The sequence below is a fragment of the Nesoenas mayeri genome (assembly GCF_963082525.1).
Source record: "Nesoenas mayeri genome assembly, chromosome: 1".
NCBI lineage: Eukaryota > Metazoa > Chordata > Aves > Columbiformes > Columbidae > Nesoenas > Nesoenas mayeri.
In genome coordinates, this window is record NC_137541.1 from 123,292,791 (window position 1) to 123,364,245 (window position 71,455).

General features: G+C 40.5%; 3 protein-coding genes across 5 annotated transcripts; 1 reads left to right on the top strand and 2 right to left on the bottom strand.

Moving 5' to 3' along the window:
* Positions 1-4,293: 4,293 nt before the first annotated feature.
* On the top strand, positions 4,294-15,588 carry TMEM50B (transmembrane protein 50B). Its single transcript, XM_080353192.1, has 7 exons — positions 4,294-4,394; positions 8,558-8,733; positions 9,347-9,459; positions 10,493-10,560; positions 11,596-11,688; positions 11,893-11,950; positions 14,063-15,588. Exons 2-7 carry the CDS (start codon positions 8,635-8,637, stop codon positions 14,106-14,108), a joined length of 477 nt encoding a protein of 158 aa, XP_080209318.1. The 5' UTR covers positions 4,294-4,394; positions 8,558-8,634; the 3' UTR covers positions 14,109-15,588.
* Positions 15,589-16,692: 1,104 nt separating this feature from the next.
* Positions 16,693-29,771, bottom strand: IFNGR2 (interferon gamma receptor 2). The gene is made up of 7 exons (XM_080349260.1): positions 29,526-29,771; positions 25,091-25,217; positions 24,477-24,652; positions 22,389-22,537; positions 20,838-20,991; positions 19,736-19,890; positions 16,693-17,848 (listed from the first exon to the last, which is right to left on the bottom strand). Exons 1-7 carry the CDS (start codon positions 29,611-29,613, stop codon positions 17,675-17,677), a joined length of 1,023 nt encoding a protein of 340 aa, XP_080205386.1. The 5' UTR covers positions 29,614-29,771; the 3' UTR covers positions 16,693-17,674.
* Positions 29,772-47,039: 17,268 nt separating this feature from the next.
* On the bottom strand, positions 47,040-70,944 carry IFNAR1 (interferon alpha and beta receptor subunit 1). 3 transcript variants are annotated; one of them, XM_080359867.1, is made up of 12 exons: positions 70,832-70,915; positions 65,506-65,582; positions 62,326-62,440; positions 60,634-60,830; positions 59,779-59,936; positions 58,473-58,620; positions 57,625-57,739; positions 56,585-56,787; positions 55,230-55,384; positions 54,273-54,426; positions 51,370-51,524; positions 47,040-49,940 (listed from the first exon to the last, which is right to left on the bottom strand). In XM_080359867.1, coding segments are annotated over exons 3-12 (1,512 nt in total). In that variant the 5' UTR covers positions 62,328-62,440; positions 65,506-65,582; positions 70,832-70,915; the 3' UTR covers positions 47,040-49,715. The 3 variants fall into 3 exon arrangements, with proteins under 3 accessions (XP_080215993.1, XP_080215992.1, XP_080215991.1); XM_080359866.1 differs by lacking the exon at positions 65,506-65,582 and having other exon boundaries at positions 54,273-54,423; positions 70,832-70,944; XM_080359865.1 differs by lacking the exon at positions 65,506-65,582 and having other exon boundaries at positions 70,832-70,944.
* Between the last annotated feature and the right edge of the window lie 511 nt (positions 70,945-71,455).

Genomic DNA, 71,455 nt, shown 5'->3' on the forward strand with positions numbered 1-71,455 from the left:
TTCATGGGTCCACAGCTTAGCTGTCTTTTGAGGAGTAACTGAATATTCTGTTGCCATTTGTTTGTGTATTTATGGGCCTTTCTCACAGCGCTCCTCTCCCTACTTAGTGCCCTGTACTGCTCTTGATTGTTCTTGAGCAATATCCTTGAAATGCCTTCCTCTTTTTTTTTGGTCTAAATTTCTACTTCTCACTTTTTTGGTTGAGTCTGCACTTTTTTATCTTAACAGAGCATGGCTTTTCAAGACCAATCCCTCTCCTAACTTAAATACTTAATTCAATTGAACATTTTTCCTTTAGTATCTCTCAAATTTTTACGTCAAATCTTTTGTAGTAGGCAACAGTGTGTATTTTATGAGAAGATGATTCTTAAGGTGCTGATACGGCTTCCTTTCCAATACTTTGGCAAGGAATAGGCCAGAAAATGAGAACTGAATCCTGTACGTGGGAAGCATGAAGGAAATTCACTGAGAGTAAAAAATTTGGGGTCAGTTGGTATGATTTGGGCACATTCAAAGCCAAGTTGCAAGCAGATGTCTATTCATGTCTATTGTGCAACCCAAATGTGTACGAACACTGTCAGCTCTCCCTGGCCAAGGCAGGTATGGAGGGATCCTGGGGTGAGTAGTCATAGAATGTCCTGAGTTGGAAGGGACCCAGAAGGGTCATCGAGTCCAACTCCTGTCCCTGTATATGACAACTCCACAGTTCACACCATGTGTCTGAGGGCGTTGTCCAGTCTCTTCTTGAACACTGTCAGGCTTGGGGCCGTGACACCTCCCTGGGGAGCCTGTTCCAGTGCTCCACCACCCTCTGGGGGAAGAATCTTTTCCTCATGTCCAACCTGAACCCTTAATGCTGGGCAGGGCTCCCTGCTGGCCCAGCCCCTGTTCGCTTAGGGCTTTCAGGAAATGGGATTGTGACATCACCTGGCTGCTAATGAGGGTAGTGTACAGGTGGGTCAATTACCACTTAAGACTGTTGAAGCCAGCTGGGAAATGCGGTGAAGCCAGAAATAAATAATTCAGATGCTTCTTCCTGGACAGTGAAGAACGCAGAATTAGTTGTTAATTCTGTTTATGTTTATTAAATCAGGCACAGGGCTAAGGTGTAGCTGCATTTTGTCATGGAGTGTGCGTATTCTGATAGGGGAGCTACTTGAAAAGCGTTAAGGTTGATGCATTGCACTACACTCGTGGGATAGTGTACGGCGGCATGGGTCATACGCGGTTTGCGAGGTGCCTGGCGGGTCTGATGCGGCACCCAGGTCCGCAGGCTTTGGTAGCGGCAAGGGGGGCGGGGCGAGCAGGCCCCGCCCCGCCCGACAGCCCCCTCCCCCATACAGCAAGAAAAGGGGCGGGGATTGCCGCGGCCTCTCCTGCCGTCTGTAGTTCCACCCGCTAGCGTGGGCTGCCGCGTCGCCCAATCGTGGCGCCCTGTGCTCACCCAGCCTCCGGTGACGCGCAGCGCTAGCTTGCCATTGGCGGGCGGCCGCGTCGCTCGCGGGTCTCTGCCCCCTCACCCCTGCGGGCGGAAGAGTCTCGCCCAGGACTGGGGGGTACGTGCGGGCGTTGTTTTCCTGCCGCTCCGCTGGCAGCGGGGCAGGGGGTGGGGGCGGGAGCGGGAGGAGGCGGGGCGGGGGGCTCGTTGGCGGGAGAGGAGCCGGGGCACCCGTGTCCGGCGGCAGCGCGCGCCCCCTCGCCTCCTCCGGCCAACGGCCGTCGCGCGCCCCAGTGCCCAGAGCCGCCTCGCTGGGCCGCGACGGACCCCCCGCTGCCGCCTCCGCCGCGGACAGCAGCGGCTCCTTCCCCCGACCGGCACTCGGAGCCCCACGCGGCTCCGTCGGTCCCGGACCCGTTGCTCAGGGCTCCCTCCCGCGCACCCCTCGGTGCTGGCCGGGGGCAGCGCGAAGGGGCGCTGCGCGCCTCGGGCTTGGGGCGAGAGGTGTCCGGCCGCGCTTCGTTGTCCCCCTCACGCAGAGGCCGTGACCTTCTGCCGTAGCGCGGCCTCAGGCATGGGAAGCCCCAGCCCGGGCTCTGGGTGCTGGAGGGGCCGGGGGGCAGCGGGGTCCGGCCCTCCCCGCCGCAAGGCCACAGTCAGGTCTTGCTCACATGGTCATTGTCTGCATCTGGGAAAGGAGGCGCTGGTACTGAGCAGAAAGTTTGAAATCCATAGACGGAATTTTTAAAAAAATTACTTCGTTTTTATAAGTAGCGCTGCCTTCAGTGTAACAATTACTGTCTGGACTTTGATTGCAGCTTGGGATTCTGCCTTATATTGCCCTGTCATGGCTTGAGCTCATTAAGTAAATATTGATGCACATGGTATACTCCTATGAGCTAAAATAAGCCTGTGGACAATTGCAGAATCGATCATTTTTTCTGCCTCTCTGAAGTCTTCAAACTTTAGTAGCGCTGTTAAAGAATACTTGCCATAGACAGCAGTCAGATCACTCTGGGGCTGAGCATCACGCAGATTTGTTTAAGGTGATTACATGTTTAATAATTTTGCCACACAGCCTTATTTTTGTATAGTTCATTTAGAAGTTCCTTTCTTTTCTCCTCCTGTTTTTCTGTAATACTTAAAAAGTAGACACTATAGCATTGTGCTATGGTGTATGGGAAACTGAAAGTGAAACTGCATGTAATTAGTGCAAAGAGTGGTCGAAAGACCCCCCTTTAAAAATTGTGGTGGACTTCATAGAAATGTTCACAGAAGCTCCTTACAGTGACTCTGCCAAATACCTTTTCATAGTATTTGCACATGGGGAAAGTATGTGGCTTAAAGCATATTCTTATTGGTTGCTTGTGGAAGGTGCTGTCATCTTTGAGGAAAATAGGATTTTCTTCTTGGCTTGAAATTTCTTCTCTTCCTCCTATCTTTCGCTTTCTTCCTTGGAGATAGAAAGGTCCATTCTTTTTAACTTGACTCTGTACTACTAGGGCCCTTGTTCAGCTTTTATTTTGTGCAGGATTTTTCTATTTTTGAGCATCTGCTTTAATATTTTGTTCAAATGAAGTTTATTCATTTTGAGAGACACTGATGTTCAGACTAAAATTTTGAACTCGGATTCTTTCTTGTGTTTTCATTTCACTTCATTTGTCTGAGTAATATACTGGTTGTTTTAACTGACATGCTAGCATCTACCAAGTATTTTTACAGTGAGTGTAAGTGCCCTTGTTAGTTCTTCAGTCACCAGTTTGTTCTTGTAAGTGTTCTTGTGTTTCTGTTTACTGGACATGAGTGAGAAATGTTTCCTGAGAGCAGTGGGAGAGTCTGTCTGCCCTTGGAAAAGGGGAGGAGACAGATTGTAGGAAGGGCAATGAAGGGCAGCTAGTGCAAGGGGTTTTACCTGTTGCGTTGCTGTGAAGTATGTGACTGTAAAAGTTTAAACCAAGAGAGTGAGTTTTGTACCTTTATTTAGCTAAGAAAGTCAGCTAAGAGCATCTGCCTTCATCAGAGCTTTCCATCTGTGTAGTAGGATACATTTGGGCTAAAACTTCTGCATGCGTAGTTGATGCTTATGAGGAAAAAAACTTAGCCTAGCTCTTGTGGTCTTGTTGAAGACTCAGCTTCACAATGTCAGTGGTCTTTCACAGTTGAAATGTAGCTTATTATTTTCTTCCTTCTTTGCTAGGGGTTTTGAGAACTGCATACATATGGAACTTTAAGATAGAAGCACAGAATGGTTTAGGTCAGAAGGGACCTTAAAGATCATCTAGTCCAACCCCTCTGCCATGGGCAGGGACGCCTTCCACTAGACCAGGTTGCTCAAAGCCCCATCCAGCCTGGCCTTAGACACTTCCAGGGATGGGACATCCACAGCTTCTCTGCACAGCCTGTTCCAGTGTCTCACCACCATTATAGTGAAGAATTTCTTCCTAATATCTAATCTAAATCTCCCCTTTTTCAGTTACAAACAATTGCCTCTTGTCCTGTCACAACAGGCTTTGGTAAAAAGCCTATCTCCCATCTTTCTTATAATCCCCTTATATATATTGAAAGGCTGCAATGAGGTCTCCCCCGAGCCTTCTTTTGTCCAGACTGAACAACCCCAACTCTGTCAGCCTGTCTTGTAGGAGAGGTGTTGCAGCCTTCCCAAATGGGACACCTCTGTTTTTGTGGCCCTCCCCTCTGGACCCACTCTAATAGCTCCATGTCTGTCTTGTGCTGGGGACCCCAGAGCTGGGCACAGTACTGCAGGTGGGCAGAGCAGCAGAATCGCCTCCCTCAACCTGCTTGTTATGCAGCTCAGGATATGATTTGCTTTCTGGGCTCATGTCCTTTTTTCCACAGGGCCGTTCCCAATCCATTCATCTTCCACTCTGTATTCATACTGAGGGTTGCCCCAGCCCAGGTGCAGGACCTTGCACTTGGCCGTGTTGAGCTTCATGAGGTTTGTGTGGGCCTACTCCTCAAGCCTGTCAAAGTCCCTTTGGATGGCGTCCTTTCCCTCTAGGGTGTCAGTGCACCCCTTCCCTCTAGCATATTTAAACCAGTATTGTATAATAGCTAAGTGTGCATTTAACAGCATGTCAGAGCGTGGCCAGCCTGTAGCATTGGGGTTGGCTCTGTACTGTCAGTCCTTCCAGCAAGTCCGATAGGCACTATGCTTCCCTTTTAAATGAGAGCACAGAAAAGCAGTTAGTGGGACTTCAGGCTGGATTAATTGTTCTGGCATCCTGCAGTCTGTTTCCTGCTGTCCTTTTTTTGTGAAAACTCCACACCCCTTATTTGTTTTGCTCTCTACATATGGTTGTGCTCAATTGGGTGTGCATTTGATCAGAGATGGTGTTGTCTTCACAAAGACAGGAATATCCAAAGGTTGGTGATAGAGTGTAGATGCATTCAGTAATGCTGGAAGAAATGGTGTACCACTGCTTTTTTAGTCATGTATCTGCGAAGGCTGTACACATATGAAGCTACATAATTTGTGAGAGAAATGTTTAATTATTTTTACTGTTAAGTAGGGATCTCTTGAAATACCTCTGAAAGACTCCTTTGCAGAATTCTGAATGGGATCAGTTAATGTTTAGATAATCTTAAAAAAAAAAGGACAGCAGTATTAGTACCTCTGTTTCCTTTTACTGCATGCCTGCTCTAGCACTAAGCTTTCTTTGTGAATCAAAGCAACTTTCTGGCACTAGACACATGTAGAAATAATGCTGCACTTCTTGTGTCTGTGTTCTGTTGCAAATTCCACGCACCTTGTTTCTCCTTGTTTGTCATTTCAGTGAAATGGGGGAATTGTGTTGTCAGAGTCTTTGTTGCAGAAAGACTGCCAGCAGATAGTGTTTATCTCACCTGTTCACGTTATATAGGATGTTTCTCTCCTGAGCACAAAGATAAGGTGAAAGCAAAGTTCAGGTTTGTGAACCAGTATCAACCACCAAAAATACAGGTTTTGTTGAAATAATATGCTTTGACAGAAGTTTGCCCTGTATCTTGAAAGGTATTAAAAAAAAATAATCAACTTTTTCTGGTCTCCCTAGCTTTACTTCTTTGTCACTAATGCGGTTGTGAAAACTCCATTTGATATCCAATAAAATTAAGTATTCAGAGAGATTTTTGCCTCAGATTTTGAAATGAGCAAAATGCCTCTGTTTTGTCACCTAATGTTTTAAAAAATGCTTCATAATTATGATCGGGTTTTGTGTAATGTATGGTATCTGTAATGTTTATAATTTCTGACTTTGCAAAGTTGAAAGGCTTTTACTAGGATAAATGCTAGGTTTTGGATTGGAAGTGTGCTTAATTATATTAGCTGGAAAAACTAACTATATCCCCTTAAAATCATAGAAGGCAATGATTTTTTTCCTTTCAGCCTTTTAAACTAGAGCATTTTTGTAGCAGTAAGAAGATTTCTTTCATTAAGTCATCCAAGAATTTAACAGGCTGTTTCTTAAGAACCAGAGAAGTGTTGAGGTTGGAAGGCACCTCTGGAGGGCATCTGGTCCAACCCCCCTGCTCAAGCAGGGCCACCCAGAGCCAGTTGCCTAGATGGCTTTTGAATATCTCCAAGGATGGAGACTCTGCAACCTCTCTGAGCAACTTGTGCCAGTGCTTGGTCATCCTCACCATGAGAAAATGTTTCCTGTTGTTCAGGTGGAGCCTCCTGTGTTCCTATTGGTGCCTGTTGCCTCTGGTCCTGTCACTGGGCACCACTGAGAAGAGCCTGGCTCTGTCCTCTCTGTTCCCTCTCTTCAGGTATCTATATATCTTGATGAGATCTGCCTGAGCTTTCTCGAGGCTAAACAGTTCCAGCTCTCCCAGACTTTCCTCATAGGAGATAAGCTCCAGTCCCTTCGTCATCTTCACGGCCCTTTGTTGGGCTCTCTCTAGTGTGTCCATGTCTCTTTTGTACTGGGGAGCCCAGAACTGACACAGCACTCCTGCTGTGGCCTCAGCAGTGCTGAGCAGAGGGGCAGGATCACCTCCCTCACCTGCTGGCAATGCTTTGCCTAATGCAGCCCAGGGCACCAGTAGCCTTCTTTGCTACAAGGGTGCATCACTGGCTCATGTTCAGCATGGTGTCCACCAGGAGCACCAGGTCCTTTTCTGTCAAGCTGCTTTCCAGCTGGACAGCCCCCAGCACAGGGTTGTTCCTCCCCAGGTGCAAGACTGGGCAATTCCCCTTGTTGTACTTCATGAGGAAACCTCAGTCAGTGCATTTCTCCATCCTGTCAAGGTACCTCTGGATGGCATCCAGGTAGAGGGTGAAAAATAATTTCTGTTGTTGTTGACATATCTGAAATTGTTTTATTCAGTGGCTTTTCTTGACTTGGTTTCTGAATTGTAATAGAACTTTACATTATATTTGAAGGAGGTGATTTTATTTAGATATGTTTATTCTGTTTAAATGGCCCATTGTGGGAAAAATCCCAAAGGAAAGTTTAGCTTTGAAGGAGTACAGCTTCAGTCATTCTGAAAATGACTGAGAGTGTATTTACAAGCAAGGTAATAAATTTGGTAGATTTGACATAACCACTGTTGTGTTCAGTGGAAAGAAGAAATAGCATGTTTGTCTATTTGCTTTTCAGGCTGAGAACCATGTAGTCTGTAGTAACGAGAGCAGTGGGAACTGTGAGCTGTGTTCCAGTGTGTGTGGGCAAGGAGCTGGGAGGGGAAAGGAAGGGTTGCTGCTGGATGAGGAAGAGACACATTCAGGACTTGAAGAGGAACAAATGAAGTACAGATGGAGACATTTTAAGAGTGGAAAAGAAGGAAGGGCTATAGGAGCAGTCATAAATCTGTAATAGCACAGTGTGTGTGGCAGTCTTGTGTAGAAGTTGTAGAAACAATTGGGATCTGAAAATTGCTAAGTAAAAGTGTGCTCTAGGAAAATAACTCTGAGCCCAAGTACTGTACAAAAGAAAAATACTTTTGGAATTGAGTGATTGATTTTAGTCTTTTAAGGCAGTGTCATAAGTATGGATTTCTGAAACTAGATTTGGGAGGACAAACTTTTTTATCTTACTGATAGGAGGTGGCCTGTCTTTGTAGTGTGGGTAAACTCTATTTATTTATTTTTCTTTCACTTAATGTAGACTTAACGTTATTAACCAGGAAAATGTTCTACATCAGTCTGTTCTGTAACATAACCGTAAAGAACATTTGTCTGTCGTTAGCCTTTAAGAACTGTCTGGAAATTATATCAGGTTGGGAAAATACAGAAGTTGACAATATTGAAAGAAAATAGAATGTTATTAAAAGTGGCTGAGAGTCACTGCTAAATAGAAAAACTATAAATCTTCTAACTTCTGATGTTCAAACTGTAGATGATAAACGTCTTACAGTGTGAGAATAGATACTCGTCCAGAATCTTCTATAGCTACTGTCTTACCAAATTGTGTGAGAACTGTGTTGTTTGTGTAGTCACTTTGTAACACTAATTAACTTTGCTTTCTTCTTCCTATATTTGAAGTTTTGTGTGATCCTCTCTCTGTGGATTAGGACATTCTTTACTCTTGGTATTAGTTGATTCACTGTCTTGATTCCTTTTCTCCCTATGTTAGAAGGGCATTATATTATCTCATTTGGAGACTGGAAATATGTGTATCTTACGCAAGGTTCCTTGGCCTGACTCAAAGACCAAGTTCTGGTATGCGTGTGGAGCCCTGTTGTATGTATCTTACTATTTTTAACTGCTAATTCCAGAGAGAGGGTTATGTTTTGAAGATGAAACTGAAGTTGAAAGATTTGCTTTTCGCTCCTGCTTTTTTTCTTTTATTTTTGTGTTTTGTACCTTTGAATAAACAATACATTCTATTTAATTTCTTTTCTGCTTCAGATACAATAATTTATATGTAGTGCATAAGTTTTGGGTTCATGTGATGATTTTATTTTGTAATTCTGTTTGGAAGGTAGGTGGTTTGAATGTAGCTCAATATAGAATCCACAGAATATATGGAATACCTAATTCTGTTCAAAAACAAAGCAAAAACCAAGCCACAACAGCCAAACCAAAACACCACACATTGGAAAGATTGCTTGTGATGGTTGTTGAACATCTCAAGTTCTTACTACTTTGTATTAAATGAATCTTTGGCTGTGTTTCAGGTATTCAGGACATAGTTGTTAATGGAAGAATTCATGTATAAGTACAAAATAAGAAGGGCAATCTAATCTTTGAGGAAATGGCAGGATTCCTAGACAACTTCCGGTGGCCAGAATGTGAGTGTATTGACTGGAGTGAACGAAGAAATGCCATCGCTTCAATAGTTGCAGGTGTATTGGTAAGTTTTGAAAGGATGTGAGTCGTAAGTATGTTGAAAAAGTTGGAAGTATAACAAAGTTATAGTTTTGTTTCATATGTTGTGAAGGTTCACTCCTTAGGTGCACCTTAATCCAGTATATTTCTTTATATTTTTTAAAAATATAATTGTTAGACACCTTATTTACAGATCACATAGCATTGCATTAATGATGTATCAGTTCTGCTATCTCATCTTTAAAACAGATTGAAATTCCTAGTGGATTTTTAGTATGATTAGTTGCATTACAACACCTATGTTATACTACGGTTCATGTCTTGAATACATTTAGAATCTGGATTCTTGTTCTTACAGCTGTACAGGGAATTAACCCATACACTGGTATCTAATTTGAATAGAAAATGTGATTGATTCCCAAATGCTCTTCTGAAAACGTCAACGTTAAGGTTTATGCGGAGCTTGCATATCAAACAGATATGCAACTTAAAGCTGACTTAAAGCTAATACCTTTCTAGAGTAGTTTGTACTTGTTAAAAGACAATTAAACCAATGGTATGCATGAACATCTGCTGTGTTTTGTCTGCCTGTCTCTATACCCTTCCAGCCTCATAATACCAGTCTGTTTTATTTGTAGTTTTTCACAGGTTGGTGGATAATGATAGATGCTGCTGTAGTTTACCCCAAGCCAGAACAAATGAACCACGCGTTCCATACCTGTGGGGTGTTTTCAACACTAGCTTTTTTCATGTAAGTGTATATAAAGGGATTTATAAAATAAATATGAGCTATTAAACATGGTTGTTACTAGGCAATGTGGTATATGATAAAACTTTGAATCACTTGGTTATAAATTACTTACAAATAATCTTGTACTTCTCTGCATGGTAATGTAAAGGTCTTTTTTCTTCTAGCTGTGAACTTCATTTCTGATCCTAGTCTGTTCATTCATTGTTCTGTCTGTCCCCCCCGTCTGTTTAGGGTAAATTGTGTTTCATGTACACTTTGACTGAATATAAGAAAGCAGATCTTCCTTTATGCAAGTGGCTTTCTATAATAAGTGTTTCGATTCTTCAATCAAAATTCATGTAATGCTGCCTAGTTGCTTATCGCAATATAAAACACTTCATTGCATTTTCCTCTGTTTTAAAATAAGGTAGTAGTATTATAGCTATTGTTATAAAGATGTAAACGTGGCAAGCTTGAAGGAGAAATAATAGCTTTTATTGAACCGTACAATATCAGTGAAGAGAAAAAGATGCGTTTGGTTACGCAAGACTTTCTTAACACTTAGTATCTGAAAGTTTCTGGGTTCTTTTCCTCAGCAGTGTAACTCATTTTAAGAAATGGTATTGTCCATCCTTACAGGGTGTCTCTTACTTGAATATTTGTGGGTTTTGTTGTGAAGGAAGACAACGTGTATCATAACCATGAGAGCACTGTGTTATTGGCTGTTGTTATTCCTGTGAAGTGCCTTTAGATATTTTAAAAACTTAAACAGCCAGAAAATGACCAGGAATATTTCAGTCACTAAAAAGGGCAATTTTTTCATCTTACAGGTCTGTTAATGTAAAAATTTAAGTAAAAACTTAAGAACAAATTTGGGGTTGGCTTGAAACCCAGCTGGAATAATTCCATTAAGTGACATGTAATAGTATGTGACTGTACAGAATGCCAAATAGTTTTCCCAGAATTTGTTGCATCTTAAAAAAGCTAGCTTTTTACTTTTCACTTCAAATTGGTTTTCTAATAATCTGAAGTGTATACACTCTTTTCTTCCTAGGATAAATGCTGTATCAAATGCACAGGTGAGAGGAGACAGCTACAGTGATGGATGCTTAGGAAGAACAGGTAAATTAATTCTAAAAATCATGTTGAGTTGAAAGACTGATTATTTAGGTGGTGTTAAGTTTTTTCATACTGGTGGTTAAATTATAATCAGTAGTTAAGGAGTAGAAGAGAAATTCTGTGAAGTTAATTTATTTACAAAAATAACAGTTGGAGGTAAGTAGTATCTGTTTAAAAAAGTGAACTTGAAAAAATTGACTTCTGTGTATCTTGAATACCTAAACTTTCCCCTACAAATCCTGTACAGCTGCTGAGAGAAATAAACTTTGGCCTTGTGGTAGGCATGGAACAGACATTCCTTAACAAAGTCTTATTTTAACATCCTTTTTCCTCTGTATGTCACCTACTGTGTGATGTCTGTGGCCCTGCTGTCCTCTCTGTGCTTTCGTTCATAATTTCCTTACTGTTTCCCATGCGGATCCCAGCATCTGTTTTCATGTGATTTGTAGAACACCTCACTAGAAATCTGGTAGGATTTACTGAGGTTTGTTTTTTAAACATATGTTGGGGTTTTTGTGTGTGTGTGTCATAAAGCAGCTGAAGAGAATCTTTGCACAGAAATATTTTTTCTTTTCCATGAGTGAGGTTGATTGTTTTCAATGGCATCATCTTCCTTTTTCAGTAGGTAATGTCTAGCTATGGTAAATAATGCCCACCTGAAAATATCTTTCTGAAGTCAACACAGGAAGTATCTATTATACGTACCCTAATAGAATGGCATCTTTACCTCAGCAACACTGTAGCTTGGGCAAAGTATCTCATCATTGGTCCAAGTTGTGTTGAGCAGTGTTACAGGCATTCCCTACAGGTGAGGAGAAATTGTGTCTGCTCACTAAAATATGAGGAATTCAGCTACTCTGTATTTTACTAGAGAATAAAAATTTTGGTTTATCTTGCCTTTGCCACAGAGTTTTAACCCTTTGCCTTTGTGCCTTCAGTAAAATAGCATATCGTATAATAATAGAGCAGTAGCTTGGATCATCTGTCTGTATGGATAATAGTCTACATCATTCTCAGAGGTCTCAATATTTCCTGCAGGTGCTCGTGTCTGGCTCTTCATTGGCTTTATGTTGATGTTTGGTTCACTTATTGCTTCAATGTGGATTCTTTTTGGAGCATATGTTACACAGAGTAAGTTAATTTATTTTCATATCTATAAAGTACTGTTGCTGTCAGCCAAAAGGCAGAAAATCCAGAAGAATGAAAGTATGTGGTCTGTTCTTGTCAGAGCCATACCGTCTAGTTTTGTAGCCAGGGAATAATACTATAAATTGCTTTTTAAATTTACCTTCCGATAAAAATAACTTAATATTTCCTTTGTTACTTACTTTGCAGACACTAACGTTTACCCTGGATTAGCAGTGTTTTTCCAAAATGCATTGATATTTTTCAGGTAAGTTGTCTGGGCAAATTTCTTTCCTTCCAAAAGGATGTCTACCTTACCTGCTTCCATGCACATCGATGCTCCTGGAAGATAAGTTCTGAAAGCTGGGGGCTGACTCCAGGCTTGGATCTTCCACAAAGTATAATTCACTAGTATCAATGCAGGACCCTCCATATTTCAGTTTATTACCCACCCTGACCTTTACTTGAGGAGGGTGGCATGTAAGCCAAAGGGACCTCTTGGGCTACTGAGTAAAGTGACATTGTACAGACAAATGATGTGTTAGTATTCAATGCATAAACTGATCACACTTTTGCTAGACAACTACATTTTTTTTTCACTCTGCTACTTTTTTCTACTCCCTTTGCTCCAGTGCTTAGAAGCCGTGTTTTATTTGCCCGTTCTCAGCCCGTGAGAGGCTCTTTATTCCCCTCATGCTCCTGTTAGTCTAGCCCTTTCTGGTCTCACTGAATTTACAGCTCTGGAATGTGGATAACCAAGGATACGGACAGTATTCTGGATGAGATATTGTCAGTGTCTTTGGAAAATGGCAAGAATGCCTTCATCTCTGTACTACACATACCTTGGCATATATCCTTACAGCAGTTGGTGGGAGATCCTGTTGTCCTTTTCCTGACTATTTCACACCAATGGCTCGATTATCTGATAATTGATACACCTGGATTTGTTTTGACTGGATGAGCACTCAGTTATCAAGACTGATTTTTTTTTTTCCCCGAAGAGCCTGATGGTATATTTTGTAATGTTACACTTAATGATATTCAGCAAAATAAAATAAGTGTATCATATGACATTTAGAAGCTGTCCATATCTGTAAGAAGTCTTTTTATATCTATAATGCGTACTGCAATCTATGAATTTTATTAATTAATAAAAGACAATGGAAGTATTAAATAGTGTAAGTAAGCTCCAAGATCTGTCACTGAAAAAGTTCACATAACCTCCTGTTTTGCAAGTTCTTACCCACTTAAATTACTGTGCTAACAATTTGCCTTCTAGTACCATATCAAGTACTTTGCAGCCAGCTAGATCGGCAGGCTTCACTGTGCTTACTTGATTGGAACATCAGCCGTGTTCTTGCAGAAAATAGCAGTTCCTAAATCTCTTCTGTAGCCTTGCAGATGATTGAAATGGGATACTGATGCAGGCAGACATCTGAGAATAGTTTAACCATGCCTGAAATTTAGGTTTATTTGTTTTCTTTTGTTGTCTAAAATTTGTTTTATAGGTATGAATTATGAGATAAATTCTAGCCTTGTTATTTTAAAAAGTATCTGTATCTTTCTGTTTTAGCCCACTGCACACTTTAGGCAGAAACATTTGAGAAGTCCATCTATCGCCGTAGACTCTTTTCCTTAGCACTCCTCAATGTCCTTATAGAAAACTTTTGTTCTGTTTGAATCAGGTTCTCTTCCATCGGTGTTGTTCCGTAATGTCTCTATTCCCTGAACCGTGTGTCTCCTTCAGAATTTGTGCTTCAGCCCTGGTTGTGACTCCATCACTTTTTTTACTTGGTTTAATGTGCTGTCTTCGTTGTTCTCTTCTCTAGTTAATCACCCAGGTGTCTAGCTTGTTATTGTTGTTCTCAGTGTCAATATTTCTCATTTCCCTCCCTCTTCATTCTCTTATGATTTATTATGACTGTGCCCTTCTTCACCACCTATACAAAAAATACTTATCTACCACAGGATCTTCTTTCTGATTAGCTCATAAGAATGTAATTGCTACGATTGCTAGGATGATGCGTTATGTTCAGCTGATTGCCAGGTGCCCAGGTGAGACTTGCTGCTCTGTAACTCTGTGGATTGGTCCTAGAATGTCTTAAATACCAGGGTTTTTTTCTTTCAGAAGGGCAGCTGCTTGTACTGTGAGACTGGCTATTTTTTTATTTGAGCAGTTACTTCAGCTGGATATTGTAGTTTTAGCAATGCATAGTAAGTTAAATATAAGTACAAAAAGCAGATACTGACTTGAGTAAGAATTACAGTTACTGGGGGGATGTTGATTCGCAGTACAGATTGTATTAAATGATAAGAATATAATTAAAGTCACCTTTTCTACCTTATGTATAGTCTGATTTATTTTTTTTTTCCCATTTAGTACTCTGATCTACAAGTTTGGAAGAACAGAAGAGTTATGGGGATGAGACATCACATACAGCATTGTCTATTCCATGGTTGCTATGTCATACTATGTATCTGGATATATTTACATTTCTTTGTTTTTGCTTTCTAAATTGTATGAACAGAGACAAACTACAGTTTCTGTAATAAGCTCCCTCTTTTCACAGGACAGATTTGTGAATATGTACATATGACTGTATATATCTTAAAAAGGGAATGTCAGCCTGTCTTTCTGAAATCTTCAGGTTTATTTCTCCAAATACGTGGGTTTCCATCAACTCCTAAGACTTGATCTTCCAAACCTCCACATGTGTCAGAGACCTCAGTGGAACTGTTGGTGAACAAGCAGGATAAAGCCCCCATACCCTGTAAAAGGGGTTGCTGCTTTTATGCGTAGCTGAGCTAGAGCCAGTTTTGCCAGGGCTGACAGCAAGGGCTGCCCGTTTACCTGAGAGCTGTCAGTGCTTGGATGTGACCCAGCTAAGCCTGTATTTAATGAGGGTAAATTCTATTGTATGCTTAGGTAAGAGCTGATTTTAAGATTTTTGTATAACTGTTCAGAAGAATATAAAGTAGCTATTTTTTTGTAAAAGGTTATGAGTTTTTAAACAAGGCCCTATATTAAGCAGGTTCTGCATGGCAAAATTGTTCTTGAATTCTGATTGCTATAGCACAAATGACATTTGGTAGCACCACAGTCCATAGAATTAGTTTGATAGCTTTAGTGTGATAGATACCAATTAGTACTCCAAGTATTTACTGATGTTAGAATTTAAAAAAAACAAAACAATTGAACCCAATCAGACTCAATTTTCTTCAGGGGAAGCTTTTTGCTGATAAACAGTTATCCTGCTGCCTATGACCTTTTCTATCTAAAAGGCAAGCATTTCTGGTGGGGATATAGCAGATATATTTATTGCTAACCATCTTTCTTTGAAATAATTGCCGGTTTTGGGACTGCTGTTTGCCCCAGTTAAAATGTATTTATTTCCTAAATTTCACGGGCACTTTATGGGAATGCTTCCATTACTGAAATCCAGTTTCTTCTAGCTGGGCTATACAGAAAGGGAGAATAATGATGTTTTACAGTTTTAGGCTGGTCTTGTGTATTGATCTTACTGTTGGTGACTTCCTTCTCCTAGGAGTTCTATGCGGTTTTTAAAGCTTTTGAATCTACCTTGTGTCTAAAAGCTTTTATAACTTTCCCATGTATTGAGATTGCTGACCAAATGGTATTAAACTTCAGAATGTAAGTGCTGTGCGTGGTCACTGCATACTGTTAGTCATTTAATTGCTCCCTTGTGGGAATCTCTCCAGTGGACAGAATATGAAGCGAATACTGCAGCTGAAATTGTGCTACTGGCTAGACTAACTTCGTCCTGATTTCACCATCCTGCAGTGAGTTACACTATATTCACTGGTGTTAATCATAGCTTTGTACAGAACTTGTCTGTTGGGTTGTAATTTCAGAAAACTGCAATAAACTTTATCTTATTCTCAAAATAGTGAACTTTACAAGGTAATTGTACAGTAGTACTCCTTAGCTCACATAGTAGTGACCTTTAAGCAAGTCTTATACCAGCTATTAAGTAAAATCAAGGTTTTGTTTTCGGGACTGTCAGTTTCTTGCTTGGAACTGTTTTTTTTTTTTACTAAGTGAGAAAACTAAGTGTAGCTTTTGACTACTCTTGCACTTGTGTCTTGCATGTGACATTTGAGCAGCATGAGCTGTGTTTGACTCTAGAAGATCTCTTCCTGCCCACTTTAATGCAAGTGCCTGGTTAAAAAACAGTTTTCTTAAGAACAGGGCAAGAGTATATACCGGTATATGTACCAGAACTTCAAAGTATTTCTTGCCCATCCCTTGGGTTTGAGAGCAGTGGAGTGATCATGCTCTCTATACAGCTGCTAAGAGAAGAGACAGCTCAGAGGATGTGTCTTTTTTAGTATCCTACACTGACAACAGGTGTAGTACATCATTCAGAATATCCCGAGGTCCACTTTTACACTACAGGTAGCTGAAGCACAGGCCAAGGTGGGTTTTAGGTAACGCCTTGGCTTACTACAGTTAGCAGTTGTGAAGATAAACCTCGAGTTACTCCTACTAAAAGGTTTATAACTTTGGCCTATTTGCGTACCTGTAAGAAATGCATAGTAACTACTCTCTGTAACAGAAGTTGAGGGTAGGGCTTTCTCACCCAGTTGTATGCTCCACTGCTAAATGATCACAGGAGATGTTTTATTGCCCTCTTATTGATGTCCTCTGTTATGCACTTAGCTTATTCCTTTAGAGAGCATGTGGTTCCTCATTTGTTAACAGCACAATATATAAAAAGAACGTGGGTGAACCTAAAGCAAGTATTATGTAGCTGACTTGAAGTATGACTAAGTCTTCTGATAACTACATTGTTTTGGCACGTTGCCTAATTACAAGTGTCCTATGAGGAAATAATCTCATGAAGTTTTGGAAAAAATGTTACAGATTCTTTTTCACGCTAGTCTTGATCTTTCCTGGAAGGGGTGGAACAGCATTACCTCAGGTAACCCACAGTTCTGACAGTGACCAGGTTCATTCATTTCCTAAGTAACTTGAACAAGTCATTTGCAAATAAACAAGCATATTTATTTATTTTTTAATAACAAAATATATCAAACCCAGGAAAAAAGTCAAAAAAATAAAAGCCATTTTTTCTACTGCAGAAGTGGTTCATTGTTCTCTGTGCCACCTTTTGCCCCCCGCCAAGGATTGTGATGTGAGGCTTAACTTACAGTCTTCTGCTTTCAGGGACACAAACCACAACTCTTGGTCAACTTTTTATTTGCAGGACTAATCTGACAGCACGAGATTTTTAGTGTCTGATAATTACTGATACATGTTGTTATATAAATTCTCCGCAAAATTATTTTAAAGTTTCTTTTGCTGGGAAGAACAACTGTCTCACTGCAGGAGCAGATTAATGCTTCTCATGACTGTGTTAGGAGGCAAGATATTAGGAGGCCTTTCTTGGAGCAGTTCTTTGCACAGATTCACATGGAGGACAATGAAGATCTATAAAAGTTATTTTTAGACTGCTGTTTTTATCTGAAGTGGCACATACTTAAAATGATTCAGAAAAGCATACTGGGGTGGAGATAATGCACATCGAGTACTAACACAGACTTCACAAATAAGGCAACAAACAGAAAGCCACCATAAAAGTAATTCATGATGCAATTATTCAGTCACTGAAAAATTACAGGTTGTACTACATTGTAGCATAAAGTGCCATTATTTCTCAAAGCTTTATTTCAATTTGGGGTGGGAAATAAAATGATGTTAATATAACCATCTGTCTGTCTTTAGGCAATTTAGTGTTCATTTCCTTTTCATGTTCCACCTTTTAAGTCTCTTCAGCAGAACGCAGTTGCTGTTGTAGCAGAACAAAGGCTCAGGGTCCACGCTATTCTCAAGAAGCACCCTCTCATTCAGGATTTGTCAGGGGCCACTTCTTTTTGTCCAGACCTCTTCGTCGGTCCTGCCAGTAGCCACCCAGAACTGCTCACTTTGCTCTGCAAACACTCGGTACAGGCACTCGCACTAGGGTGCTGCTTAAGTTATTTCACTGTCGCTGGAGATGCTGCGTGAACGAGCTTGACCATCCAAACTGCTGCCACAGTCTTGGCTTCCTTCTTCGTGAGATATAACAGATAAGGAATCTTGGGGATCGTCCTCAGGATGATTGTCCAACCCTTCTAAAGCAGGCATGCTCGGGTCCCTCAAATACTGGAGAAAGCCAGAAACAACAGTTTAGATATCCACAAAACAAATGTATTCGAAATGACAGAGACAGAGCAGGTACCACCACCTATAGGCAAGTTGATTTAGACCAGAATTCATAGTGAGAGCTGCTAAATATATTAACATATTCTATTCTAAATTTCTTTGAAACTACATTGAACAAGGAAGAAGTGAAAACCATTTTATTTCTGTGGGGAAAAAAAAATCAGTCATGTAAACCATCCATTTAAGTAAGTTAAAACAACATGTATTTCCTATTTTTTAAAAAATTCTGGCTATTATTCTTTTCATGTAAGTTCAAGCAAATTCCTAGAAGTTACGAAAAAAAACACAGCAGAAAACATTTCTTTATTACACTGCTGGGGATACATCCTCCAACTGCAGGAATCCAGCAACCAACAGCTTGTCTAAAGCCCTGGTGGAGCAAATGAGGTACAAGATGGTGCTTTGTTCAGTGTCAGTCAAGTCAGATCTGTATCTTGTTGACAGAAAACGCTAATGGCATTCTTCTCTTGTAGTTACCTTTTGCTTTGACTTCCCCTATGCCCTGCTTTGATCCAAAATTAAGTCATCAGCATTACAATGAATGCATAATCAAAGAAAGGAACACTAGAAAGAAAGCGTAGGCCAGAGAAAATGCTTTCTGTTCCACCTGCCACCCCTCTGTAGTCTCCTTATGACTAAGATGATCTTGTGTTTCACAGGGAACTGGAGCCACCTACCATTTCATGTACTGAACCAAACCAAAATTTCTGCATATATACTGATCTTCCTTTGTTTCTTATCAGTGTTTTGCCTAAAACCGGCTCACTATTGTTCAAGAGTATCTACTTTTGCTGCATATTTTCCAGATTAATACAATTACTCCTGAACACATGATGAGAGACTCTATTCTTGCAAGTCCTTTGCATGAAATGCTGGACTATTTTAGTACGCTGTACAAGGACTTTTTTTCCTGCATGCCAGATGCTTTGCTGGATATGTGACACAGCTGTCTCCACTGAGCCTCCATGAAATGACAGCCGAGGTACGATGAAGAGAAAAGTTCATTCACTCATACTGCCATAAAAATTTGGAAAACCAGCTCCACAATCACAGAACTGCCATAGTACAACAGACTGACATGCAAATACAAAAAGATACACCTCAAAGAACCACAAACAAATGAAAAGCTTTTAAAAATATGGATTGTATGCTGAATAAGAACTTCTAAATCAAGAACCTTGCTTAGAAGACTACTTCCTGTTTAAATACAAAAAAGAGGAAGATGAACAGGACTGAAACAACGTCATTTAGTACAAAAATGTGTGAGCTGCAAGGAGAAAAAAGTCCCAGGATAACTTTTTTGTCTGAGTATTGCTAAATCTACAGGAATAAACAGAAAAAGCCCAAGAACATTCCCCTAGGTAGTCCTTAGTCTTCAAGTCAGTCCTTGCTCTTAGAATGATCAGTGTTGTCTCTTCCATGCGCCATATATTGCATATATTTCTAATCAGAGACTTAAGTCCCAAGTAGATGTTGTGCAGCACACAAAAGCTTTTCGCTTCAAGTGAGCAACTGTTTCAGGCCCGATGACTTAGAGAAGCAAAGAAAGCGGTGGGCAAGGGGTTATCAAGGAACAGAGAACATTACTTCAGTTTCCCAGCAGGATTATAGCACCATTTGTATCTTAATGCAGAGGAAAAAATACTTCCCTTGAGTAAAAGAGGAATAAAGCGGGAGAGATCATATATGAGAAAACTAAGTTTACACTAAGTCAACAATTATTTTTATATGTTATGCAACGACTAGCTTCCTTCATATTCACTCCAACATCATTACTGTCTTTTAGGGGAGGAGAGGGGGGGAAAAACCAAAAATGTCTACACATACCTCTTCAAAGTGTGATGGAATTTCTAAAGGTGGATGAATACAATATTTAATTGCTTTCCGGTGTCGCCACAGATGAAACAAACCAACTGTTGCCAGAGTTACAAAAAGTAACACTGAAATTAATATTAGTATAAGATGTCCAGTTTTGGTTGCCTCTGAAAAAGAAAAAAGAAAAAAACATCAAAAAAACCAACCCACTATATACATACAGGAGGTTCGTATTTAAACATCATCAAACGTAAACCAATATACAGCAAGCTGAAATTTACTATACTTGGTAGTCAAAGGATAATTTCCAAGGCTACGATCACAGCTCTACTATGGAGGAACCCTAAACACCTGCATTTTGCAATTCCACATGAAAGTCACCAGCTTGCAGGAGCATTTTCCCCTCCCCACGCAGCCTAAGCCAAGCTCCCACTGGACATGCCAGCAGAGAAAATGTGGAGCTGAAGGAATCCCTGCCGGTGGTCAGAGGGCAGGCCAGAAATGCAATCTGTCTGTCCTTCCACCCTCAAGTTCTCAGCAAGGGGCATTAATGCAGCAGCTTCTCTTTCAGAACAGGCACCTCCTTCCAGCAAAGGGAGCAGCACAGACTCTGACATCCCAGGCTCAGGGGCCTGCGATCAAGTGCTTTAACTATAGGTCAATGCTACCTCAGGGTTCAGCTCCTGCGGGTTCTCAGAAACTGCACAAGCAGGTGTCATCTACACGTCTTGCAGTGTGCTCAAAGCGTGCCTGTGTGTCGGTGATCGCACCCAGAGACTCAAGAGAGGGACAAACTCTTATCTTGCACATGGCCTCTCCTCCCCTCACCCTCTCTTATCTCATACAAAAACATGGAGCTCAAACCGTCAGAGACGGAAGCAGGTCAAAGATGAGCTGTGGGAGCTGAGGGAGAGGATTTCCAAGAGTAACACCATCTCTTTCATCGATGACTTCCTCTAAAGATCAAGTATTTGCATTTATTTTCTTTGCATGTTTCTAGGAAGTACCACGTGCCACCAACACAGGTACATAAGTGACCACTTACACACGGTCCAAGACTTGTGTTCTACACTCATTCCACTATATACAAAAAATAACAAAATTCAATTTATACCACTGACTGTAGTTCTGTAACACTCTGGGACGCTTGGCAGTCCAAATAACTGGAGATCCGGATATACCTTCAATACTACTTGAATTCTAAAACAATAAAGCGTCAATTCCTTCAGATTTTCAATTTTGAATAGTGTATTGCTCAGCTTTATTTCCTGTTTAAAAGACAAAAAAATACAAGTGTTAGTGAAAAAAACAGACCTGTCTCCAACACAAATCCCCTCCCCATGTTTAAGTTCCTCATTCAAAAAGCACAGATTCTATTTTTCATAATTCGGCTTTCCCAAACAAGAGAAGCAGCAAAACATATTCCACCTTTCCTACTTGAATGCATTTGAAATGACTTTATTTTAAAAAGAAACGAAGCCTGAGTGTTTAAAACCATCTATAAGGGCACAAACAGCAGAGGCATGAAAACTGATGCAAGGTCTCATTTTGTCCACAATACGCTGCTGGACGCTTTGAGGCAGCATCTGTAGCAGCTCAGGCAGTGAGCACTATATAGGAAAGGGGAGGGAAAACCAGCCATAAGCAGTGTCCCCACCATCGGGGGAGACTGAGGGAAGTGTCGTTCAGTAAAGAGCTTCCACCATCTCAGTTCCTTCTACTGAAGAGCGAAACAGCTGACGGGCAGTGCAAAACCTCCACATGGCCACCACAGTCTGTTGGGAATTCTTGACCTGTAAAGGGGGCTCTAGGATAAGGGCCTCAGTGAAGCCAACAGAAGCACACAAGAGTGACTTCTTGGCTGAATCTCAAGCATGAACGTGTTTTACGTGTGTCAGGAAAGTACACTTTAGTGCAACAGAGGATGAAAATGGAGACGTTTCAGATTTAGGAAGGTCTTTGAAACACACTTTTTTTTTTTAATATCTTTTTTTTCTGCTTCTGTTTTTTAAGCATTTGACTTTAGAACAATGTTCTTTTGAATCGTCTTCCTGTTCGTTTTTTGTTTTGTTTTGTTTCTAATGTAACTTAATCCCTCCCTTACAACGCTGGTCAGTCAAGAGCATAATTACCAGGGCCCCAGAGAGCAGCATAAGCACACAATCAAGATGGACACCTCTAAGTCTCCATTTGAACAGGGCCAGCTCATCCCAGCTCCGTCCAGCATGTTTGTAATAACTCTGCCTTTCTCTGCCATAGGAACAGGCGACATCCGCCCAGCGCAGCCTGTTACTGAAGCTGCCGACACAGGAAAGGAGGAAAGATATTTCCAGAATCTTCAGATTGCCTAGACAAACTTCAGAATCTAAACACCATTTTAAAGCTGCTTTTGACACTTTGTGGATTCTCCCCCTTGATCTGCAATGTGATTTAACCATTTCATACGGAGCCATAAAAGATGTTTTTGAAAGTTTCGTAATACATGCAATACTTCTGCCAAGACCAAGTTAACTTTTTTTCAAAGACAACAAATGGTGACCTTCACTGCTAGAGAAAAAGTTACATTCGTTTTCTTCCTCCATTTCTGCTGTTTTGCCAAGAGACGCTGACTCATATCTCTCAGTCACAAAGGCATTACGAATGAAATAATCAGAGAAAATCTTACTCTTTTAATAGTACTTGTCGCGTTCTCCCAGTAAGACACATGATACTCAGGAAAGTAACCTGCTTCAGGTACAAAAGGAGGCGTCACTCTAATGAGAAGCGAGTCAGAGCTTTCAGTCACACTGTTCACTTTAGGGGGACCTATAGTAGCTGAAAATAAACACAGAAAGAGCCGTGAACCTCCAGGATGCAGAGCAGCCCATCATGCTGTCTCCAGCTTTACTTAGATACTCTCAGCAAACATGCTAAATGTCAATAGCTTTTTCCCAAGAAAGGGAACACAACATTTTCATACCTACTTAACACATTTAAGATTACAAATCTGAGGAAGAAGACTTGAAATCATAAGAGAAATTAACTAATTAGAAAAAAAAAAGTTTCTTGTTAACTTTCCCTGGAAATGCAGTAAATATTCACTGGAATGTATCTGAATTTATCTGCAGTTTATGGTGGATTGGATGGATACAATTTTTTTTTTTCTTCAAATAGCCTGCTACATATTCCATGTTCTTTAAAAACACAATGTTTGAGTCAACAGATTAGAAAAGGAATAACTAGTTTCCCCCTCCTTGCTTTGATGTCTCCATCTGTCTAGCTGGGTAAAGATGATGACTTCCTTTTGTGAAATACTATGAGGTCTAAATAATGAAAAATATTATAGAAAGTACTGTCAGTCCTAATACAAAAGACTTGTGTGGTGACAGGTCATTAGTCCTTTACCCATTGCATGTCTACTTCTTTCACCAGTTAAGCTTACCAGCATTTGTAAAGCACTCCAGGATCTCAAAAAACCCACTCATGCAAATATTATAATAGTTAACAGATGCTTGCATACTAAAGAGGGGTAACTATTAATGGTAAAAATAAATCCTTGCATGCTTATTGTACCTCAAGAAAAAACAGCAGAACCTTCTCTGTCCACTGCTACTTTAGAGACAATTGATCCCTATGATCTTTACATTGGCAGAGAAATCTCAGTTTCTTTCTACTTCCTGCTGCTGTACAACTGCAAATGCCTTGTTGCGCGTCCTGGCAAATTCCCGAAGCTCCCCTCTCGAGTGGGACTGATCCAAACATTAAAGGAAAAGAACAACCCGGTAGAGTAGCCCATGGTCTTGGTGCCTAGGAATTGACCTCGAGGGCAGTCACTCAAGAACGACCACATGATGTTCCTCTTGCTTTCCCAAGGAACAGACACACAAACATCTCTTCCACACCAAGCGTCTCCTTTCTCTTGTATTCCTAGTGAAGTCTTTGTCTTGCCCAGTGCTTTGCTAACCCTCAAAGGATCCTATTCCCCAACAATCCTGCATCACAAGCTACAGTCGTAACCTTCAACTCAGGATTCAGGTAATTCCTCATCCCCACACTCTTTACCACTATAGAAAATCCAAGATTTAGAACTGAAGTCACCAAAAAAATATATTATTTGCAGCATGGACCACCACTGCTCCTCACAAGGTTTTGGAAAGCTTGAATTAAAGAGTTAATAAACCAAATTTTCTGCTTTATTAGAGGCATTCTTAAACTCAACATTTACTTTCTTCTAATATTGACACAAATCACAGCAAGGCAAAGAGCAGATCTTATGAGGAAAAACAATATACTTGTTCACACACTTAACAAGATTTAAACTGTGCCCTTGACCCTTCTACACTGTAGTCAGGGCAGTTTATATTTATTAGAAGAGAGATCTGCTCAACAGGAACAGGTAGTTCATACTCAGACTACCACAAATCATGGAGGTGTAGGTGCACATGTGTGGCAGTGCTAAGTGGGGAAATAAGAAAAGGGAAAACTCTCTAACAAAATATATGTTGTAGTTCTTACAAGGTTTAACCACCCAAGGAAACTCTTCTGTTTCTCTTTCGATACCTGTTTAAAGAGCATACACTACAGAGGAACTAAGCAGTATCAAATTCCTAGTGACACACCAAGACCTTGCAGTCTGTCTTAATGAAACATCTACAAGTCTCTCACTTGGCTCTTGTACACAATAGAGCCAAAAAAGCCTATAACAGACAACAAACATCCCGGTCAAAGAAATGTCCATCGAGAGAGAGACGCCGACATCATGAACAGCACTTACTGTTTCTCTCTGCCACAAACGGATCTGTTTCCACCCAGTCGGAAGTCGCTTGCCCCAACTCAGCCCTCACGCGCAAAAAGAACGTCCATCTGGGCTTCCTCAGTGACCAGGGAAAGCTGCATTCAGTCTGGGCGATACGCGTGCAGTTCATCTCATCCCACTCGTTTAAGAACCCTCTGCAATGCAAAACACAGGGCAAATAAAGCATCAGCATGATAGTGCAACCACCTAAAACACAATCCTTCCCGCTCTCACAGTTTTTGTAACCAAAAAATGTGCTGCAAAACTACTGCTTTGATGGGGGTTTATTCCAAAGCCCTTTCAGCACTTGCATCTCCTCAGTATCTGGGAGAAATTAAAATTAGCAAGAGAGGTTGCTAAACATAAAATTATACAGGAAACAATGCAACATTTCTGGGTGCTCTTCAGATACCTGATCTTCTCTCAGTTTGGTGGATATATCACAGGCTACAAGACTGTCAGTCTTCAGAAGCTGCTTTTGGATGTACATCTGTAACAGACAACTCATTCTTTCATCTCTATGCTTATTTATTATTTTTTTTAACTGGATTAGAACAAAATCAGTTTGGTTGTTTTTAGAACTATGAACTTACGTTTTAAAATGGACTGTATATAACACCAAGCCTCTATCCACTTCAACAGGAGACCACCTCAGCAAACTACGAAAGTTATAGGAATAAACCATCACATTCTTCGGCGCCGGTAAACGGGGAGAAGATTCTAAAATGATAATAAGAATAAAGATAATTATATTGAAACATTCAGGTACACAGTAACTAACTTTTGTTCTCCAAATTCCATCACCATATACTACTTTTTCACTGCTTTGCAGGCAACACCATTCAACCTCCTCATTCCTTTTCTAAGTGCATTACTAGTGCTACATTTAAGTCCCTGCTAACCACAAAGCACTGAACTGCAACTTGTGGCTTTTATTTATTCCATACAGAACGGTAACACTGAAAGCAGAGAATCCAGCAGGAATCAATAAACATCACCCAGCTCCCCATGAAGCCATAAATTAAGTTCCACAGCCACTTGTCAATACAAAGCTCATCTATTTCCAACTGTCTCCATCTCATACATCTCATATTTTACCACATTAACAACTCAGCACACATTTTCCCATACCACCTGCCTCCTGCTAACTTGTTTGAAAATGCTGAGGTCACTTCACCGAAATTTTGCAGACAACAGTTTAAAAAAAAAAAGCACCTTCTCATACTTAAACATTAACAAACACACACTAGCGCACCCCCAATTTCACAATGTGAAAAAGGGCAGAAACCTCTGTTGGAGGCGTGCCTTCTGCTAGTAGGAACACATCCATCCAAATTTGGTGACGTTACAAACTCCTGGAGGTGAACAAAGGTTGCAAGCAGTTTTGGGCGGCTTGTCAGGAGGCAAGCAACATGGAAGAGGAGAGCAAAGGGTTGTGTCTCTATGACAGTAGAGGAGAACCACCACTTCCCTGCTGGCTCACGCAGCGGGGAGGAGGAAGCCATCTATGGAGACTGGAGCACTGCCAAGGGTCAGATAGCCAGCTGGGGACAGAGAGGGAGAAAAAGAAGTGGAGGGAGGGAGGGAGGAAGAGGTGGAGGAAGGGAGAGCAGCTGAGCAAAAGGCAGAGAGAAAATCATATGAGAAGTCGGGGGGCAGCTGGTGGGAGATGTCAGCTGGCAAACAAAACAGCAGGGTAGAGAACCAAAAACCACTGAAAAACAAGGAGACCAGTGGCGAGGAATTGGGATGGTCAAAAGAATGAGGCTAAGACTACCAAAAGTAGGCTGAAGCGAAAACAACAGGAAAACGCACTGACCGAATGCCTTTAAAACCAGAAAGGCCTCCCACTTTGAACCCCAGCACTGCAGTCGCTCAGGCAGGAAGGGCCCTCGGGAGCCCCCCAGTCCAGCATCTCACCCCAGGCAGGCCCAGCTCTGGCATCAGACCAGGCTGCTCAGGGCTTTCTCCGGGCAGGCCCAGAAGCCCCAAGGATGGAGCCTGCACAACCCTGCTGGGCAATGGCTGCGCTGTCCGCCAGTCCTGAGAGGGCAAAAGGTTTTCCTTCTACACTTCTTGGTCCTTGTGGTGACCCCCTTACGCCATTAAACATACTGGGTCAACAGGCCACAAGCTCAAAGACAGCCCTGACATAACAGGATAGCCCGAGTGACAAGATTCTCTTTTTTTTTAATTCTTAAAACAATAATCTCCCAAGACACAGTTTGTTTAATTTTACGTAATTAAGATGAGAAGATCAAACACTTAAGCTAAATTCTGACCCCAACTTTCTCTGGGAATATGAGGATAATGTTGAAAAGCTTTTTTCTTCTTGATTTCTACATCTGATTTTGTTACACAGCACCTGGCAGCACACTGATGCTGACCGTGCTCTCTGAGGACAGGCTCTTAACATCCTTCACATACAGGAAAGAGACAACACATCTTCGTAAAGTTCCATTAAACCCTAAGTCCAAAATACAAAATAACTAGTTAAGCTCTCAAAGTAGCTACATTACTAGTTTGTTAGCCTCCACTTCTGCGTAGTGCTCCTAAGTAAACACACATTTCCTCAGGCTACAGATGGATCACTCCGCATTGCAAACCTGTTTGAGATTCCTTACGGTTACAAATGATGCCTGAACTATTAATCTCTCCAATATCTTAAAGACCACCAAGTAACCTTTTCTTCATTCAAGAAGAGTTTTCACTTTCCAGTCACACATATTCTGTCATGCACTCTCACTACTGGTCTGGCACGTGGCAACATATCTCACACCATCAGTAATCTGTGTACTCTGATGTTGGATACAAACTATTTTACAAAATAAAGAAGTCGGAATGAAACACAAGCACCACCATTTTTTTTTCTCCTCTCCCTCTTAAAAAAATAAAAAAGAAAAGGAAAAAGCAATGAAGGATGAAAGCAGCTCGTTCATCTCCTCAATCAAGACTGCACATGGATTATTTTGGTTTATATTAGCATTCAGAAACAGATCATTTCCCCTTCCAGTTCAAAAACACTGAAAAAAAAAAATAATCAAATCTATGGCTCTATAGTTGAGCATCAAGGTGCTGTGCATCACCAGGCACTTACTACTGTGCTGAGGAACTGTTTCCATTGCACACCAAAAGAACACCCTTGTATTTCAGTAAGATACCTCAGCTTGACAAGGGAGGTTACTTACTTAAATTTATTTAATTAAATTTATGAAATCACACACTGAACTCTGTGACAATCGTTGGTTTGTATGACCCAAAGTAATAAAATGCGCACTTCAGAAAAAAAAAAGCACCTACACAAACAACTGTCCTAGAAAAACCCAAACTGCCTCAGACAGCGAAAGGCAGAAACACCCTGTACTTTCTCTCTCTCTGGAAGGTAGTCTCGCTGAACCGGTTCTTTTAAAGCATCTGTCAAACGGACACTCTCAGATTGTTTTTTCCTGGTGCAGAGACTTCCTGAGTCTTCAAGCCACAAGTCAAAGCTTTCACACAGCAGAGTGTGAAGCCGCAAGTTACAGCGAGTGAAAGCAGCTCAGCGTGGCCTAGCCATTGGTTCCGCAGCCTCTGTTACTGTGTGGTTTCTGATCCCCTCCCCTGCATCAGCCTGAGAACACATCATTTTGCCAAATGGCAACAAAGAAGTTGGGGGGGGCTGGTATTAGATGGACTTTTGCTGTTCTAGCGTACCAAACAGCTGCTGCTGCTGGGATGGAACTGGGCAACACTGAACTGCAGCAGCTCCCCTGGCTCACTTCAACCCGCCCATGGGCATTTGGACTCCTGATTCCAGCCACAGACTGCAGGCCTGGAATGGCGGCTGCCCCCAAACAGCCAGAGAGCCCCATGGGGCTCAGCAGTCACAGGCTGGCCTTGGTGAACACGAGGAAATGTGACGGTGGAGGTACCGTGTGCCTGAGTAAGGGCCATGCAGACTGCACCCAAGACATCACAGCAGCTCTTCCACACCTGCTGGGATTCATACTGAAGCCAGCATTACGCTCATGTGCTAGAGCTCAGAGCCAACCTGAAGAGCCAACCTCTCTCATTATGGAAAGGCGTTTAGACTGAAGTCTAAACCCAATCCTACCTAAACCTAAAATTAAACAGAGAAGGCTCAAGGACATTTGATGAATGGGTGCCACATCACAAAGTACAGACATATCAGAAACTTATACTGTCTCAATCCCCCTCAAGGCAGAACCCATGAAAGTTTTACATGCTGCCGGACAGGCACAACTGCTTTGGCCCGCACTGCCCGGTGCCTGGCAGCTGGCTGCAGAACCAGCCTCGGACCGGGACGCAGCCGGTGGCAGCCCAGATGACAGCAGATGTTTTGGGAGACACCACCTCGGGGTCTGCATGAGAATCACAGAATGTTCGGGATTGGAAGGGACCTCGACAGATCATCTAGTCCAATCTCCCTGCCAAAGCAGGAACACCCAGATGAGGTTACACAGGAAGGCATCCAGGCAGGTTTTGAATGTCTCCAGAGAAGGAGACTCCACAACCCCCCTGGGCAGCCTGTTCCAGTGCTCTGGCACCCTCAATGAGAAGTTTCTTCTCAAACTTAAATGGAACCTCCTGTGTTCCAGTTTGTACCCACTACCCCTTGTCCTACTATTGGTTGTCACCAAGAAGAACCTGGCTCCATCCTCGTGACGCTCACCCTTTATATATTTATAAACATTATATTAATGCCCATTAACAAACATTTATGAGAAACCAGGACTTGTCCTCCGTGTGAAATCCGCCCCAGCCCCGCTGTCCCCGCTGCCACCCCCCGCCCGCAGCTGCGGCTCCTGCACCCGCCGGGGCTGCTCCCGGGAACGGGCCGAGCGGCGCGGCCACGCTGTCCCCCGCCAGCCCCCTCCCAGCCCCCGCCCCACAGGCTTCCGCTGCCTCCCGGGCCGGAAGCCGCCGGGGAAGCGGCGCGCAGGGAAGCGCAGGCCGGGCACAGGCCGCTGGGCACAAGCCGCCGGGCACAAGCCTGCACCCCGCGCCGCCGGGCGCGACCGCACCCACCTGTGCCTGAGGCCCGGACTGAGCCGAGGAGGAGGAAGACGAGAAGGGAGAGAAGGACGAGGGAGAGGAGCGGCGCCCGACACGGCATGGCATGGCCCGGCTGGCAGCGCCCCGCCGCCCAGCCCCGCTCGCCGCAGAGGTTGCTCGCCGATCCCCGAGGAGCGGGGCCGGCGGCGGGCGAGCCTGGCGGGGCCGCCTCACACCGCAGCCCTATCCCCGCTGTGGCTGCCGGCGGCGAGCGGGGCGGCTGCCGCCTCCCGGCCCCGCCTGCGCCCCCGCCCCCGCCTGCAGGGAGGCAGAGCCCGCCCGCGGCCCCGCCTGCAGCCCTGCCCCGGGCGGTCCCGGGCCCGGCGGCCCCGCAGGCAGCGGCGCTGGGTGCGGCCGCGCTGGCGTGTGCGTCCATGGCGTGCGGGCGTTGTGGGAAAACTCCTGCCGCTGGGTGGTTAAAGCTCCCCGGCTCTCTCTAGCTGCATCTCAGCCCCACACCAACCCGTGGTTACGCCTGACCGCACACCCTCAGCTGATGCTATTGGTGGCACAGTATTGCGATTAGAAAGTCTGGACGCGATGCTAGGGGGGGTGCGGCATTCCTCCCAAGTTATTACTGTTCTAATAGACCAATGATTTTTAAATAGTTCACTACACAAGGCCTGTTGTTTTTAAGAGCTTCAATGCTGCTTTAGTTAAAAGCACTGTAGGAAACGATCGTCTTGCCAATAGACTCAGTCAGGATCTCTCAGCAAAGCGTATTTTATTAATGATTTTGTAAAACCGAGTGTCCTACCTAATGGTAAGCACACAGAGTAGGGCAAAAAGTTTGTATCTCACCCCGAATCGCGGCCACAAATTCCCTCCCTTGTTCCCCCCTGGCTGGTACTGCAGGGTTTACAGACGACCTGACACCTGCCTCAGTTTGTATATCTCATTCATCTAATTGTAACCATCCCCTTCCCCTTACCGATTTAAAGTATGGATTCCCGGCTCTCTGGCTACCCTTCCCCCTAGCCCAGCTTTTTAAATACAGGAATCAGTTTGCATTCGGGATTAGTTTGAAGAGACTTTGTTTTACATTAAGGATTCATAGTCATTTGTCTCTCAGTCCTTCCCCCCTTGCTGGGGTCAGGCGCCAGATCTCCAGTTTGTAAAAACAACATCCCTCCTTCAATGGCCCCTTACAGCACCATAAAGCAGAGGAGTATTTAATGTGTCTCCTGAACAAAGTAAAAATTCTCTCTCTTAATCACTCCAGAGAAAAAACGTGTTTTATTAGTGGAAGATTGGGCAGTCAGCAGAACTGTGACTGGCAGGACTGCCAACACAGGAAACCATACAGTTAGGGTACTTAAAACGTGTTTAATTAATATTAGTAAAGACGATATTTGGCTGCCTGAAGGCTTGCTGAGCAAAGTTCACACACTGCTGTCAGATGTCAGCCAAAAGGAAAGTAGTCAAGTACAGCAAGAGTATGTTGCATTCAGACCACTACGTAAGGGCTGGGCAACTTTGGTTTCCAAGTAAGCTTGGATGAATCACTTTATTTTGCTGTAGTTCATCTCTTCCTCAATCAAAAGAGAGGTTCCTCCCTTTCTCCTGGATGACCTGCTCTTATCACTCGCAAGCTTTCAGGGCAAAGATGTTCCTTTTGCGGGGAGGTACAGTAATAAAACGGGCCAGAGTCTCAGTCAAAGTCTTAATGCTGACACAAATGATAATAGCTGGAAAGGGGTATAAACGAAGGAGGAAAAAAAAAGTAAATGCTGAAAAGCCAGCTGTTTGATTGGTTAGTTGACTGTTAAAATAAGATAGGCTAGAAGGGGATTGTAGAGATTAAAGTCAATCAACTAGAGATTGAGCCCATTTTCTCTGCATTTAGCATGTCTGGCCTCTTTTTGAACACTTCTGGGAAGAGTGACTCAACTCGCTCAGTCAGGCAGGGCTGTTCTACTGAACCTCTCTACTCCACAAGCTTTGCTTTGGGATTTCCCCAGTGCTAGGCCTGTGCTGGGACAGAGATCCTTTAATAATGATGTCTGAAACCAGTGGAGGAATTCTGGGCAGACACTGTTAGCATGACTAGTTGAGCATTTCAGGTGGCAGGTAGCCAAGCTGGTAGCAGGGAAAGCCATTGGTGATTTCTAACTTAGAAACTTAAATAACAAAGCAGCATGTTCAGAAGGCAGATTAATTTTGGTGGCGGCTCTAATTAATGCATTAATGAGATTTTGATTGGTAGAGAGGAAACTTAGGTATATTAAAGAACAACTCAAAGCATGAATTCTGAAGCGGGGCTTCACTCTACCGTTGCACTGAAAAACACTTATTTACTGTAATTGTTAGAGAAATCTCATAACTGATCTTCTTCCATGTCTTCCCTTTGCCAAACCAGACAGAGAACTTTGCTCCAGCTGATCGCTCTCTTGTATTGAGCCTCTTGCTAAGTCAAACCCCAAGAAATCACTCAGAGTCTAACAGGCTGTTAGGTGGAAAGTAAAAATGACTGGTAGTGCCTTCGCGGAAAAAAGAAAAGTTAATGAAATATGTGGTTTTCACTATCAGTGGTTGAGAGGTGACTTCTAAGAAGTGGCAGCTTAAGGAGACCTGAAGAGAGAAATTAGAAAACTGAGAATAAATAGTGCTTTAATGAAGATGGGGAGAAGAGAGAACCGGAGTCAGTGCAATGTCTGATCCTATCAATCAGCTCCAAAAGAAAAAAATATTAACCCAAGAAATCTATAAAATCTGCAGGAGCTGAGAGATAATTAGGTATATTGGTTTGTTTTCTTTGAGCGCAGGGAGAAAAAAGCAAAGTTAATGTCAAATCAGAAAGTAAGGGATAAGTTAATTTTTCTTGCTGGTGCCCTTCCCTCACTAAAAGCTGTCAACATGAGGAAGTGAAAGGTAGCAAGTGAAGGTAGAGGGAAATACATTTCAAATGAGAAATAGCTCCATCTATCCCTGCAAGTTACAGGCTCTTAAAGGAAAAATCACTTAGAAGTCTTATGTGTAGAAAAAAAAGGATATTCCTACAGCACAAACCAGCAGTAAGTTGACACAGTAAGTAGTTTTAGGTGTATTTCACAAATGCGGACAATTTACTACTCTAAAATCCCAGCCTTGCCAGCTATTGTGTGTGGATGCTTGTATTCACCCTTGTAAAACTGAAACCAACTCACCAATAAGAAGATAGCTAATGAATATTAAGGCAATAATTTTCCTGCAGCAAATTTTCCAGCACAGCATCTTGGGAAAAAAAAAATCCACAAGAGAGAAGGAATTTCTCCAAAAATAACACTTAGACAGAGGTGAAATGCATCTACTGTAAGACTCGGGGATACCTCATGCATCAGGCGGTGATCGGTAGGTGAACAATTTCAAGACCACAGTGGTCCAAGAAGGAAGTCAACCACCTTCTCTGTGTTCCTCCATTACTCTTCCAGGCATCTTGCGTAAACCATGGCTAACTCAGTTAAGAAACCAAAAAAAAAAGGAAGAAGATAAAAAAGAAGACTCTCCCTTCCCCCCCCCCCAGTTTGTAAATGACCAAAAATTTTTAACAGACACTGGAATTTATTTATGGTATTTACTCTGTCAAAATTTTGAGTAGTATGAACTTATCAGACACTTGCAAGATATGTCATTAATGTGCGTGAAACAACACAAATGTACTGAGAACAGAAAAAAGAGAACCTAAACACACACAAGAAAGCCTGCTTCTATATGAACTGTACTTCAGCAAGCCTTAAATTAATTAAAGATTTACTTTGGTGAAAGTTAGCTCTTCAAACTCTTACATCTTTACTTCCAACTCATGGTAGTTGCTGCTGTGATTTTTAATCTTCTTCCTGGAAGAGAAATTTATTATAATAAGAGTTGTTTGATATTGGCTTAACACACACACAATTTTATAGGGAAACTGTACTGGCCTGTTCAGCCACAAAGCACAACCCTCCCCGCCCTCCCACCTTGCAAAATTTGCTGTGGTAGCTTTACTAACTGTGGGAGAAAGCTGGAAACATCTGGACCATCGTCTGCAAACTTGGTCCTTTTGGAGGTAGATGGAAGGGTGTTTAGGCACATAAAGGTGCGTCTCCAGTTCAGCAAGACATCTCGATTCTTTTAAAAGTTCCAGTCTCACTGGGACTTTCAGTAACTAAGAGGTTCTGATCCCCAGCAGCTGATGGACTAAGCAGCTCCCTTCTATCCACAATGTGTTTGGAAACATCATTGCATAACAAACATCAAGATCTTTATCTTCACATGCTCTTACTCCCAACATGCAAAGGCAGGGGTGGAACCATCAAATAGTTCTGGAAATAATTATGTTAAATGCACTAACTAAGCAGTAGAAACAAATTAATATGCAATAGGTGTATGTAATAAATACCAAGAAGTGCGAATCACGAACACGCTCAATTAGAGGAGCAATGCTCTAAGCATCCGGCACGCTGTAATAAAAGTGCCTGCTTTTTAACACTTTCAAAACAATGTTAAAGAGTCTTTTTGCTGACTTTTTGGTATCAGTTCAAAAGCTAAAAACAAATCACAAGATTGAAAAATGCTCCTAATATTTTCATATTGCCTCTGCTGCTGACTGAAGGGGATTCCCACGGCATGACACAACCAGAAAACGCCCGAGTCATGAGAAATGCGGTTTTAAAGATCAGCCCTCTCCTCAAGGGAAAAGACATTTACTTTATTTCTCTGAGCTGTTCTGAGGTAAGTTTATAAAGTGAAAAAGAGATATTTGCTTTGTGTTTCAGGCAGTTTTTAATTGGAAAGTCGGTGCTGTCATGCTCTGCATTTCAATCTTGTAGCACAGGGAAGTTATTTTTAATTGCAGGACATAGTTAGCAGTTAATATCAAGGCAAAAGGTAGGAAATATTTTTATTTGTTTAGTGTTTAATACAAAGGTATTACAGTAGTAGGTTGGCCCTGATAAACTCTCCGCAGGTTGTCTTCTCACATTCATGGGCACAGGAGCAAGCTTTAGTCATCTGAGGCTCAGGTGCTACTGCTTGTGACTGTCAAAAGAAAAGAACACAAAGAAATCATGAAGAAAAAAAGAAACATCTCCCTCCCTTAATCACGTTTGCATATTCTGAATTAGAACATTATTTAGGATGTTTACTGGTGAACTGAGCAATTAGAGTAGGCTTTCCTAGAAGCCAATGGATTTGAGCCCACCGTACGTGCATTTCAGCACACTGTAGTGCTTATATTTAAAAAAAAAAAGCAAACAAAAAAGTTTTAGTGATTCATTTACAGTAAGTGTCTGATGAAATAAAGTCTCCTAGAAACAGAGAGGAAGTATGATCAGTTAGTCATGGCATGCCTACTTAGAGCAGTTTACATAACCAGCAGAACCAGAGATGTGCTTATGTGGATAGATAAACACCCCATACCTGCTGTAGATGAACTTGTCTTCCAGATCATTATTTCTAAGACAAGGCATGTCTTGATGTCTGAAATTGATCATTAATTTAAGGTGCCTGTGAACGTTGTTGGTGATAGTTGTAAATGGCTGCATTAACAAAAAGACCACAGTGACAGTAAAAACCCAAGTTCCTCAAATGTTGACATTTAGCTACAGAATTGTTCGGAAGATGCAATTTTTGTTGTGGGAATTTTGAAGGGGACAGGGTAGGAGGTTGAAACAGATTAATTCCGTAAGTCATTCTTCTTTGAAGAGCACACCCTGAGGCACATTACCCGATCAAATATTATTTCTGGTAATGGAAGGCTTGCAGCATGGGGAGATGACTCACAAAAGCACCTCCAGAAAACACGAGTGGCCCTAAGCAGTTCCAAAAAAGGTTTTTCTTCTTTGAGTTCTGTCTAACATATACATTTACATTGTGGGCAAATACAGGCAGTGACCACATTAAAATGCCTGGAGAGAAACTTGGGCTCTGTAGCTGAACAAAAGCCAAGCCTATCGCACAGTCAGCTGCATGGTGAAGAGGTGGCTGTGTCCCCTCTCTGGCTGGTGGTGTTGATCTCGCCTGCCAGCCTGGCTGATTTGTCACAACTCTTCCTGGGATTAGTTGAACCCCTGCATCCCGGCATTGTGTAGTTACTAAATTCAACACGAGGGAGTGAGGAAGGAGTTGGGAGACAAAGGCTTGAAGCTGGGGTAGAAGAGAAGCAACGCTCATCCAGTCTGACAACTGTAAAATCAGCTCATCTGTAAGGTCAAATCTCAATCTGCAGGACCGTCTCACCCTTTGCAACATCCCACTTTGATGCTTGCACTAGATCAGAACACTTACTCAGAAGAACAAGTAGAGATGTGACACAACCTTCTGAATCTCGCCTATTACTGGAATTTCAAGTGGACATTGCCAACACCACTAATCCTCTTGACAAAAGCCTCATCAGACTTTGATGCCTTGTCTTGGCTTCCTCAAAAGTTTTCAAAGGCAGCTTTCCACTGAGACATCCTCCTCTGGGCACAGACTGGGATGATTAAATCACCTTGTCTTCAGGCTATGAAAAAGCATGACTGAAGTATGAGAAGGCTCAAAAGGAGAGCTTTGAATTTCATAAGAGTTCAGAAGAAAACATACAGATTCACTTAAACCAGATGATTAAATTCTGACACCACCTTAGGTTCTGTGTGAAATTCAATCTCAGATAATTAATCCTAAAAAAAAATAAATACAAGGTTTGTCATTAAGGCCTGATTCTGTCCCACCTATCTAACAGAAATTAACTGCTAACAAAAAGTCAGGCACCATAAATAAACAAAGGTGGAAACAAGCTGCTCAAAGTGTTTCCTCTTGGAGTGAGACTAAGGCCATGCAGTTGCTGGCTGTTATTGCACTGCTTCTCTTTCCTTAAGTATTTTGATTGGTTTTAGCTTTGTATTAAGTATCAGGAAACTATTTGCTTTAGTCAGGTTTGGGGGTTTTGTTTGTTTGGATTTCTTTTTCCTACCCTGCCAGCTTACCAAGGTCTGGTGAAACTAGTTCTGGCAGAAGACAAAGGGTGAAACTGTGGTCCAGGAAATGTGAAGGCAGCAGATAAGTTACCTCAAGTTGGTGCCATGAAATGACAGTCTGTGTTTAAACCCTGTTAAGAAACTGGATCCTTCATAGGAAGAGTTTAGATTTGTCTTGCAAAAACTACCTTGTAGTTGAATAGAGCTAAATAGAATGGGGAATGAAAAGTCAAAGAAGCTGCCAAAGGACTTTTTTTTACTTTATACAGAAAAATTAGTGTTTTCCAGATTTCAGCCCAAAGGGAAGAGACACAAGCATTGCAGCTAGGGACATAATTGGACCCCAGTCTGTAAATGTCAGCTATTTTGCTTCAGAGGCTTTTCTGGGGGACAGTTGCTTGCTGTAAAGCAAATACTTTTTTTTTTTTTTTGAGGAAGAGAACTGCATGATTGTATTTGTCTAAGCCTTCCAAGTGATGATGTACAAGCTAAAATTCAGGCATATAATTTGGTCTGGCAAATTGACAGAAGATCTAGAAATAAAGACAGAGACGCAGTTTTTCACTTGGGAAGCCTTATGAGATCCTGACACCAAAACTCTGTGGGCCCTATGGGCACCCACAGAACCCACTCCTGTCCTGACTTAACCGCAAGTGCTGACAAAGACCTGGAGAGAGTTCACATCTCAGCTTTTCCCAATCAGAACGGCTGAACACAGGCAGAGACCAGTTTGCAATTTTTATTGCAAAGATCTTGGTCTTTAGTTGTCCATAGCTGCGAAATGTGCTTTAAAACAGACAAATGCTTTCTGAATGTTCAATTTGCCAGGGAAAAACTCTCACAAAGTCCATCAGTGAAACTCAGTTTCTGGGTGCTAAATAGATGCAAGAGGTGACTACTGCTGTACTATTTTGCATGGTTAGGGGGATCACGCTCCACTTTGCTGTCTGTGTAACGTGGTGATATTATGTGCCGTTCCCTGAATGTCCCCTCCCAGGATGTCCTGTGATATGGGGAAGAAATATTTGGCATGCTCTAACTGCAGGAATGCTGGTTGCAGCAGAAGTGTCTTCCAAAGCATGGAGGGCGGAAGCACTCAGTGTCTCAGGGCGCATTCCCAAGGAAACAAGGCATCTCTGCAGGGGGCAAACTGAGGAGCAGGGAGGGGAGTGAAACAGAAATTCAGGACTTTCAAGATAACATTGAGTTTGTAATTGCCTGAGATGAGAAATCTCTGCGAATCACGCATCCCATTCAGCTGTTCCCCTTTTGACTGAACTGAGCACTTAATGTTCAGTTCTCTCAAAGTCTCTGCATTCCTCAAAAGATAAAGAGAGGGCTATGACTCTAAATTAGGAAATGTTTGGGACCACTATGAAGCAAAGATACTTCTGATACAAGCCTTGCATACGATGTCGAAATACACAGCTTGCAGACTGAGAAATGTGAAGTAAATCCTTTACTGAAAGGGATTACGGATGCTAGAATAACAGTGCCTAATTTTAAAATATGTAGATAAAAGCACTTAGGTTCCTGAGATCTAAAAGAAGCCTCAAAATACCTCTCTTTCAGGAAGTAACCAGCAAATGTTAATTATTACACCTCTTTCTCTGAAGGTGAATAGGAACTGGATCCGTCACTTTCAGACTGAGCAATATTACTTAAGAGAAAATCCTCCAACAGGAGAAGTGAGTGAGATCCTCGAAAAATAACTAGGCAAGCTGAGTTTGGAAATGGTAATGTAAGTTAGACATAAAAAACAAATACCATCTATTTGTCCAATATCATAGTCTGCCAAGTGTGATTAGACTTTTACTGCAACATCCTTTGGGGATGATAGTTTTGGGGACTCTGAAGAGGAACTGATGACAAAAGCTGGGAAAACTGTATTGACTTGTGTCCTTTAGGTTACTTGCAATAGTTCTCTAGAGCCAAGGGCTACGGTGCAAATATGACTGAACTAATTTTGGGCATTAATGGAAACTCTGCTTATATCTCAGAGGCTTCTGTATAAGAAAGTTTTTGTAAGGAGCAGACACACAGTATGGGCAGAAAGTGGTTTTCCTTCTAGGGGTAGGATTCAAGATCTTAAAAGTTTTCAGGAAAACCCGTGGTTGAACAAAACACCTAATTGCAATTGCTAGGTATTTTTTTTTCTGCAAATAGTATGTCCCCAGGACTTAAACCCCCAAATTTGTGGCTGAGAATCTCTCTGAAGGACAACTGATATGGCAAGTGATGTAGCAGGAAAGCTAAAGGCACCGGGAGAACCCAGCTTTCTGCCAAAGATGCATCCAGACCTCTAATGTCCAGTTTAAACTTCATAGAGTTCCTCTGCAATATGAACACATCGATCCTACAAGTAGAGAAAGGACATTGCGTGATGTATAGGCAATGGCATTCCTTCCTGGCTTCTGACACAAGGACAAGGAACATCACTTGAGCCATTTGCCTTTGATCATGCACGAGCAGACAGGAAATCGTGGCTGTAGATATAACAAAAGGATCCTGAGCTCTGGTGACCCTCTCTTGTAGTCACTGTAGGCAGAGAGATAATGGAGCAAAGGAGAGATGACTATCAGAGATCTCATGCTGCTTCTGGGGTAGGTGAGATCTGATGAAGAATACTCTGAGGCAACTGCAGAGAATGAAGACAGTCTCCTGGCTCTTTTCTGGAGAGATCACCACAGAAACCTTAGTCTTGACTGTTAATTGCTACCATCATTACTTGCATGCCCTGCCAGGCTGGTAATACCAACACGTGCTCTATGTACTTTGTCAAAGCAGTAAAAGTAGTGGCTCTGCAGGAGAGGAGGCTCTTCCAGTACAAGAAACGTGCGTACGGGCAACCATGCAGAAGAATCAGTATGAAGAGAAAGTGGGGAATGAGGGAAAACTGGTTATACCAGAGAAATGAATAAGCTTTTAGGAGGTCAACAAGGGCCTTACAAAAAAATAAAGCCGTTTTCTAGGAAGGCGTGAAAGCAAATTTGCTATGACTCAGTCAAGAAATTCAAAAGAGCTGAGAGAAGGTGCATGCTGCTCCTTTTACAAACATATAGGCCACGTATGGACAGGAATGACTGATGCAGCCAGGCTAAAGCATAGTCTAGCCAGTACAACATGTAGATACAGGCTGCTTCTGGTGGCTGCAAATCTAGGTTTGTGTTTGAAGGAGAATTGTATCCTGTTTATACTTTTACAACCTTAACGCCAGCACAAGTTAAAAAACAAAAAGGCAAGCTGGGCCCCATCCTGCAGACTGAGGTACAGTGAAAAAACACACGTTTTCTGGGGCTTCATTTGCAGGAATAGGGCCTTTCAACTCAAAGGAAGAAACAAACACTAAAAAGTTGCAGTGGAAAATGTAACCAAGAGGAAGGCAGATGCACCAGTGTATGTATGCATGTACATATGCCACAAACATTTATTCAGAAGTGGTGATTTAAGAAAAATGTTTCTGAGCCTCTCATGGAAAGATTTAACAGTTTTGAGGCACCATCATTCCCACAGGGGAAAGATGCAAACCTGCTATAATCTTTTAAGATTTTTTCAGCTTTCCAACTTGAACTTTCTTGTGTGTGTTTTACTTCAACACAAAGAGTAAGGAACTGTGTGCTCACTATGATCTTTATCAGCCACAGGAAGGAGATATGCTATCATACAAAGTTACGAAATCCCACCCCTCCTTTTCTCTTTTCTTGCATCTGGACTTTCAAAAAACTCTCAAGTTGCATAAGAACACAGGGCCAGGGACACACAGGTTTGACAGTGGAGGTGACTGAAGGGTAACACCTTAGATCCTACCAGGACACAAACAAAAGTAGTTCACCTAGCAGAAACTTTTCTGGACAGTTCATGCATACATTGACTTTTTGGCTCAAAATGCCAACAGACACCTTTCTCGGGATGTCAAGCAGAGTCTCATGGCTAGACCTTTTCCAGGATTGCTTATATGACAACCTCTCTCAAATATCTAGATGTTCGTGAGCTCAGTATGTGTGTGTTTGTTTTGTATATTATGAAATGAATCATCTTCTCAGTGTAAGGTTATGTGAAAAAAAAGCATCTGCTTCTTTAAGGGTATCTGATCCAGGAGCTATTCCAGCAAGGTTATCTGATCAGGGACCTTATCAACTAAGAAACTAAGGGAAAAGAAGAAAAGCAGAAAGAAAGTACACGGAGACACAGCCCTGACAAAAAAAACCTCACCACTCACAGTAGCAGGTGGGGTCTCCAGAAACTACAAGCACCACTGCAAGGACTGGAAAGTCCTGACCTGGAATTTGCAGCTGATTAAGATTGTGAACCAGGGGGAAGCCCCGCACCCAGCTGAGAGGTGTTCAGGAATCAACAGAGCTGCAGAAACACATGAGAGGATGTGCAGAGGGAAGAGGAAGCAGGAAGGAACAAAGAGGGGGGTAGGCAGAAAAAGGGGCTAGTTGTGCATGAAGCAGGGCCACTCTGTAAGCTTGTCTGGGCCCTCTGCCTAATCACTTTTCTTAACTGTTTATTTCTCTGTGTAATCTCATTCTCCATCCCATGTCTGTGTGTACAGCAAGGACTAAGTGCCAGCTGCTGGTGAGAGCTCTGTGTGCCAGCTCCTAGAGTTACTCCAGGGGGGTGGTGTCAGATGCTGAAATAGGGGTCTTCAGCCTCCAGGCACAGTGGTGGGAATGGTGTGTGTCCCAAACACACCATCTCATGACAGTGAGAAGCTCAGCACTGGCAGCTGGAGCAGGACTGCAGGTCACAGCCTGTGTGCCTGGTGCTGGGGAAATGATCCTGTGATTCTGTGTGATTCTGTGACATGTGCCTGCACCTCCGCTCATCCCAGTGTGCGTGGACTGTACGTGTGGATTCGCCAGCAAACTCCAAGCTGGACTAGCCAGCAAGGGGGTGGGCAAGGGTTCATGTTGGTATCCAGGGGAACTTGCAAACATGGAGTGCCAGTGGGAGAAGTGTGTGAGCGCAGGCATTTGTTGGTGGACATGAGGCTGGATGAGCCGGGGAGCAGGAGGCCATGAAGCAGATAAGAGGGTCTGGGACCAGGGCAGGGGTTACCAAGAAGGTAGCGGGGCTGTGCTGGTACCTGGGGGATCAATGAATGTGTGTGCTTTTGCTAGGGAGCTTCTATCTCTACCAGCTGAAGAGGAGGAAGGGGACTTGGCTGTTTACATTTTGTGTCCTATGTGTAGATGCACCTTGTTCCTGGCAGCCTGTATAAACAGCCATGTCGGTGTCCTCGGGGTGTGCGCCCCTGCAACACGTGCTCAGCTTCACTACTGGTTGAACCTGCAAATAGGAAGATAGTAGCCACATCCCTCAGCCTGGGCAGAGACCTCGAGGTCCCTGGTCTGGGCTTCATTGGCCGGGCAGGAGGGAGTCCTGGGACAAAACTGCTGGAAAAGGGTGAAAAGAAGAGACAGAAATTGGCAAAGCTAACACTTATCTACACACACGAAACACAATATTAATTAATATAGAAATTTCGCTTCTGTTGTCATATACCTTGAAGCACACTGCAAATCATTTCACAAACAATACCTGAAGGCTTTTTTTGGAAAAGGACCTCTTTCTCAAGTTTTACTGTGTTACTAGAACATGCTACCCTGGTAGAAAAGCCAATTGGCCCCTCCCAAGAAAATAACAAAGCTGGAACAAAAGGGTTGAGAAGAGTTTATAAGTATCCGCTAATACGGATATACATATACATCAGTCTAACCGAGTTGAAATGTGCAAGGCTCAAAGATTCTGTGCTAGATGGAGTGGATTTTGGACATGTATTTCAAGAAGAGCTAATATCAGAGCCCTCAGTGGATATCCTCAAAGAAACAATGCTGGAGGGTCCATTAATGAGCCAAAAGTCTTATGAGTCAGTATTCAAACTGACAACACACGCCTAAGCAGCCACGTGATGTTCAAATAATTGACTAACAGCTGTGGCCTTCTCCCCATTTGACGTTACAGAATAATAATAACCTCTTTGTTGTTGATACTTACGTGCAGAGCACAGAGCCGACTGCCATACATAAAGTACAGGTTTCTTTCAGAAGTCATTAGCCAAAAAGAAGTGGTTTTAAACAAAATTATACATTTATATACTCACCTTTCATCTCATTTGAAAATAGAGAGACAAAAAAAAAAAAATCAGTATTCTGATATACTTTAAATCAACAGCTTTGCAATACTACATAGTCAGTTACAAATACATACGTGGATTATGGGCAAGGATCAAAGAATAAGGTCATTGTGGCAGAAAATAGTTAATAGTTGGGATATTTTAATTTGAAATCGGTTTCCTTTTAAGAGACTGTTTAATGAATCTGGGGGAAAAAAAAGTATTTTTACAAGGTTGTTTCAATATTGCCCCAGTCCTTGTCCCATCTTAACTCTTGGGCAAGGATTTTTAATTTGCTGCTAGAAGACCAGTAGAGGGAGCTCAAAACATTAGGTACCAACACTGCTTCTGGAAAGGTATGTCAGGGGGAAAAAATCTCACTTTTCATGTGACTGGATAACAATACCTGGCAGGTTTAGTAAATAAATGACACTCAATGAAGGAAAGGGAGTGTAGTTACTGGAAGTCAGGCAAAGCTGCCACTGACACATTTTTCTTTCTGAATACGCTTTGCCTTTGCTGCCTTAGGAAAAAAAAAAAAAAAGCATCAGCAAGGCAACAGAATTTGATTTGGTACTAATTACAAGATTATTTCTGGCAATGCACAAAAACTGAAAACTAGTTAAAACGATAGGATTTTTCAAATTGGGTGTCTCTATGACAAAATGTTTGTACATGGTCAAGCAGAAGTTTCTTTGGTTCTATGCCATTCCCTGTCAGATGAACTAGACCATGTATTGCTGATATGGTGGTAGCTTCCAAGAATTACAATAATTTTGCACTTAATAACAGGTGCTGAGATGGTAACTTTGGCACCATAAATTCAACATCAGTGAATAAATTCCAATAGTCTGTATCTATCTATATTAAAAAAAGGATAGCCTGGTATTACAGTTGTTTCCTGTGCAAAGAAAACAAGACAATAGCTGCTGTTCAGCGACTTCAAGATCTTTTGGATTCTGTTGTGAAATGAAGATACTTTGACCATACAAATTTTTGTAGTGTAAAGTTTTCCAAAATATTTTCCAAGTACCTAAATAAAATGTTTTGTCCTGACTGCCTACAATGTCACGATATTAAGAGGACAGTGACAGTTTTAAGGGTTGAGGGGTGATTTTTTTTGCCTCAGTGGGAAAGAAGATATTTAGGAAATATCATCTGTCATGAAAACAAGAATTTACTAAGGCCGCCACCACCACTCTAATATAATTGGAAAGCCTTTCTCATCAAGATGTGTGTGACATTCACTTGCCAGCTAGCTGCAGTACAGACATGTGGGTAACATCAAGAAGATAAGAGTTGATGGTCTAAGAAAAGATCTCTTGCTAGAATACTTGCAGGCAATCTTGCTTACATTTATAGAAATTTATTTAACATACTCAGTACGTGATCAATCGCTTAAGCAAGCCTTCGAAAGTTTGGATTATCTGGCACAGACAGCAACGGCAAACAATCAATTTGTCAAAAAGTGGCACTTCTCATGCCTTGAAATTCTTCCAGCGTAACACTGCACTTCTTAGTAAGGGTGCTATGGATAGGGAAATTTGGGGGAAGGATAAATGGACAGTTAAGAAATGCAGGTTAAGTGTCACAGAATATTCATTTTTTTTTTTTTTCCTGATGACTATCAAACTGCAACAAGAGTATATTTTTCCTTAAAAATGTACCAAATGGTAGCTCTCATTGCGACACAAGCATGTCTGTCAGAAATTTTCCAGGCTTACCTGCAACCCTTATAAACTGTAATTTTCAGGAGGATTATGCCAAGCCTGGTACTTCTCTAACTTAACTGCTCAGCAGCACTGAGACCGATTCTTTTCATGTGGCTGTTTGCCATCTACCTGACGGTTTGAAGTTTTCTACAATTATACTTTTAATGGGGCCTTGACAATGCATCTGAAAACAAAACAAAACAAAACCAAACCAACAACAATAAACAGAACAAAAAGTGGTTTAGTTCCTACCTTAAATGTTTTGCAATACTGTCCAAAAAGAGAGAATCACAGAAATGTTGAGGTTGGAAGGCACCTCTGGAGGGCATCTGGTCCAACCCCCCTGCTCAAGCAGGGCCACCCAGAGCTGGTGGCACAAGACTGTGTCCAGAGTATCTCCAAGGATGGAGACTCCACAACCTCCCTGGGCAGCCTCTGCCAGTGTTCAGCTATCCTCACGGTGAGAAGGCGTTTTCTGATGTTCAGAGGGAACCTCCTGTGTTTCACTTGCTGCCTGTTGCCTCTGGTCCTGTCACTGGGCATGTCTCTCTTGTACTGAGGAGCCCAGAACGGACACAACACTGTGTGTGTGGCCTCCCCAGTGCTGAATAAAGATAGATGATTAAAGTAATCAGTCCCTAAGAAAGGCATATATGCCCCCAGACTTACCTACAGTTCTTCATTTACATCAAATTATCCATTAGCAGGTACTACTGTACCTATGAATTGCACCTTAAGTGAAAATCATCACTGGCATGCATTCAGAAAAACCTTGTAGCAATAGGAAGAACAGAACATAAGCTATCTAACACAATTCCTCCTTCTGCAGATCTCTTCTGCTTCCCCCTACCCAAAAGACATTGAAATTCCCAGTACAGTGAGAAATAATTCTACTGTCACGCATATTCAGATTTTTCTTTGAAATAAAGCCCCAATGTCAAACAGCAGTGAATAACACCTATAAATATGCCAGCTACTTCAATGCCAACTAGCACAGTCAAGTGCTAACAGCATTGCATGAATATCACTCAGTAAAGCATCCCTACAAGAATGATCTAATATCCCACATTTACCGCCAAAGGGGTTCTCTACTGACTATATTTTTATCTGTATGTTCTTACCCAGGTTGCAACATCAAGCACATGCTTATATAAAAACAATTCTAATAACAAAACCCATTCCAAAAGCAGAAGTCATGGGAAAGTCACAGACCCAAAATGCAAAATCATTACCAGATGCTGCTTCCCTTTCAAGCAATAGTCCCATGACAGGAAACTTCTGCTTCGTCACCCCTCTCCACAGTGTGTCTTAAAGCTGATTATATTACACATATTCCACAATATCAACATTGGTTAAGTGCTTCTAGTTTCAAAAACATGGTGTTTGATTAACTTGGTTGTGATTTTTACCATCAATACCGACAAGTCAAACTCTATATGGTCCAGTTGAAAGTATTCAATTATTAATGGGGCTGTATCTGATCCCAATGAATAATTTCAGTGAAGAGAGTCAAATACAGTTCTTCCTCAGACTTCCTCCATACCACATAATAAAGATTAGCTTTCTACTGTTAGAAATATTTCGAACAAAAAAAAGGAAAAACACATCAAGGGTCTTTTTAGAAACTGACTAAAATCCCCTCATTTAAACAAAGTTCCTTTATGCACTGTAATAAACTGCTCTTAGAAGGTGAACCGTGAAAGTTCTGTCAAATTATTTTTTCTAGTATTTCTGGATATAGCTGAAACATATCAGAATGAGACTGTCTCAGGCATTTACAAACTTATTTTCCCAATTTAAATATTAGATATTAAATAAATAGAATTAATATTTCCATCTTAAAGCTCTGGTTTTGCTCTTTCTGGCAACATTGAAAAGAACCAATACAAGATTTTCTGTAGCCCTTCTTATAACCAAGCTTCAAGCAACATATATATTAATTAATGCTCATTTGGTTCTACATTCTGAAGAAAACTGTGGATTGCCTGCAAATTATGAATTTTACCTATTTCGGAAACATTCACTATTCCAGAGTGCTGAAACTCCAGGAGGGAAATAAAATCTTGTGTCACAGAAAACAGTTATCAAAATAATAGCCCACAGTTAGTTGTTGAAATATCAGATGAAACCTTTTCCCTAGATAAGCAAGGAAAAAGACAAAACAAAACCCCCAAACCACCAGACCTTACTTCAGTAAACATGTCTAGAATAGCTTCACTTTTAAAAATCCCCAAAATGAAAATATGTCCCCACAAACTCTACTGTAGAAGTAGGTCACAAATAAGTAAAACAGACTGCAACTGAAGTTGTCTGGGAGAAAAAAACATCCAGGAAGGCCAGCTACAGCATGAATCACAAAGACGAATAGTTGCATCAAATAATTGCATCCTCACAGTAAGCTTAGATTCTACTGCAGAGACCACACAAAGCCAACTTCACAGTCTTTCTTTAAGTATCTCACAAGAATTTAGAGATGGAAGCGATTTACCAATGACCACGAGTGGAAGGCTCGTGTTCAGTGTTCTCATTTTAAGCCCCGATTCAGAAAATGATTTAGCACCTTCTTTCTGATTTGTCTAAATCATGCAACACTCCCAACGTAAGTCTCAATTAAATTTATATATGATATTCTTCACATTGGGTTTTTTTAGGAACGACAATAACTGAGAACTCATGGGAACTTCCTCAGTATCCATAGTGTAGCTTCAATGTCACTACATCAAAAATCCATGGAACTGAGAAACAGATAAAAGAGTAAATGTGCAAAATTTATTATGTTCTTCAATGAACAAAGATACAAAATTTATAAAATTAGATCACATCTTCAAAATCAAAGAAAAAAATATATAAACACCAACAGTTGCTTGTTACAATAAACAACAGGAAGCTCAAAATAAGTTTACTCTAAATTAATTTCTTAATACAAAAAAAAATAAGGTACTTTAAAAAGCTACTCCAGAAGTGGCACGCAAATTGAGACATTATTGCAGCATATCCGTATAATTTCTACACAGAAAAGTCTGTTGGCAAAATGGGCCTAAGGTGGAAAAGCTTTGAATGACAAGCATTCTCACCAGTTGTTAAAAGGTATTTTCTAAGTTCAACCTGAGTTCTTCTAATTACAAAAGTGGATTTCTTCCTTTTAAAGAGATTCATACTTCTAAATACAACTCAATTCTGATTAAGTATTCTACACTTCTGGTTATGTAGTCATGAGGGAAAAAAATAATCAAGAATATACCCCTTAACATTCTTTGTCATGAAATATTAGGTTCATGCAAAAGGAATTGCAGTTTTTGCACTGTTGAAATTAGTTGTTTGATATTGGAATACATTCTTAAATAAATGCGGTTATGTTATACATCATTTTAATGTGCTTTTCTCGCTTTATAGGGGTTTTTTTTGCTACTGACTTATTACTTGCTGTTTATTTTATATTTATTTTAGACTATGGAAAGGATGTTAGACAAAAAGCAAATTCCAGTGATTTTCTTATTCAAGTTCAAGATGGGTCGTAAAGCAGCGGCGACAACTTGCAACATCAATAACACATTTGGCCCAGGAACTGCTAACAAATGTACAAGGCAACAGTGGTTCAAGTTTTCCAAAGGAGACGAAAGCTTTGAAGATGAGGAGCATAGTGGCTGGCCACTGGAAGTGGACAATGACCAGTTGAGAGCAATCATCAAAGCCGATCCTCTTACAAACACATGAGAAGTTGCCAAAAAACTCAATGTCAACCACTCTACGGCCGTTCGGCATTTGAAGCAAATTGGAAAGGTGAAAAAGCTTGATAAATGGGTGCCTTGTGAGCTGACTGAAAAAAAAATTTAAAATAGTAGTTCTGAAGTGTTGTCTTATACTGTGCAACAACAATGAACAATTTTTCCTGATTGGATTGTGATGTATGACAAAAAGTGGATTTGATATGACAACTAGCTCAGTGGTTATACCAAGAAGAACTTCTAAAGCACTTTCCAAAGCCAAACTTGCACCTAAAAAAGGTCATGGTCATGGTTTGGTGGCCTGCTGCTGGTCTGATCCACTACAGCTTTCTGAATCCTGGAAGAACCATTACATCTGAAAAGGATGCTCAGCAAATCAATGATATGCACCAAAAAGTGCAACACCTGCAGCCGGTATTGGTCAACAGAAAGGGCCCAATTCTTCTCCACAACAACGCCCGACAGCACCTCACACGACCAACCCTTCAAAAGTTGAACAAATTGGGCTACAAAGTTTTGCCTCATCCGCCATATACACTTGACCTCTTGCCAACCATTTCTTCAAGCATCTTGACAGCTTTTTGCAGGGAACATGCTTCCACAACCAGAAGGATGCAGAAAATGTTTTCCAAGAGCTTATCAAATCCCAAAGCATGGATTTTTATGCTACAGGAACAAACAAACTTATTTCTTCTTGGCCAAAATGTGTTGATTGTAACAGCTCCTACTTTGATTAATAAAGATGTGTCTGAGGCTAGTTTTGATGATTTAAAATTCACAGTCCAAAACTGCAATTACTGTTGCACCAACCTAATAACAGTATTATTTAGCTTTTTCTTGCAGAGTACATCAAGTTGGATGTTTGTTGCTTTTTATCCTAAATACAGTGCAAAACAATTTGAGCCAATGTCTAATTTACAAAGAGCTTCCACTATGAAATTTTTCCTTATAGGAAAGTGAAGTGAACCTCCTTCCCACCTTTTCCCCTTGCCACACTTGCCCAGATTACCATGTGCTGAGGGAGAAGAGCACCCTGATACAGGGACAAAGATACATAATACGCAAGTGGGGCTGGGATCATCCCACAGTCATGGCCACAAGGAATTCTACAAAGAGGCTCAGAGAAGCCACCTCACTGAGGCTACTGTTGGTGTCTTTGCATCTTTTGCTCTGGACCTGCTGAGCCAAAGAGCACTGCCCCTGAGGGGGCTGGAAGAGAATGTCAGAAAAGTTCTTAAAATTGTATCCGGCATCAATTTCCTTCTGCATGTGTAAACACTGTAAGATTCAATACTGGAATTTAAGGCTTCTGTCACCGTCCACACTGGCATTCAAACCAAACGTCTAAGATAGCGAGAAACTCTTCTGGTGGAACAGAGTAGGCTTTTGTTGAGGTTATCAGGTTCAAGTATATAAAGCTTAAAGATCTCCTCTTGACACACATGGTATTCTTTTTATCGTATGATGAAAAGTCAGTCTAAATGGTGTAAGGTACGAGGAGTCAATTGTGTTTTAACTTCAGTCAGTTTGCAGCAGAGAGGGTCTGTAACTTTCCACTAAGAAAGTGCAGATTTGGAAACCTGAAGACCAAGATCCCAAAGTCATTCTGTCTTCCTTAGGTTGCAACTTTCACAGTGAAAAAGTGTTTATTATGCTGCCAATCCCATATACGAAATTGATTTTCTTAGAAGTTATACTATTTCCTTTTCTAGTGTTTCTTCTGATGCTTTACTCCCTGAAGTATCGCTGTCGTTTGAGTAAGTTCCTGAATCTCGACTGCTCTGTTTAGAATGTTTGTAGTCTTTAAAATCAATTTGATTTACTTCTTCTGTGATAGCCTCAATTATAGAACAATTTTCTATTGGTTCATCTGTAGTTGACAGATAAAGACTGCTAAAAACCTGTCCTCCAAAACCCTGCAAAAAGAGAAGCAGAAGAGAGAGATGAACATTCATACATAATACCTAAATAATAATTCTGCTTAACACCACAGCTGTATGAATCTGGTTTACCATATTCAGAAGCTCGATGCGGCTTTTTACCTCTATTATGCCATTTGTATATCTAAGTTCACAAATTAAAATTTACAATGAAGTTTTGTTGCATTCATTTAATTGAACATCAAAGAATGGCTCTAACATTAATCTTAACTCTTTTGCTATGCTCACAGTTGTCAATCGTCCATATAACTGCAATATTTAATTGGTTATAGCCTTACGAGGCCACGCAAGAACTGAAGGAAAATCCTAATTTGGAACACTTTCAAAGATCATGTGGTAGCACGGAAATGACAGGTGTGCGTTTCCAAAGTATACAAATCATTATCATTTATAAAACAAAGTTTGAAAGAAGAGAAAGTATGATGCTGTAGCAGAACACCAAGCCTTACACAGCTCTCAACAGTGCACTGCTGTTTATTCTACGTTTTAAATTCATTCTCTGAAGTCAACATTTATACCAAATCCATCACAAAAGGTTCTAAATATGCATTGCGTTAATTTTGTTACCAGCATTCTACTGAAGAAAGCAACTAAAATGCTGCCTTACAAATGCTATTAAATTCAGATTAGCCCTTGTAAACTATAAACACTGGCTTTAAATGACAGCTTTATTCAGAAAGCTTCATATACTACATATCCTAGAGACCTTCAGTGAGAAGAGGACATATGTTAGGAAAGCCATACACTGTGCAGTGTTCTGAGAGACAGAGAAGAAAGCACAGTGAACAGCAGTTCTCGCTACATTTCAAAATACACCTACACTTAGTGTTGCCCCGTTCATTCCAGAAAAGGATCCCTCCTAAGTATTATCAAGCTGAGCTGGAAATTGGGCAATATCTGCCTTTGTAGAGACCATCCAGGCTGCTAGGTCAAGAGATGGTAGAAGCATTTGCTGCCTGTTACACTATAATTTCCTCTAAAGACTGGGCTTGCATTTTTCCCTCCTCTTTACATCCTTTAAAGGATGCCAAAAAGGCTAGAGCATGTTCTCCCAGATAACACAATGGGAAAACATTTCTGGTTTCATGTAGCAGGGACAAAGTACATTACCACATTGGGTAGACATGCACACTCTCTGGAATGAAGGATGATTAGCAAGACTTTTGCACAAACAGAAGAAGAAAAAACATAAAACTTTAAATATTTGCTAATTGCAGAATTCTAGAAATTACTCCTACCCGTTTTTTCCAGAGAAATTCCTGCACTTTGTTAAATCCTATACAATTAATCTTGGTAAACCCATAAGACTACAGGAGAACTGATAAACATTTTTTCATAATATTTTCTGTTAATTTTTCTAAAAAAACATCTGCTTACTGAATAAGAAAAATAATTCTCATCTTACCTCTATGTTCAAAGGAGGCTGGCATGATGGAAAGAAAAAGTATTTGATTTTATTGTAGATTTGATACAGGCCAAAAACAAGCGGCGTCGCCACAAGCAAGACAGCAATCAGGGCAGTTACAAATGTTGCCAGAATGATCAGAGATAAAGATTTACCTAAAAAAATAAATAAAAACCATTCAGCTTAAGTATTCATATCTGTTCCTTAATCTTTGTAGTTTATCTTCAAATCTGCTACAGTACTTACCATAAAATTTCACATTTCTACAGTACTATAGCCAGCTATGATGATCATTATAAAAATGATGCCATTACAGTATCTTAGATAATTCTATTGAAAGCAGAGCACAGAATACTTATCCAGTGTAAGAACACAGACATTTGCAGACAGGATCAGAACCAAGATCCAGTTATTCCCAGTTATATTCCAGTTATATGTCACTATTCGACAGTAAGACAAAAAGGCTGCACATAAACAGCTACCATGAAGCATTTGATGCATGTAAATCGATGTACATGAGCTATGGCTTGTGTACAGGGTCTATCCCCAAAGAACACTATATGTACTTGATTGAGCTCTCTCCTTCAAAAAGGCAGAGATACAGGAGTAAGAATTCCCATGGGCTATGGAGTAAGAATGGGCAATTACTTCAGTGAGGTTTGCCCATGGTTCTTTAGCCAGGAAATGATTCGAGTGCCTAGACCTGCAGGGTCTTCAGGGGCCCAAAAGCATTCAAAGTGCTTTCTTGGACAGGGGAAGAACTATGAACCTTATGAAGTTGAACAAGGCCAAATACAAGGTCCTGGACCTGGCTCAGTGCAATTCTCAGTATCAAAACAGAGCGGGGAAGCAGCCCTGAGGAGAGGGATTTAGGGCTGTTGGTAAATGCAAAATTTGACATGAGCTGGCAATGTGATTGCAATTGCAGCCCAGAAGGGCAATAGTATCCTGGGTTGCATCAAAAGAAGTGTGGCCAGTAGGTCACGGGAGGTGACTCGGCCCCCTTGCTCTGGTGAGACCCCACCTGCAGTACTGCGCTCAGCTCTGAGGCCTCCAGCACAAGACAGACATGGACCTGCTACAGAAGGTCCAGAGGAGGCCACAAAAATAGAGGGTTTGCACATCTCGCCCACAAATAAAGGCTGAGAGAGCTGGGGTTGTTCAGCTTGGAGAAAAGAAGGCTCTGGGGAGACCTTACCGCATCCTTTCAATATTTAAAAGGAGCTTGTAAGAAAGATGGAGACTTTTTACCAAAGCCTGTGGTGACAGGACAAGGGGCCACAGTTTTAAACTGAAAGAGGAGAGATTTAGATTGGATATAAAGACGAAATTTTTTTACAATGAGGGTGACGAGACACTGGAACAGATTGCTCTGAGAAGTTTTGGATGCCCCATCCCTGGAAGTGTTCAAGGTCAGGTTGGACGGGGCTCTGAGTAACCTGATCTAGTTGAAGATGTCCCTGCTCATGACAGAAGGCTTGGAATAGACAATCTTTAAAGGTCCCTTCCAATCCAAACCGTTCTATGGGTTTATGGTCCTGCATTCCTGTATTAACCCAGGAACTGTGGAAAACCTAACACGCTAGGCTCAATTCCAGGACTTAAGGCTGGGACCTTTTGGTAGAAGGAGTGTACATGGCAGAATTTGATTTTAAAATATTATAGTCAAAGAAAGCTTTTATCTGTATAGTCTTAAACTATTCAGTGCTTAAGTTCAAGAGTTTTGCAAGGTTCCTTCTCCACTCCATGCTTCTCTTCAGCAACATGTTCTCTGGCACTATCTCAAACAAACAAACTGAAGGGAGTTTGAACTTCATAAAATAAGTACATACTAGGAGACTGTTCACAAATATGAGACACTTTACAAGATGAGACAATCAGGTCTTTTGATTTCTATTTCTAGTTAGTATGAATAATCAAAGAATGAAAGATTTCCACACTGGGATATAAGAATGTATGTAAAGTACAGGGCATGATCTGTATGACTGTGTCTCGCCATATATAGTCTTGAATGTACTGCTTGGTCTTAAATAGGCTCATTATAATAAAAGGGTATGGGGAAGACTAATAACTACTTAGTAAAATAGATTAAAGAATTTATCTTATGAGGGTAAAAAAAGTAACATTTGTTTTTTTTATGCTTGATAAAAACAAACCAGCAAGGACTACAATATAAATGAATCCTAACACTTAGGATGTGAGAATGTAGCATTACTATTATTACACTTTCTTAGATATAAGTCAGTTGGGGTATTTAGTTATTTTTCTAGTGTTACAGTCTGTTAATAGAAAATAACTGGCCAAATTAAATTCAACAGATAACTTGCTCTTATGTTCTGAGTGTAATCCATCTACAAATGCATTCTCATTTTGCACAAAGGTGAGTTTTCAGCTATAATGAGTCTGATGATTTGTCTCCTCATACTTCAGCACAGGATTTAAAAAAAAATAATTTATTCACACAATAATTAAGGCAATTTCAAGAATAAAATATTATTGAAAACACAGCATCTAGTGATTCCTTAAACCCTCCTAAAAATATCTTAAAATACTAGAAATTAAAGCTGGCCTATCAGCAAGTCATTGCACAGAACTAAGTTTAATTCACAATCACTACAGTTATTAATCTGAGATAATTTCTAAACTGAGTTGTGTTGTGGAATAACCAGAATGTAATTTTGATCCAGTCAGAACAGAAGCAGTTTCTTAGTTTGGCTGCTCTGTGTTCTCTCCTACTGCTAAGTGACTGACTGCTGATGCAGATCTCTGCCCAACTAGGTGCTAACTCTGAGATGCCATTAAGTCATGCTGTAAATATATTTTAACTAGCAAGACCTGCAAAGGCCTATCAAGGGCTAGCAATTTTACTTCCAGAGATGTAACAATTCCCAAGCTCTTCCTACCTCCAGGTGTTTTGATGCATTCCTCTTTGCTGTAATCACCGCTTTTGTTGTAGACTTCTGAGAATGCTTGTACTTTTACACAGTACAAAGTCGACAGTGTCAGATCAGAGACTGTTGCTATTGTCTGTTTTATCTCTTTCATTTTGACTTCCTTCTGAAAAAGAAAAATTGGAAGAATAAGAGGCACATACATAACATGAGAATCACTCAGATAGATTAGAATTTTGGTGTCTGCTGAAGAAGTAATTCTGTAACAAGTTAGACACTGTTCTGCACTTGATTAAATAAAATAAAATAAGCCACATAACTCCCTCCTAAGCAAACACATGTAGGAAACAGCAGCAGGAATGAACTGCTTTCATCATACTGAAGTTTTACAGTTGAAATATCTTCGTGTTGCACCTTGTTCTCTTCTTCCATGCATTTACACATATAATTTTACTAATTACTGTAAAATATTTTACTATAAGAAGCATTTAAAGAATATAGAAATATTCATTAAAACATGAGCTAAAAGCATGCAAGACTTCATTGTTTTATGATATATATAGCTATACAACTGCAAATACAGAAAGAAAAACATTTGAGCTGCTGGAAGTTGCATTATTAAGACAATGGACAGAGTTGTGCTGTAAGAAAGACTGCATCACAAGAATCCTACAACTTCTATGCAAAAGTGAGCCATCTAGCAGCTTCTACAAAACTTAGTGCAATTCTACAAGTTATTACATATAGCCATATCAATGGAAAAAGATTAAAATCTCAATTACTTCGTGATAAAAGTCATCTTGACCAGATTGTTAAAAGAATCTTTCAGAAAAAAAACAAATTGATTGCATGACTGATACACCATGTATGTGCCTCTTCTGAAAATAAGCTTCTTGAGGAGAACTCAAATTCAGTATCTAAGTAATAACAAATTTTATATACTGTTTTAAGTATTCAACTAGTTCATACCTCATTATTCGATGAATTCTTCCAATACAGAATCCGGTAAGACAAATCATAATGGTCCCTCATGACTTCACACTCAGATCCTCCTGGAGGAGAAATCTGGATATGGAGCGAAACATCGCTGATGTCCACCTTTATATCAGGAGGTCCAATTTCATCTTAAGATATTTTTTTAAAAAGTTAAAAGTAAGAATGAAAGAATAAAAACATTGTAGAAAATACTGTAATTTAAATCTATTACAAGTTTTAAGAAACGTATACTTAAAAGTCAAACTTGACTAACAGGTTTATTCAGCATCTCGAGTCCTCACAAATATGTCAATTATTTTCTCCTCCATACTCACGTGTTGCTTCTGCAAGTTTCAGTGACATGAAATACAGAGACTGTGGAATTGAGTCTGTGCAAGTCAACCTGAAACAACTGAACAGTTCCTCATCTCATCAGGACATGGGCTCTCTTTTACCCTCTTCCACAGTCACAGTATAGTTGAAAAGCGAGAAGCATCACAGTTTTTGTTTTCTTTTGTTGAATTATTTATCTAGGTCACTGTTATCTCATTAAAGAATTATCTAACTACCAAGAGCTTGGACAAGGGAAAGCTGACATATAGAATAGCTATTGATTTCATCTTCAATACAGAAGGCAACGGAATATTACCCTACATATTAGATAAACATTTACTTATATTTATGATAACATTTTTGAAGTCAAACATTTTAGCAAGGTCACATTTCTCACAGAATAAAAAAAGTGCAATGAAGATAAAAGTGCAATGAAGATAAAAGTAATTTCACTCCGGAGAGTTTTACATGGTTTTGACTTGGATGGCACTATCATTTAAGGCTGCTTTTTCATGGAGCTCTTTAGGTTCATATATCAATGTAATACTGCTTCAGCACAAAATTCAGGGGTGCACTGTGCAGAGGTAGAGAGAAGGAGGACATGAGAGTAAATGCACAAGAAAATAGAGGCAGTGGATTCCAAACTTCTTTGATTTTGGCATTTTTCTCCCAAGATACCAAGAAATGCTCCCCATCGATGGCAAAAGCCTGTACTAGAAATAGCCCTAGTGTATCTCACACAGTGAATAATGTAATATACAGTGAGATTATAAAATGGCATATAATGGTTTAATTTTGTAAAGCAAATGATATGATTCTAAATATAGTGAAATACTGGCTGTGCTGAAGAACATGGAAAAACTCCTGTTTACCTTGATGAAGCCAGGATTCCCAACAGTTTCTGTAGGTGAAATACATATTCAGCTTCGTTTAACTGGTAAGTTTCTTTTTGCAAATAATAGCATTAGGTACAAGTTTGTTGAAAATTGAACACTTAAGAAAATACAATTGCTTACTTGTTCTCAGAGGATCTACTTTCACTTCATTAGATAAACACGATTTATTATATTCACTCATGGCCTGCACACGGAGATAATAAAATCCAGGAGTAGTACTGATGATAGATGAGAAATTGCATTGTGTATCAGTGATGTTTTCACATCCAGGTACACTGCGCCACTCCGTGGAGTAATCACCAGGAATTGTCTTTTGATACCCTCTGCAAGAAATATTTTAATAGGCATTGATACGAGATCCTTAAACTCAAAAAGAACAAATTTTAAAAAAGCATGTTTGTTCATGCTATACAGCTTTCTTATATTTTTGGAAGAATTGGCCTCAGAAATTTCTCATATTTAGATTTTTTTTAAATTTATAACTGAAACAATGAAGTTAACTGGATCAGGAAATCCAAACTAGTGCTTTAATCAAGCCTCAATAGAAAAGTTTTATGTTGGTTTTAGAAATTTTTAAAATCCAGATTAAGATTTTTTTGGTAAAATTCTAATTAAGTTGATTATTTTTCTGTCATGCCAAAGGGATTCCAAAAGAACACCAGAGGTATCTCTCCTCTTCATTTAGATGCTGGCCACAATATTTGTGTGACAACTGGATATTAAAATACAGGTTTAAAAACTGGATTTTTTTTTTTTTTGCCATGTTGGGATCTGACCAGAAGTAATCAAATATGTTGACAATTGAAACCTTGAACACCTGCATTTTTATTCACTTCTACTCATCTAATTTGTTCATATTCAAAAGGATACAAAGCAACAAAAACTTTACATCTTCTAAAAGTGTCGCTCACTCCATTCCATCCGGTATTTAATGTTCATAAAAGAAGGTTAGTACCTGAAATTCTAGGCTACGATGTTATATGCAATCCTTTTAAAAGCCACAGTATCCAGATGATGTACACAATGTTTCAATGAATACATTAAGCCGCTTTTGCTAAGCGTTTTCCTTTAACTTCTAATAACTATTTGCAAAATACAATGGATAGCATTTAGAATGACATGACCTGTTTAAACAGAGATACGGAAATTGTTTAACTCACCTGAGATACTGCACATTGTAGCTCACATGTTGTTTATACTGATTATTCCAATGCAGATGAAATTTCATATTCAAAGCAAGAATTCTCACATTGGTTGCACAGAGTAGGTCATTCACTGCTCAAAAGAAAAAGAAAAGGAAGGCTGCAGTTACGGAAAAGATTTATGTTATGTACAATAACTTGATGAGAAAAATGTGTAAAATATACACACATAAAGTAATTTTTATGTACCATACATTCAATCTAAAGTTTGACTTTCTACATTCCCACACTGTTTCTTTTTCTGAAATAAACCTTTAAAAGTACTCAAACTGACACTTGAACAGCACACAAAAGAATATAAATTTAGACATGCAAAACAAGCCAACTGGTGGCAAACTGCCACTAAGCCGTTCTTTAGAGTCTGTAATACTAAATTTGCCAAGGCCTGCATAAAAAAAAAAGTTTTTAAGCTTCATTCACCTTTATATGCATTCATTTGGTGCCAAACATACAAGAGGCTTTTGTTTTTCCTACATACACATCCCTTTCCTCCCGATTTAAAGTGAAAAATTCAAAAATATCCATTTTTCCAAAATACACAAAGTAGTTAATTTGCAATTGAAATTAACAGACAGAATTTGCCTCAGAGCAAAAACCTTTTTGTACTATTAAAACTCTACTACTGATAGGTGACATATTTTATATAGATTTAAAAAAGAAAAGGTACATTACTCTCAAGATTGCTATTATACCAAAATGAGCAGGAACTTGGTATTTCTACATATCTCCATTGCTTTAGAACAATTTACTTTCCAACAGTTTAAATTCGAGTAATCATTTTAAGATAGAACAATTTTACTCTGTACCTTTACAGGTAGTTTTTATACAACGAATGGGACTGAATAAGCCTTCCTGGAACTCGAAAGGAAGTGTTGCTTGAACTTTCAAGCAATAGGTCGTGTCTGGTGCAAGATCATCAATTGTGTCAGTAGGAAAAATACTTTGACTTCTGACCTGTAAGAAGCAATTGCAAACAGCATATGAAGATAACTTTTCTTCCCAGTGAGCTGATCTTTTTAAAGTGTCTTTTCCACGCCTCCCCATCCCCAGGTTTCAGTCCATTTATACAATGTGCCATCCAAAATGGTAGGAATAAGGAACACAGGACAATATACAAGCTGAATAAATGCAAAAGGGAAGTTTCCAACTTAGCCACATAATTGAGAGGAAGGAACATGTTGTGCTCCTTTAACACATAAAAGTTGGGAGGGATTCCGGCACTGCTCTACATGACACATAACTCACCACACAAATATTCATTCAGGCACATACACAGAAGAGAAACAGTAAATTTCCATCCCTTAATTCATTGAACAAACACTCCCCCACTGCTACCTCCTGGTTTACCAGATATTTCAGTGACTGACCTTTGTACACAGCTTGTACTTCACTTAAAGCTTTTTTTCCCCCCCCTTTTGGTTTGTAATGCTTATGACTAGATCTTCCAAATGAACACAGATATCTCTTCAATTCCTATCCTAATCTAGCTGGCACTCATTCCCCTTAAAGGATAAAAAAAATCCCAAACTGTTTCTACCTTGGTCTTTACCAAATAGCTATATCTGCTGTGCAAGACACACATTATGGCTTAGATACTAGTTCACAATTGCAAGACCTCAAAAGAATCCCTAAAACCCCCCAAACTACAGTATAAAGAACTTAGTTAATGATACAGCCTACTGACAGCTGTAGTCAAGCTATATGGTCTGAGAAAGATTGTGTTAGCCTCTTACCTCTCCCCTCCACTATATCTATGCCTTACTGTAAATGCTTTTTCCCACTGCCTTGAACTCTTTCTCCTCCCTGTTCCTGCTGGCTGAGGGTGGATCCTGCTCTAACACATCTGAGATGGTTTCACTTTCCTCCTCACACTTTGGAAAGTGGTTCCAGCATTTAATAGAAATAAACTCTTACCACAAAATATCTAATACAATCCTCTAGTAAAAACAAAACCAAAAACTCCAAGAAAACACCCCCTCTCAACTTTTAAACAGCATAGCAACAGTTATACAGTTACATAATTAAATAATTCCATTTGAGAGCATGAAGCAGTTACAGTACATCTCTGACAGTTACGTTAAGCTTAAAAAGTAAAACAAAACAAAACAATACCTCTGGATTTGATGAATTTTCCCAGATAACTAGAATATATTTAAAACGCAGATCAGCTATCCACATTTTTCGGACCTGATTTGCTTCTGGAGGAGAAACCTTAATTTTTATGACTCCATTTGTGGACTGCAACTCTACTCCTGGGGGACCAATCTGAGCTGCAAATATTAAAAGAGAAAAAAAAGTCAAGCATGCTTATTTAAAGACAAACACACCAAAAAAGTCATCTACATTAATAAAACCATGGTAACTGCCTATAGTATCTTATTTTTAATTCTTTTGAGACAGTAACAAGATCACAGTAATTGCCTATAAGATCTTAGTTTTCATGAATCTTGGGCAGTATCTAATAGAAATTCAACCTAGCGAACCCCGTTACCTGGTTCTAAAAGCATGAGACTTAAAATGCAATATTACTAGTGCATGTTTTTCAGAATCTGCAGTGAAAATCAGTATAAATTATTCTGAAACATGCAAGGCAAGAAACCTAGTTCAAACAAATCAATCCAACATTGAGGGAAGGCTTCAGTACCATATTATACTGTAACTACTGAAAAATAGTCAGAAGGTCAGAAGAAAACTTCCAGAAAAACCCACTGTCAAAAAGGATTTTTCCAAAATCTAGAAAAATAGAGTGGCAGAAAATTCTGTCAGAAAAACAGTATCACTTAGAATACTTCCCTCTTTCCAGAAAAAGAGAGAACCATAACATTCTATGACCTGCCAATACCCTGTATTACATTACATTACACCAGCTCTTGTTGTTCTCAGCAATGGAAACCACACACATTTTTCCACAATTATGTGCTGAAGGCAATTTAACTAAAAATGTTGCAGTATATACAGAGATCATACCTATAAAATATGGAGTCATGGTAAAAATGGTAGACCATGGAGACAATTCTTCCCCTCTTTCAGCTCTTATACGCACTTTATGTTCATCATAGTATTTGGTTACTGCTGAGGAAAAGTCACATTCTGTGCGATTAACATTTTGACAACCAGGCAACTCCTTCCATTCTGTTTCCTGGTTTTTTTCATTTGTATCAGACCTGTAAGAAAGCAAAAACCCCCAAAATAAAGCCAAGACACAATTTAAGTCTTAAGATTCTTCTTCGTTTTCTTCTCAATATAAATAAATGCCACAGCATTTAATGCTGTTGTATCACCAGCACCACTCTAATCAGTGCTATCTACTTAGTTACCCTGGAATTCATATCACCATTTAATTCATTCATTTACTCCATTAATTTATTAATTTAGCCTTATTACCAAAGGTTAACTATCAGTCAGCGAAGTCTGATAACAAAGTCTGAAACCATCCAGTTTGCTTTATTCACCATGTAAACAGTGTCAGAAAACAGCATCAAAGAAGAATTGTCAAAATCCAGACTTATATCTTTAATACACAATCTTAGTCGGCCAATGATTTTATGATTCTTTGGAAGAAATGTAAAAGTCTTGATGACAAGAAGTGCTTAAAAGAGCATAAAAGCAGCAAAAAAACCCCCCAATTCTAACAGTAGCAAGGAACATAGATTAGGGGAAAAGAAAAACACAACGGACAAAAGTGGAGTTCAGCAATAAGTGTTGGAATAATCAGCTCTACAGAAGCTATTTTGCTTGAGAGTTAACAGACATCCATACCTTGTTTGAGGAAGTGACACTTCATATAGAGATTAAAAACGTCCTCACCAAAAAAAGGCACGGACTTGAAGTAATAATTGTTTATCCTCAATTCCTATCTTATCCTTTAGACCAGTATTATGTTTTTAAAGCAAAGATATTTTCAAAGCAGCTGTTTCTCATTTACACACTTAAGAACGCAAGCTATTTTTTTTAATCCAAAATTATACACTTGAAAAATCCTAAAAATAAAGAACTTCTTACATGATTTTATATTAGAAGTGGGTTTTAGTATTTATTTGTCAGGAAAGTGCCACAAAGTACGGAATACATATATGCATGCATATATGCATATGTATATGCATGCCTAACTATTGGTATATGAAATGATTGAAGAAAACTATGGAAACGTTTAAGAAAAAAAAAAATTAAATTGTCTCATCTGGTGATTAAAATTTGCAGATAAGAAATCTGGATCCATAAACACTGACAAATTATTCAAAAGCTACACTGAAAATTCTCTCAAATTCTGTGTGTGTGGCCACAATGTAGCTTAAAAAACCCAAACAAAAAATCACAACAGAGAATGAACAAATCTAAATGAAACATTTCTAAGTGTACCAGTTAATCTTCTCAAAGAACCACTCTAGTACTAAGCATTACTACCAAGTGTGTTCTGCATTTTTAACACGTTGCTACTGGTGAACAAGCTAATTTTACATATGAATTAGACAAATGAAGGAGGATACTAGGATTCCGCTTCATTTCAAGACTCAGTCTTCCTGGCCTCTACTTTCTGGATTTCAAAAAGTCTCTCAAAGTTTTACGTGGCAGTATCAAGAACCATAGTAATTAATTAATATGCTCCTCTACACAAATAAGCATCAGCCATTTCTAGCTCAGAATAAAATTACTACTTACATTTCTGCTGAAAATGTCACGTTGGTATAATTCCCAGTGTAGTTCCACCTTAGTGTGAAATTTGTATTTACAACGTAGACCTGAATATCCTGTGGACTCTTCAGATCAGTTTGTCCTAAAAGAAAGTAACATAAAGGTATATAAAGATTGGGATAAATAATCAGGACATATGAATAACTTGATTTTGTTAAAAAAGAAGCAGAGAGTTATAGTGAAATGAAATACCAATAAACATAAGAGTTAAGAAAACCCCATGCTACTCAAACGGCACTTCGGTATCTCTCTCAGGAGCTGTACATCAGAGATGTCCTTCACCTATTTGACCATGCAACTCCTTCCTCTGCGCTTAAGGTCCTTCTCCCCACACCCCTCTAAAAAAAGTCTACACAGCTGTAACGTTCAAGGCTGTTCACTGTCACGCGTTGATTATAAACAGTCTGAATGCATTTAAATGAGTATTTTATTGGTTGGATCCAACATCTGGATCTCAGCTGCAAAGTGCTAGGGATTCATCTAAAGGTGTCATTTCACAGTTGCAGACAGACAGAGCATGGCATAAAACAAGTCTGCTATGTGTTACTGCCATAAATTCAATGTATTGAACATAAATCCCTTTCAGTGAGGCTTCATCACATAGCGGATCTTATGTCTTGGTCATGGCAATCCTGTGTTTTCTTTTACACAAAGAGCAGCGCATAAAATGAGTCATAGAGGGCATGGGCTAAGTCTCATGACACGTATAAGAACATCCATAACATCAAGCAAAGGACCAGACCACGAGAAGAGAAGGCTTAACAGGCAGACTGCAAACAGGAGGGAGACATGCATGCTAGAATCATCTGCAGGATAGCTCTCTCTCCTCTTTATTTTCCACCGTGCAAAGAGAATTATTGAAAATACAAAAAACCAAACAAATAAAAAACAAAGACCAAAACAACAACAAAGCAACTGCCTGATAGTTACCTTATATCCCACTTCCTAAGAAAGACTTCTTTACCAGTATCTTTGAGATACGCAGAATCCTAGATGCCCCATTTGTATATAGCTCATGTATCAGAGGAGAGATGAAAGTAACAATGCTGTGGGAGAATGAATTATTCTGATACTTATGAAAACTGGAATTTATCTAGTTATTTACAAAGCACATTTTGCTTGAGTTATTTCATACCAGTCTATGGCACTGCTTCAAAACAGCGGGGCTAAGTAGTTACAATCAAGGCTGAAAGTTTGAACTGAAAGATTTCTAGTACTAGAAACTAAGACTGTGGCATACAGAGCAAAGGGCAACAGTGTGAAGGCCCAGGCAATACATGTAAATTGAGGAAACCACTGGCCAAAGTGACTACAATTATACCAAACCTACCAACTAAGCATCCAGATCTAGATTTATAGAGCTGAAACTCCATCTAAGTCCTTCTGCCTGGTAATGTGTAGTAGGCATCTCTGACAACCCACACTATGTACAATTTAGGCAGCATGTACCTCTGTCCTCTGACTAAGAATGCCCTTTCAACTTCTAACACGTCAGGGAAAAAAAATGAAACCATAGAGTAACAATAATAATGACAAAATCACCACACACCTCTCTGACTTGACTTTCTATTTTAACTAGTTGTGTGTTACACTATTAATCACTTGCCAATGGCTACAACTTCTAAAAACATGTTAATGACCATCACTTTGAAATTGCTTTTTGATGTCAGTCTAATATTTTATTGTATTAGGAAGAATTCAGAACAAAGATGTCCTATTTCACCTGGGCAATCCATATGTGTTTGCATATCTAAAGGGTTATTCTGAATTTGATTTCAGGAGTGGCTCTTCGTTTCCAAAACCGTTTCACATTTTACATGGTGACCAAGTCCTCTTTATAAAAAGGAAATGTGTTTGGAAAAGCAATCTATAAACTGAAGTCTGCAAAATCCTTTGGAGAATAAAGTTAAAGTGGTAATCACAGACTACTGACTTTTGGAAATAACCCCTGAAAGCACAAAACCTCAAAGGAAAATAATTCAATAAAACCTCATGGATCTCACAACAGAATTTATTTCCACAATGCACAAATTTGTTAGGCTTCTAAGATGACAGACTAAGAAAACCCAGAGAATGCCAAACTACACTTGATCATCAGAAAATAGAAAGCAAAAGAAATAACTTTTTTTTTTTTCCAGATAGTTATCCAACAGATAGCTACAGTTCAGCCAAAAAGCTTATGATAACAAAGACAGCTATTTCAGATTTTGGCAAATAATAGCAATTTTGAATACTTATATCCCTTCAGAAAGAAAATACTATTGTCATGGGAAAACATTATTTTCACTTTATTTGAGAATGTCTGTGTTAAACTTTAGAACCAAAAAGCCTGGAACAAAAAAGTTCCACTTGCTTTTAATAATAATTAGGAAAAAAAAGTACAACTCTGCTATTAGTACAGAAGTGTAAGCCTGACAGAATCACCTGAAAAAGAACATAATAATTTGTTTGAAGAATACCACCAAAGGTAATTGATAACTGAATGTTCTAATCTTGCTTAGTAAGATTGATTGCATTGTGATCTAATGCAAGATGATTTAAGTGCTGTGATACAGTATAACAGTTTCAATTTCAGTTCTAAAGAAACATCAACAGATTGAGATCTGTCACATCTAAAGTGCAGGGCAGTGCTTTTCCTTGTAAATATATGTATTCGAGTATTTGCGGAGACTTGAAAAAAATATTCATACACTCAATCTCTGTTTAAATATTTATCTTTAAAAGATCTTAATAAAGAGTCTGATAGAAAATGTGTTTCAAACCACCTTTGGGGGATGTAATTCAACTGCTGACATTTGAACAGCCTCCTGAATCAGACAGGACATGAGCTATGGTCTCCTCAGTTCTCTAGCAGCACACATACCAGGTTCAAAAACCTGCAACAGCAGTACTAAACAGAAGTCTTTACAACAGGAGATTCCCAAGGTAGATTCTTTACTAGAATAACACAGAACCTTGGCGCAAACCATAAAAAGGTAGGATTAGATAACACAGTACTAGCTTGGAACCACACTGTACCGACAGAGCTCCAACGCTGATAAAAAAATGCTACTGTGTCTTAAGACTATTATTTTTGTTTGCCTTGGGTAGAAAATCAAATATTCACTGCACTTACAGAGGATCTTTCCCACATTGTCAAATCCTTACCTTATACATAGCATGAAGCTTTATGAGTATTCTTATTAGACCTTTTCAGTGTGAGGTCAGATAGAAAAAAAGGAAGTCTGGAAGCAGAAACAAAATAGTTTCAAGATTCACATTCTAATAAAATATACCTTCTCCCCAAGTTACAAAAAACACAGTGAGGTAAGACATCCAACTAATGTTTCAAGCTAGGCTGGCTTTTTCTAAAGCTGATAACTACCACAGCAAACAATCCTGTCCTCTCTCTGGATACAAACCATATTGTAAAAATACAGTTCTAGATTCTGACCTTCGGAAGAAGATACAGTATTCCAGTTCTGGAGTAAGAGCACACAAAGTGAATGAGAAGGGATTTATTCCAGAAAAGCTTTGGATAAAGGTCCAAAAGATGACTTTTACAAATCTCGTTTGAATGCCTCTTTTTTTTAAGCACTTCCTCATAAAAGATTGAATAAGGCTGGACTCCATCTTGACATTTACTCTCTTTAATTCTTCTTACAAATTGCTGAAACCAGGGATCAAGAGCAGTTTTCAGCAGCACACAATAGCCTTTACTGAACTTTAATAAACAGAAACACGCTATTCAGAGACATCACCTATAAAATTAACTTAAGATCCACTACAGGGTTAAAAGTAAATTGTACCAATCACTCAGGGAAGACTCTATAGTTTTCAGGCAATTTTCAGAAAGTTGTTTGTTCAATGTTACATTCAACAACAATGTAAAAGTGTGAAAACTTGCAGTCTGTGCTCAGCAAGAGTCAAAAAGGGAAGAAAAAAAAGTTAGAAATTGATATAGAATTAAGGAGTAAAATTGAAAGCTTAATGACATTATATAAACTCATTATAGACTTCAACACTAAGTGCACTTCCAGAGTGCTCACTGTCATAAGCTGAGAGCAAGAACAGAATAAGGCAGAGAAGGGTGACAAGGACAATCCAAGGTATGGAACAGCTTCCGTCCTGGTAGAATTCAGACTGTGATTCTTGATCCTGCAAAGGAGACTGACGGGAGAATATGACAGACTGACAGACACCTAATGAGTGGCATGGGGAATGCAAGTGGCAAAAGATTGTTTACTGTCTTAATACGTCAGAAGTAACGTCAGAATGTTAGAGCACTGTTCTGCTCTAAGCAAACAAATTCAACTGCTGTTTCCTTGAACACTTAGCCTGTGGAATTCCTTCCCCTAGGACTATCTGAATGCTCGGCTCTTACCTGCCTTATGAACTCGGAGTCAAATACAAAGTCCTAACACTATTGTTGTAACACTACGCTGTGAAATGTCACCATATACTTGCTTTTTCATCCTTTCCAACTCCACTATCAATCACTGCTGTAGATGAACACTGGACTAGACAGCCTTTTTGTTTCAGCTGGTATAAAACATAACAGCAAAAAAAAAACCAACTGAGAAAACACAACACTCTTTGTAGATCGATCTCAAGCTTGATTAGGTACTTTCCTCCTTGCCCTGGTCAGAAAACCAGATTACTGCTTCAGAAGGATCTCCCAGTCCTGACAGACAACCCTGATAACTCAAACTATCTTCACCAGGAAATCAAATTTCTTATCCAGATTCAAATACTTATTTATTGAGGGTTCCAAGTTGCAATTATGCTCTTCCATCTGTTCACTCCATCTCCTGTTGCAAGTAAAAAGGATATAATATCAGAGAGCCAACTACAATTTTATACTCTGAGGAATGTCTTGGGTTGAAGTGTGTTAAAAGTTATGATCACCAATTTGCATTTTAACACTTCCTAATCACTCATTCATATTTTAGAAGCACAGAAACTTGGCTGGAAGAAACTTTGCAAGATCACCTGTATTTCACACTGGAGAAAACAGGTGGGCAATTCTACATAAATCATCAGATGCTTGCATTGAGAAATCATATGGTTTCTATCACTGCATGATTATTTTTACAGGCCTCCAATCTCCTGAAATATTTCGCCAGCCTTTTCATTGGAGACTATGGAAAGTCTTCTGTAAATCAAAAGCAAAAACTCCCAGATCAGATTTCCTAGTAGATTCTGTCAGAGGTCTGGATCTTTGAAGAACAGATCTAAGTTTCCTTACAGCAAGGATACTTGCTTAGTTGCTGTTCATAGTCTGTGGGCAACAAAGAGTTTACAGACTGCAAAACCCAGAATGTGACCTACATCTTCTCTGAGCACATTTAGCCCATGTACTTTCTGTCTACAGATACTTAAGTACATTATTCTTTACATCAGACATATCTGAAAACTATGTTAAACATGACTAACGCTGAAGAGAAAAATGAATGGCAACAACAATTGTTTTAGTTTTTCTTTTAAGCCAAGTTTTCTAGTTTTTAGAATTACTTTTATTGTCCTATTTTGTATTCTTTCCACATAGTTGAACTTGCTTGAAACAAGAAAATCACAATACTCCAGTTGAGATTAATAAATGGGGGTCTAACTTGTAAGACACAAACTTTTTCGTTCAATTAGCACTGCTGTGCCCCAATACTTTTGGAGTTTTCTACAGCACAGCACTTAAAATTGTACATATAAATTACAAGGCATTGTAATGTTGCACGTTTGTTTGTTTGTTTTCAGAACTGATGTTTAGACCATCCTTTGTTACCCTTTATTTGCCTCAGTACATGGCCCTGCACACATCCTTTTTCAATACCACTGTGCTTTTTTTCTGGATAATTTCTCCAGTTTTTCAGGATACTTCTCAATACTATGCCTGCTTTTCAAAACAATTGTGATCACCTCCCACCTAGTTATATGTGCATTTAATAAGCTTACACTGTTCTATCACACAGATTATTAGCAGGTCCCCACTTGACACATCCTTCCGCTTGACAGTGAACTGGAAAAAAAATTCTGATGAGTTGGAAAAGTCATACTGAAGCAGTTTAATATAAAATATTTTTCCAGTATGCTTAAGGGATTAGTATGCAATACAGATTCAAAAGCAATACTAAGCCAAAATACATGCAATTTGAGCTCTTCTATTTGCATAGCCTTTTACTTTAGAATAGCAGAAATTCAGGGTGGTTTAACATGACAGTTGTTCTCAATACTACAGACAGGTGACCCACTCATCCATCCTTTCACATGATTCTCCCTATTTCCAATGAGTGTTTTATATTTGCTTCCCTAAATTAATTTCTTAAATCCCCATGAACAGTGATTCAGGAATAAAGGAGTAAACTCACTAGTGTCTAATTACCAGAGAAATTCCATGATCTAGCAAGAAACTAGATATGCAAAGTAATAATGAAAAATCAAGACTTTAAATCATTAGTAAAACAAACCAGGAAAAAAGCCAGACATTTAAAATGACTTAATGTTTCTTCACTTAAAGCATGATGCCACTTTGGTGCTGAGGACATTATAAGAGATTAGACTTTTGCTTTTAGAATTTTATTAGAATTTTGCTTTTAGCACAATTGCCTATCTTCCTTCCTCTAACTAGAATAAATACAAAATAGTTCTAATAAATAAACATCACCACTTAACTTATAATATCTTAATTGATATGTTTAATAAATGATGGTTGAAAATTAATAATGATTGTATAATATTATGGAATAACAAAAGCCATTCAACAACAGAAGAAAGTAGTCTTAGCAAGACAGAAATATTCTCCCTCAGGAGACAGTGAAGGGGAAATCCGTAAGAGTGCATAATAGCTCGCTGCTTATCACATTAACCATGTTGCAGAAACAATGGAAACTTGAACTCAACCTTTCAGCATAAGAAGGAAAGGAAGGCCTGTTATATGTGATATTAAAAGAAAAAAAAAAAAAGCCACAACCAAACACACACCAAAAATGACCCAACTGTTATTAGCTCCATGGGCAGAAAGGTGCTCTAGAGAACCAGGGAAAACTCCTACTGTCAGAACTTTTGTATGGGAGCAGCAAAGAAGAACTGCTGTTTTTGACCAGGCAGATGGTGAGAGGTTACTGTAGCAGAGCAGTTACTTCTAAGTCTAGAAGTAGTGTTGGCACATTAGTCATTTGCTATAATATGTGTAGGTTAATCAAAGTAGCTACATGGATCACAATGCTTTCAGTTTTGGGATAGAATTTGGGGCTGATGCACAAATAATCCATGTACAAATCAAATGGCTGAATGAAAACAAAGAAAGAGAAAAGGTCTCAGAGCTGCTTCTCTGCCTGAATCCTACAATGAATGCAAAGTGTGGTCCCCTGAAAACAGCCTCTCTCTAGTCTCCTTTCATGTGTGCCCAACTAGAACAACACAATCTTATATGGAATTCAAGAGTTTAGGTGGCATTGGAAACAGCATGCACACACTAACCCATACCCATAATATTTCCATTATCCAAACTATCTTAGCTCATATACTTTCTGTTGTACATCACAACACCCTGTAAACATGCACAAAGTTAGATTACAGCTTATCTGGGCTGCACAATACCTCCCCCTTGGAAAAGGGTTTGTGCAATAGCTGTTTCTTCCTGCTTAAGGATGTAAGAAGAGGCAATTTTACTTCTCTCATTACCTTATTTATACTTTAGGCTCTGTCGGGCCAGACTGAGATGACTTTCAAGCAAATCAATAGGATTCTAAACCTGTTTGCCCCACATTTACACTATAGCCGCTACAATTCACAGATAGCGGGTAAGCCTGAAGCAGCTGAAAGGAGGCTGTAGCATGGAGGGTGTTGGTCTCTTCTCCCAAGTAGCAAGTGATAGGACAAGAGAAAATGGCCTCAAGTTGCGCCAGGGAATGTTCAGATTGGATATTAGGAAGAATTTCTTCCCAGAAAGGGTTGTCAGGCACTGGAACAGGCTGCCCGGGGAAGTGGTGGAGTCACCATCCCTGGAAGTGTTTAAAAGACGTGTAGATGAGGTTCTTAGGGACATGGTTCAGTGCCACAGTCAGGTTATGTTTGGACTCGATGATCCTGAAGGGTCAGTTTCAACCAAAATGATTCTATGATGACAGCTACTTAGCGGTGGGGTAAAACCCAAGGCACTCAGCAGACACCGAGCCCCGCGTACCCCTGCAGACACACCTGTCCAGCCCCACGGTCTGAATGACTCTGCACCCCGGCAGCGGCACCTACGCAGCGGGCTCCAGGGCCACGCTCCCCTCTCACTGAAGACCGAAGACCGAAGCACCGGGCAGCCGCTGCAGGGCCGAAGCGGGGGTGCCGGCAGCCGCACGCCTCGGCCGCGGGGCTCCCGGGGCCACCCGCACTCAGGCGGCAGCGGCACAAGCCACCGCCCACCCTCCCCCTTCAGAACGAGCACCACACCAGACCCCAGCCACCGCCCGGGTGCCGTGCCGTGTCCTGCCCGCTCCCCGGGACCTACCTGCGCAGCGTAAGGGCAGCACGACCAGGAAGCAGGACAGCAACGCCGCCACAGCCGCGCACCCCACGCCAACCACCATCGCCGCCGCTCCGTCTTCCACCCACCCCTCAGCAGAATCGATGCCCGCACCGTTACCGGAAGCCCCGGACGACTGCGCATGCGCAGGCAGCGCCCGCACGGCGGCGTGCTGCTGGCGGTGGGGGCGGGGCCAGCGTGGGCTGCGGAGGGGAGGGAGCTGTCGGCATGCTGGCCGGATGGGGTTTGCGTGCGCCTGTCCTCGAAGCGCACGGGGAGCGACTTACTGTGGGAGACTGCTGCCCCCTCAGGAGTTTATTCTCCGGTGGCGGCGGTGGGAGGCGTCGCTTAAGGAGAAGGAAAGGAGGGAGGTTGGGCGCTTCGCGGCCGCGGAAAGCCTCGATAACTCCGCGTGTTCACAGGTTCCGGCGCCCGCTCCCGCGGCTGCGACAGGGCGGGGGGGCGCGCGCCGCTAACGGCGCTTCTCGCAGCGGCCGTAAGTCGTTGGGCCGGTGCCGTTAACGGCGGGCGGCTGCTCGCCCGGTGCACGGACCTGCCCCGCACGCTCGGCTGAAGCGGCGGCGCGGAGTCCGAGCCCCGGGGTGTGGC

Bases quoted from the DNA above. Each gene is read 5' to 3' on its own strand.
- IFNGR2 (XM_080349260.1), bottom strand. From the start codon at position 29,613: ATGCCGTGTCGGGCGCCGCTCCTCTCCCTCGTCCTTCTCTCCCTTCTC. The intron at 20,992-22,388 runs GTAAGATTTTCT...TCTTTTAAACAG, and splicing joins CGACAAGTACTATTAAAAGA to GAAATAAAGCTGAGCAATAC. The intron at 19,891-20,837 runs GTATAAATTGAA...TTTCTTTTTCAG, and splicing joins TTACAGAACTACAGTCAGTG to AGGCAACCAAAACTGGACAT.
- IFNAR1 (XM_080359865.1), bottom strand. From the start codon at position 70,910: ATGGTGGTTGGCGTGGGGTGCGCGGCTGTGGCGGCGTTGCTGTCCTGC. The intron at 59,937-60,633 runs GTATGATCTCTG...TAATATTTGCAG, and splicing joins CATGACTCCATATTTTATAG to CTCAGATTGGTCCCCCAGGA. The intron at 51,525-54,272 runs GTAGGAAGAGCT...TTATTTTTTTAG, and splicing joins ATGCATCAAAACACCTGGAG to GTAAATCTTTATCTCTGATC.
- TMEM50B (XM_080353192.1), top strand. From the start codon at position 8,635: ATGGCAGGATTCCTAGACAACTTCCGGTGGCCAGAATGTGAGTGTATT. The intron at 9,460-10,492 runs GTAAGTGTATAT...TTTTCTTCCTAG, and splicing joins TCAACACTAGCTTTTTTCAT to GATAAATGCTGTATCAAATG. The intron at 11,951-14,062 runs GTAAGTTGTCTG...TTTCCCATTTAG, and splicing joins AATGCATTGATATTTTTCAG to TACTCTGATCTACAAGTTTG.